The sequence below is a fragment of the Bufo bufo genome, chromosome 6 (genome assembly GCF_905171765.1).
Source record: "Bufo bufo chromosome 6, aBufBuf1.1, whole genome shotgun sequence".
Taxonomy (NCBI): domain Eukaryota; kingdom Metazoa; phylum Chordata; class Amphibia; order Anura; family Bufonidae; genus Bufo; species Bufo bufo.
Window position 1 is genome coordinate 106,691,286 of NC_053394.1, and position 65,537 is coordinate 106,756,822.

The window sequence follows — 65,537 nt, forward strand, 5'->3', positions numbered from 1 at the left end:
GCATCTTGGTTCTGTTACTGTATCTATGCACATAGCTTGGTTCTAGTACTGTATCTATACCCACAGCTTGGTTCTGGTACTGTATCTATACATGCAGCTTGGTACTGTTACTATATCTATGCACGTAGCGTGGTCCTGCTGCTTTATATAAGTACAGAGCTTGGTATTGTCATGTTCCCATTTCGTCCTCGACAGCAGATAATGGGTTAATCTTGTCTCATTCGCTTCCTAGGACCGCCCACCTAGATAAATCACACAATTAATATAATGAGTATATATACACGCCCTCCGCCACCCTGCTTTGTGGTTTTTATTTGTCCTCATTCTGGATGAAGGAAGAAGCCCACCTATTGTTATGTTAGCCGCTTATACCGTGGGGTGTGTCCCAGGTTACATGGCTCAGAGTCCAGCTTAGCCATGTGGGGTGTCCTTGGCGCTGCTCTGTATCCACTTATTCGCAGCCCAGCGGGGAGATTTTTACTTGCGAGGCGAATTCAGCGGCATTTACTCAAGCGACTTCCGGTGCAGGCAGTGGAACGCACCATGGAACGCAGCGCACAGGAGCGCTGATGTCATCAATGCCCGCCTCTCTCTCCCTCTTCTGGCACCAAAGTTAAGTATATCAAGCGGTCTAGCGCAAAGCCATGTTACCTGGTGTGCCTGGCAGCCGAGCTCTTGCCTCATTGAAGGTACAAGTCCTGGGTCAGGTCTACCTGGAAATTGATGGTTATATTGTATTCTAATATATTCCTGTTTCTTACTAGATGTCTAGCCATTCAAGCAAGGGGGTGAAAATAACAAAAAAGCACAGACACAGACTATGTCAGTCTTGTGAAAAGCCCCTGCCTGATGATCACCTGGATGACTACTGTGGGATTTGTAGTAGGGAATCAACTACTCATTCCCTGGAATCCTCTCCTGTTAGACCTACAAAGAAACAAAAGAAAAAGCACGCTTTGTGCATCTGCTGCATTAAACCATTGCCGGATAATTATCCTACTAATATTTGCGCAGATTGCACTCAACCAGAAGACGCTTTTGATGACAATACTAAAAAGCTGGTTGCACTTCTGGAGTCATTTTTGGCTCAGTCCAAGAAGAAAAGGAAAACTTTAAAGAAGAGACCGGATCCTGTACCATCTTCTACGTCTGCAGAGGAATATACTTGCTCTGAAGGAGAAATATCTTCAGACTCAGAATCAGAATGAACTACTGCTGAAGATAATTCCCTGTTCAAGAAAGAAAATACAAACCGCTTGATAAAAGAAGTAAAAAATATAATGGAATCAAAGAGGGAAACAACTACTGACCAGGATGAGGAGAGCTTGTTCTACTTTCCAAGGAAAAAAGCACGTGTTTTTCCTAGTCATCCGGTATTGGATTCTGTCATTCAAAAGGAATGGAAATATCCCATTAAGAAGATGGACACGGGGTCGAGGTTTAGAGCCATATACAAAATAGATCCCTCCGAGTCAGCTACAGTTGTGTTCAAAATTATTCAACCCCCAATGCTGTAAAGGGTTTTAGGGAATTTAGTGTACATTTGTAATTGTGTTCAGAATGAAATCTTACAAGGACTTTTTAAAGAACCAAATGCAACTAAAATGACATCAATTGTTTTTGTAATACAGTATTAAATGTTTTTTTTGTGATTTCTTCATTGACACAATTATTCAACCCCTTAAAGACTACCACTCTTAAGAACAGAGGTTCATTCAAGTGTTTTCGATCAGGTATTGAAAACACCTGTGGATGTCAAGGAGCAGCAATCAAGCATAATAAGCACCAATTAGGCAGATTTAAAAGGACTGTGATACTCAGCTCCTTCTAGACATTTACTGGTGTGTTTACAAACATGCTGAAGTCAAGAGAATGGTCCAGGAAGACAAGAGAAGAGGTGATTTCTCTTCACAGGAAGGGCAATGGCTATAAGAAGATTGCAAAGATGTTAAACATACCAAGAGACACCATAGGAAGCATCATTCGCAAATTCAAGGCAAAGGGCACTGTTGAAACGCTACCTGGTCGTGGCAGAAAGAAGATGCTGACTTCGACTGCTGTGCGCTACCTGAAGCGCAAAGTGGAGAAAAGTCCCTGTGTGACTGCTGAGGAACTGAAAAAAGATTTGTCAGATGTGGGTACTGAAGTTTCAGCTCAGACAATAAGGCGCACACTGCGTAATGAAGGCCTCCATGCCAGAACTCCCAGGCGCACCCCCTTGCTGTCTCCAAAGAATAAGAAGAGTCGACTGCAGTATGCCAAAAGTCATGTGGACAAACCACAAAAGTGTTCTGTGGACTGATGAAACAAAATTAGAACTGTTTGGGCCCATGGATCAACGCTATGTTTGGCGGAGGAAGAACAAGGCCTATGAAGAAAAGAACACCTTGCCTACTGTGAAGCATGGCGGGGGGTCAATCATGCTTTGGGGCTGTATTGCTTCTACAGGTACAGGGAAGCTTCAGCGTGTGCAAGGTACCATGAATTCTCTTCAGTACCAGGAGATATTGAATGAAAATGTGATGCAGTCCGTCACAAACCTGAGGCTTGGGAGACGTTGGACCTTTCAACAGGACAATGATCCCAAGCATACCTCCAAGTCCACTAGAGCATGGTTGCAGATTAAAGGCTGGAACATTTTGAAGTGGCCATCGCAGTCACCAGACTTAAATCCGATTGAGAACCTCTAGTGGGACTTAAAGAAAGCAGTTGCAGCGCGCAAGCCTAAGAATGTGACTGAACTGGAGGCTTTTGCCCATGAAGAATGGGCGAAGATACCCGTAGATCGCTGCAAGACACTTGTGTCAAGCTATGCTTCACGTTTAAAAGCTGTTATAACTGGAAAAGGATGTTGTACTAAGTACTAAGATTGAATGTCACTTGGGGGATGAATAAAACTGATAATGATGTGAGCACAGAAAATACATTTGTGGTTATTTCATTATAAATGTTATGTTATATTTGTCTGACTTACAAGTGCCTCTTTGATTTAATTGTAAACAAGATGACTGAAATGATCAAAATCAATTTCAAACTGGCCAAAACACTCAATTTCAGTGGGGGTTGAATAATTTTGAACACAACTGTAAGTGAGAAGCTCTGTCTAGGGTTGACCCTGCTGTCACTAGACTTGCAAAGAGATCATTCTTTCCATCTGATGATTCTACATTACTCAGAGACCCTATGGATAGAAAGGCAGACAATCTTTTGAAGAGGCTACATACTTATCTAGCCTCACTTAAAAAAGCCACTATGGCCGCTGTGCCAGTAGCTCGTGCCTTAAGGGTCTGGTTAATCCATCTTGGAAGAGATATAGAAGATAGGATTCCTATAGAAGAATTACTCCAGCAGTTGCCCACCATGAAGCTTGCAGCAGATTTCCTCTGCGACTTCCCTGTGGATACTCTAAGAGGCCTAGCAAAAAACATGGCACTTTCTAATTCCATTAGAAGATCTATCTGGCTGAAACTATGGTCAGGAGATAATTCTTCTAAGAATAACCTATGTTCTCTTCCTTTTGAACCTGGAAGATTATTCGGCTCTCAACTGGACAAGCCATTAAAAGCCAATAAAGATGACAAAGCCTTAGATTTCCCGCAATTCAAGCGTAGAAACCAGACAAGGTCTTTTCGTCCCTATAGAAGGCAGCAGTTTCAAAGATCAGAATTTCGCGGACTCTCTACCAGAGGAAGAACAAATCGCAGATTCCTTGGGTTTTCATCAGAAAAGATCGGATGTTAAACCATGCAAAAAAGAGTTCTGACGCCATATGTCAAGAAGTAGGGGTCGGCTTACTCAGTATTACTCAGCCTGGCAAAACATTACCTCAGACGAATGGGCTCTGGAGATTATAAGAGAAGGCTATTCTCTGGAATTTCATCACCGTCCAAGGGATCGTTTCCTTTTAAATCAAAAAGAGGACCCCCGTATTACAGAGCTAGTAGAAGAGTTCCTACAGAAAGGAGCATTGGAACCAGTTCCAATACATCAAAAAAGAGCAGGAATATATTCCCGGTTGTTCCCAGTGCCCAAACCAGGGGGAAAGTGGCTCTGATAATAGATCTTCGTTACGTAAATCGTTATATCAAGAAGATCCATTTCAAAATGGAAAACATAAGATCAGTCACGGCCATGCTTCAAAAAAGTCATTTTATGGTGTCACTGAGAGTAGCCATTTTCAAAAACGGAAAGATACAACATTTCCAGTTCAAAGCCCTGCCCTTCGGCCTCTCTTCAGCACCCATGATATTCATCTTTAATCCATACAGGTGTTTCCATATCTGGACGACTGGCTTATAACAGCACCATCAGAGAACATGCTGATGCTACACTTACAGAAGGTCATCAAGCTCCTCCATACCTTAGGATTCCTAATCAATTGGGAGAAATCCGACACCTAACCTACCACATTGAAACGGTTCCTAAGGTTTCAGATAGACACACGTACCATGACCCTGTATCTACCAGTCCAGAAGATTGTATCCTTGAAAAGAGAAGTGACAGCCTTAACCCCTTAAGGACACATGGCGTACCGGTACGGCATGTTTCCCGAGTCCTTAAGGACACATGACATACCGGTACGTCATGTGTTGTTCCGATCACTGCCGCCCGGCCGGCAGTGATCGGAACAAGGTGCCTGCTCAAATCATTTAGCAGGCACCTCGGCTAAATGCGCGGGGCGTGACCCCCCGTGTTGGCCATCGCAGCAAACCGCAGGTCAATTCAGACCTGCGGTTTGCTGCGCTTTCTGCAGTTTCTGATCCCCGCGGTCCCTGACCGCAGGGATCAGAAACTTTAAAATGCCCAAAATATAGATTTTCACTCCCCCTGCACCCCTGAGTGATTTTATGGCGGCGGGTGGTGCAGGGGGATGGGGTTGCGGGCGGTGCCCGCCTCCTCATGAATATTCATTGGTGTCCAGTGGTTATACCAGAGTGTCAGCACATTGCTGACACTCTGGTATAAACGGCTGACATCTGTGCTGTGATGTCAGCTGTTTAACCCTTTCCATACCGCGGTCCGTACGTATGGAAGAGCAGAGGTTAACAGTCAGGGAGCTCCCTCCCTCTCCCATAGGGGGGCTGCTGTGCCTTTGCAGCCCCCCTCCTTACCCTTCCCCGTCTGCTCAGTTGTGGCCACAACTGAGTAGACGGGGAAGGTTCTCAGGCATCCTGCTGTCCATTATAGTATCAAACAAGCAAGTGGAGATAATATATCAAAGTATCAATTTATTATCAAATATACAATATGGGGAAAAGACAGGATGGTATACAGTATACAGAGAAGCAAAGGGCAGTTAATACAATTGCATTCACATGTATATCCACAAGGCAATAAGCACTAAGTGGTTATCAGGTAAGAAAAGGGCTATAAATCAAGGGCAACCAGATCTGCATAACAATAATAGTGATCACCCCATATGGGCTATATGATATATTGCAGAAAATAGTAATAACTGGATGTCCGTGAGTTATCCCATAGTGTCCAGGGATCATAGACAGCCAAGACTGATAAGTATAATACAAGAACAAAATATCTCAAGTCTGGTTAATGACTACATCCCAAGGTATAGCGATGGTCTGAAAAATATCTAAGACCCAATATGGATGTGTGAAAATGCCATATGAAGGTATCAAGCTATACTAAACACAGGACGTACCTGAAGACATGGTGAACACAAGAGAGTACTGGACCCTAAGCGCGAGACCTCGACGCGCGTTTCACCTCAGCGGCTTCGTCAGGTGTCCTGCTGTCCATGGTGCTGAACAGATCTATGCTAAAGGCATAGATCTGTTCAGACAAAGTGTAAGTAAAATACAGTACAATACACTATATAGTGTACTGTACTGTATTATACAGACATCAGACCCACTGGATCTTCAAGAACCAAGTGGGTCTGGGTCAAAAAAATGTAAAAAAATGTAAAAAAAGTAAAGTTAAAAAAAAACCACATTTATCACTGAATAAAAATGAAAAAAATAAAATACACTACACATATTAGGTATCGCCGCGTCCGTAACGACCTGATCTATAAAATGGTCATGGTACTTTCCCCGCAGGGTGAACGCTATAAAAAATAAAAATAAAAACTATGAGGAAATTTAAATTTTGCCCACCTTACTTCCCAAAAAAGGTAATAAAAGTGATCAAAAAAGTCGCATGTACGCCAAAATAGTACCAATCAAACCGTCATCTCATCCCGCAAAAATCATACCCTACCCAAGATAATTGGCCAAAAACTGAAAAAATGGCTCTTAGACTTGTAAACACTAAAACATGATTTTTTTTGTTTCAAAAATGAAATCATTGTGTAAAACTTACATAAATAAATAAAAAGTATACATATTAGGTATTGCCACGTCCGTATCGACCGGATCTATAAAAATATCACATGAACTAGCCCCTCAGGTGACCACCATAAAAAATAAAAATAAAAACGGTGTAAAAAAAGCAATTTTTTGTCATCTTACGTTACAAAAAGTGTAATAGCAAGTGATCAAAAAGTCATATGCACCCCAAATAGTGCCAATCAAACCATCAGCTCATCCCACAAAAAATTAGACCCTACCTAAGATAATCGCCCAAAAACTGAAAAAACTATGACTCTCAAACTATGGAGACACTAAAACATGATTTTTTTTGTTTCAAAAATGAAATCATTGTGTAAAACTTACAAAAATTGTATACATATTAGGTATCGCCGCATCCGTGACAACCTGCTCTATAAAAATACCACATGATCTAACCTGTCAGATGAATGTTGTAAATAGCAAAAAGAAAACGGTGCCAAAAAATCTTTTTCTTGATACCTTGCCTAACAAAAAGTGTAATATAGAGCAACCAAAAATCATATGTACACTAAACTAGTACCAACAAAACTGCCACCCTATCCCGTAGTTTCTAAAATGGGGTAACTTTTTTGGAGTTTCTACTCTGGGGGTGCATCGGGGGGGCTTCAAATGGGACATGGTGTCAAAAAAACCAGTCCAGCAAAATCTGCCTTCCAAAAACCGTGTAGGCATTCCTTTCCTTCTGCGCCCTGCCGTGTGCCCATACAGCAGTTTACGACCACATATGAGTTTTGTTTGGCTGTTAACCCTTGCTTTGTAACTGAAAAAAATTATTAAAATGGAAAATCTGCCAAAAAAGTGAAATTTTGAAATTGTATCTCTATTTTCCATTAAATCTTGTGCAACACCTAAAGGGTTAACAACGCTTGTAAAATCAGTTTTGAATACCTTGAGGGGTGTAGTTTCTTAGATGGGGTCACTTTTATGGAGTTTCTACTCTAGGGCTGTATCAGGGGGGCTTCAAATGGGACATGGTGTCAAAAAAAACAGTCCAGCAAAATCTGGCTTCCAAAAACCACACGGCGCACCTTTCCCTCTACACCCTACTGTGTGCCCGTACAGTAGTTTACGGCCACATATGGGGTGTTTCTGCAAACTACAGAATCGGGGCAATAAATATAGCATTTTGTTTGGCTGTTAACCCTTGCTTTGTTACTGGAAAAAATGGAAAATTTGCCCAAAAATCTAAATTCTGAAATTTTATCACCATTTGCCATTAACTCTTGTGGAACACCTAAAGGGTTAACGACATTTGTAAAATCAGTTTTGAATACCTTGAGGGGTGTAGTTTCTAGAATGGGGTCATTTTTGGGTGGTTTCTATTATGTGAGCCTCACAAAGTGACTTCAGACCTGAACTGGTCCCTAAAAAGTGGGTTTTTGAAAATTTCTGAAAAATTTCAAGATTTGCTTCTAAACTTCTAAGCCTTGTAACATCCCCCAAAAATAAAATATCATTCCCAAATTGATCCAAACATGAAGTAGACATATGGCCTGGTCCTTAAGGTGAAATAAGGCTGTGTCCCTAAGGGGTTAAAGGGATTCTGTCATGAGATTTTACCCCTATAACCTAAACATATGCTCATGTCCGGAGTAATAATAAGAATCCTAAGCTGGCATTATTAAACTTCACTGGGGCTCTATTTGCACAAAAAAATGGTTTTTATAACCTGTCAATCACTCACTTAAGGTGACTTCGCTCAACAAAGCCGCTGCCAGGAGTCTGCGGCGCATCAGGCTGAGCCTAGTGCGCAGGCGAGGGATCTGGCAGAGGGACAGGTAGGATTGCGGAGGCGGCGTTGAGCTAAGGAAGGCGGTGCTGGGCACCGGACGGCAAGGGGTGCGGCCGGGCACCCTGTATTAACGGACCTCCCCTTAATACATTTGCCATTAACTCTTGTGGAACACCTAAAGGGTTAATAACAACATTTGTAAAATCAGTTTTGAATACCTTGAGGGGTGTAGTTTCTAGAATGGGGTCATTTTTGGGTGGTTTCTATTATGTGAGCCTCACAAAAGTGACTTCAGACCTGAACTGGTCCCTAAAAAGTGGGTTTTTGAACATTTCTGAAAAATTTCAAGATTTGCTTCTAAACTTCTAAGCCTTGTAACATCCCCCAAAAATAAAATATCATTCCCAAATTGATCCAAACATGAAGTAGACATATAGGGAATGTAAAGTAATAACTATTTTTGTAGGTATTACTATGTATTATAGAAGTAGAGAAATTGAAACTTGGAAATTTGCTATTTTTTACAAATTTTTGGTAAATTTGGTATTTTTTTTATAAATAAAAAAGATTTTTTTTTACTTCATTTTACCAGTGTCATGAAGTACAATATGTGATGAAAAAACAATCTCAGAATGACCTGGATAAGTCAAAGTGTTTTAAAGCTATCACCACTTAAAGTGACACTGGTCAGATTTGCAAAAAATGGCCTGGTCCTTAAGGTGAAATAAGGCTGTGTCCCTAAAGGGTTAAAGGGATTCTGTCATGAGATTTTACCCCTATAACCTAAACATATGCTCATGTCCGGAGTAATAATAAGAATCCTAAGCTGGCATTATTAAACTTCACTGTGGCTCTATTTGCACAAAAAACTGGTTTTTATAACCTGTCAATCACTCACTTAAGGTGCCCAAGGGGAGGTCCGTTAATACAGGGTGCCCGGCCGCACCCCTTGCCGTCCGGTGCCCAGCGCCGCCTTCCTTAGCTCAACGCTGCCTCCGCATTCCTACCCGTCCCTCTGCCAGATCCCGCGCCTGCGCACTAGGCTCAGCCTGATGCGCCGCGGACTCCTGGCAGCGGCTTCAATGAGCGAAGTGCACATGCGCATCATCCGGCACATGCGCACTTCGCTCAACGAAGCCGCTGCCAGGAGTCCGCGGCCCATCAGGCCGAGTCTAGTGCGCAGGCGCGGGATCTGGCAGAGGGACGGGTAGGATTGCAGAGGCGGCACTGAGCTAGGGAAGGCGTCGCTGGGCACCGGACGTCGAGGGGTGCGGCCGGGCACCCTGTATTAACGGACCTCCCCTTGGGCACCTTAAGTGAGTGATTGACAGGTTATAAAAACCAGTTTTTTGTGCAAATAGAGCCACAGTGAAGATTAATAATGCAAATTCGGAAAATAATCCATTAATATTTAGATTCTTCAAGGCAGTTAAAAGGTTGAAGCCGGTATACAGACACCCGATACCTATTTGGGACTTATCCTTGGTGTTAAAGAAATTGACAGCTCCTCCATTTGAACCATTATCAGAGGTTGAACTGAAATGGCTTTCTTATAAAGTTCTATTGCTTATTTCCATCACTACTGCAAAGAGACTGGGGGAATTACAAGCTCTATCATCAAAATATCCATACCCAAGATCCCTACCAGAAGGGGTACTATTGCGAACTATGGCATCTTTTCTGCCCAAAGTACCATCATCTTCTTATGTTAATAAGGAATCTTTTCTTCCAACATTCCTTCCAGAACCTTCCAATGAAGAGCAGACTCGGTTACATACTTTAGATGTCAAAAGAGCAGTGGAAATATATCTTCTAAGAACAGAAGAATTCAGAACAGATGAAAATTTGTTTCTGTTATTTGCTGGACCTAGAAGAGGTCAGAAAGCATCTAAGGACACTCTTGCAAGATGGATAAAAAACGTTATTGTAGAAGCCTACAAATTAGAGGGCGAATCCCCTCCTTTTTCGATAAGAGCCCACTCAACAAGAGCTACAGCAGCATCCTGGGCAGAACAAGCACAAGTGTCTATAGAAGATATCTGTAATGCAGGTTCTTGGTCCACTCCATCAACATTTGTGAAGCATTACCGACTGGACATATATGCTAAGAGCTCAGCCTTCGGCACTGGGGTTCTAAATGCAGTCTTATATTAGTATACCCTCCCTTTATGATCTATACAATCCCATTATGTGCTGCCGAGGACGAAACGGGAAAGGGAAAATTGATTACCTGGAATTTTGCTTTCCTTGAGTCTGAAGGCAGCACATGCTTACCCTCCCTAATAAATTTTTTGTACTGCAGTTATGGTCTGAATCTATTTTTAAAGAAACACATAGCAGGGTGGTGGAGGGCGTGTATATATACTCATTATACTAATTGTGTGATTTATCTAGGTGGGCGGTCCTAGGAAACGAATGAGACAAGATTAACCCATTATGTGCTGCCTTCGGACTCAAGGAAAGCAAAATTCCAGGTAACCAATTTTCCCTGTATCTAAGTACTGAGCTTGAAGGGGGTGCCTAAGTTTAAGTTTTTGAGGCCAAACTACAGAGAGGCTGTTAAAATTAAAAAAACAAACACTGTTCTCTTCGCCAGGTTGCAGCTGGGATATAATATTTTTGCTTGACTGCTGTAGTAAAATGCCTGAGTACCGTACCTGACTGCTGTAACTAATCAGTGATCTCAATGGTGTACAGCACCAAGGCCAGTGATTTGCTGCAGCAGTCATTTGCGCTATTACACTACAGCTTCCTACTCAGGGGCGGATTAAGTGCATGATAGGCCCTGAGCTGTTTACCCAACTTGGGCCCCTCCCTCCATTTTAGTTTAGTTTTTTTTGTATGAAGAGGCTGGGGTGCTTCATGAGCGCCACAGTCTCTTCCTAAGCCATATGACATCTTCAGACTAAAAAAAATACCCCAAATTGGGTCCTAAACTGAAAGATTTGGTCGCCAAATTTAAAATACATATAATTATAATAAAAAAGACATGGAGGAGAATACAGCACCACATACCTCTTACATCCAGTGACATCTCCTGTCATGTAGACCTTCTCTTTCCTCTTCTCCTCCATTTGACCCAGACCACCATGGCAAATTCTTTCAGCCACATCTAGTCTCTACAGTTTGTAACACAGACACGTTAGATTTCTAAATTTTTCCATCAACCTCCTCACCCTGGTGTCCCCACAGTGTCATCCTGCTGCCACCCCCAATACTGTGCCCGTTTTGCTCCCCAATGTCCAAGGTACTATACTGCTGAAAAAATTGTGGCCCTAATAGACATAATGTAATGACCGGCGTCACGCACAGGGAGGGAAAAGGGAAAGCCCTGCCCAAGGGAGAGGGAAAGGTGGTGACCCCTGACTCACCTTGCGGCTGGCCCCTGACTGCCCTGACGTCCCTAGACGGGTTCCTCACCCGTGCGGCGATCACGTGCCTAAACCCTGGCTTTCCCTAAAATGAGCCCTAGATTGTGAACGGGCCGGTGGGATCACTAGTCCGCACCACTGACACTAAGAGGGAAACACCAGGGAGAGGACAGACAATACAGACAAACACATACACCCAAGTGGGCGACCACAGCAGACCACAAAAGGTCCAACAGGGATTCGGAGGGTAGCGTTCTGGACCAACAACCAGAGAACGCAGCAACACAGCTCCAGAGGGTCTGAATAGATGTCCAGGCAGGAAGCTCTATATCTGGCAACCAGAGAAGTGTGAGAGGGGAATATAAGGAGGTTGGGAGTGCTGGACAAGGAACAGCTGAGGAGAAGGAACTACGGATCCCTGAGTGAGCCAAAAGGGTTGCAAAGCAAACCCAGAAAAATACCATAAGGAAACAGCCCTATCTTACATAGAGAGCGCAGCCAACCGCTGCGACTTCCTGACCCCGGGTATAACGGAGTCAGGCGTGGTTCTTGACACCCTCGTGACACATAATTAGAGTCATTCATCAAACTGGTGTAAAGTAGAACTGGATTTCCAAAAGAGCTGTCAAATATGAAAGGTGGAATCTGATTGGCTGCTATGGGCAACTAAGCCAGTTCTGCTTTACACCAGCTTGATAAATGACCCCAAATGTTCCTATAGTGTCCACAGCAGCTATAATGTCCCCTAGAGTGCCTCGAGTAATAATACCACCCTCTATTGTGCTCCAGGCAATAATCCCTGTATAGTGTCCCCAAAAATAATAGAATAGCCCCTACAGTGCCTCCCCAATAGCAACACCCCAATATAGTAATTTCCATCACACTGCCCCATATAGTAATCCCCCCATTGTAATTTTCCCCCACACAGTAATTTCCCCCAAACTGCCCCCATATAGTAGTTTGCCCCCACACAGTAATTTCCCCTACATAGTAATTTGCCCCACACTGCCCCTACATAGTAATTTTCCCCACACTGCCCCCACATAGTAATTTCCCCCACACTGCCCCACATAGTAATTTCCACCACACTTCCCCCACATAGTAATTTCCCCTACACTGCCCCCACATAGTAATTTCCACCACACTGCCCCCACATAGTAATTTCCCCCACACTTCCCCCACATAGAAATTACCCCACACTGTCCCCACATAGAAATTACCCCACACTGTCCCCACATAGCAATTACCCCACAATGTCCCCACATAGCAATTACCCCACACTGTCCCCACATAGTAATTTCCCCCACACTGCCCCCACATAGTAATTTCCACCACACTGCCCCCACATAGTAATTTCCCCCACACAGAAATTACCCCACACTGTCCCCACATAGAAATTACCCCACACTGTCCCCACATAGCAATTACCCCACAATGTCCCCACATAGCAATTACCCCACACTGTCCCCACATAGAAATTACCCCACACTGTCCCCACATAGCAATTTTCCCTACACTGTCCCCACACAATAGTTTCCCCCACACTCCCCCCACATAGTAATTTGCCCCCACACTGCACCATATAGTAATTTGCCCCCACATAGTATTCCCTCATATAATAATTTGCCCCCACACTGCCCCATATAGTAATTTGCCCCCACATAGTAGTCCCTCCCATAATAATTTGGCCCCACAGCCCCCACATTCTCCCCCCCATGTACTCGATGTCTCTTAATATGTCCTACTGTTCGTTCCCCACCCCCCACATGTCCCCCAAAGTAGGCACATGAAATAAAAAAATGAAAAAAAATGAAAAGCTAAATACTCACCTACGTCCAGGGCCAGGCGCTTGCTCGCAGAGGAAGGCGGGATGAGGCAGTGCTGCGTCCCAGCACAGGCGCGCGATGACGTCATCACGCACACGCCTGCGCAGGGATTTCACTACCGCATAGGCCTCAGGCCTATGCGGCCTGAAGTTTATGGCGGTGATCCGCGACGGGACAGGGAGCTCTCTGTATATAGGGACCAGGCCTGATGGTGGATGAGGTGCCCTGGATGTTGCAGATGTTTAATGTGCCTAGGGCAAGGTCCCTTTAAGATTCGTGACGCCAGTGCCTGTAACGGTGGCACACCGATTTAGATTTATAGTTGTAATAAGTGAGGAACACAGTGTTGTGGTGAACCAAACTTTTCTTTACTGGAAACAGTTCAAACTTTATACAATATAGGTTCAGTTCCACTTTGCAGCATTAATCAATAGCAGGCTTTACATAAATGGCAGGTAATGTTCTTTGCAAGATACTCAGAGGGTAAAAATCATCACTCACAGACCAGGCTGCACTATTTCTCAGGTATCCTGGCTGTCTGCATCCCAAGGCCCATATGCCCTAATGCTGGCTTTTATCCTTGGTAGCAATCCTCCTCAGGAATATATCCCTTGCTTTAGCTTAATGATCCTTCTGCCCTTCAGCTTACTTGACTAGCTGGAACACTGGCTCTGCTCTGCTGTGGTTAGGGAACTGCAGGTTTCTCCCAGGAGGCAAACTCTTCTCTTGGGGTGAATATTCTCAGCTAACAAAGGCTCAGGAACTTCAGGCAGGCTATAATCCTTCACTAGCCTCCTGGTGGCAACTAGAAGCCTGGACTGTCTAGCTGCATGTCAGGAGGAGGCCCTCAGCTTGTCTCTCCACAGACTCCTAACTACACAGACTCACTACTCCCTGTCTGGGTCTGAATATATATACTAGGGGCTCCCTAGCTCCCTCTAGTGTCTAGGATGTTAAACTACACCATAATAGGCCTGCTGCACATATCACAGGAAAAATACACATTAAATGCACATTAAAATGCATTAAAATGTACTGTGAAATACACTGCCACTGTCCCACAGTCGGTGGAGAACAACGTGGCCCAATTGACCCTTGTGTAGTGCCCACATTTACCTAGTGGGACACTACATACCCTGTTGCTGTAATGTTGCCCGTCTCCGGCGCAACACAAGGGGCCCTGCCCAGCTGGACACTGCACCTGAAAGAAAAAAATAATTCAAAGCAGGAACACACATCTACATTTGCAAATATATAATAGTTCCGCTGGCTAAGGAACAAGTCCGGTGAAAAGGGGCGTCGTTCTCTTCTCTCAGGATAGTATAAGGGAACAGGGGGCGCTGACCTGGTGCAGCGTATCAGAGATACCAGGATAGTCCATAATAAGATTGAAGTACAATTGTCCATAATAAAACAGCATCTCAGAGGCCCACAGGCGTTGGGGTGATCTCTGGGCACATCACTTTGAGTTTAAGATTGCACTTATAAAAGTCACAGCACATAAAAGTCCATATTATCCAAAAATGACATATAAATTAAGTGCTGTAATGTCCCTTAATATACGTATTTTATTTAAATTTGGGACCAACCTGGGTAAGGTTATTTAACTATACTATTTACAAATGCCTAACTAGGCAATAGAACCTGTCTTGACCCAGGTATAAATTAATACTTCACTTTTAATATAATTCGCTAAAAATTGAAATGTACTGGACATGTGTGCAATTACACTCTTTAATTGAAATTAGACAAGACCAAGAAATAATAAATTAAAAACACAATGCACCTCTGCACTGTGAGTGGCATGCAGTGCACAGTGAAAGTGTGAGAAATGTGCACTATCTACCACCTTGTATGGTTATGCACAATTTGCTACTAGTAACTCCACCGAGGGGATGACACTACCACAGCACCATGTGTGGCTCACTTGTAACAAAAATTAGTTGTGATGACAACTTGATAAGCTAGTAGGGGAGTAGTGATTAATCCCTCTACATACATAGGGCTTTGCTGATAGGAGAAAGCAGCAACGTGGGGGACCGTTACAGCCAACTCAGTGCCCAGCAGTGGTCGCCCTATTAATTAAACAGTGAGACCGACACAACACCATCAATGTCTGGCCGCTAGGTGCTAATGCAGTGGAGAGGTGCAGAGCAGTTTAAAATCTACAGCTGTCTCCCGACATGTTTCGCCAGTGTTCTGGCTTCTTCAGGGGCAATGGACAGCAATGAGTGGCCGCAGCCACCTGGAGGTTTAAATAGTATGTATGTTGCTATTGGCACATTGGACTACCTATCAGGCGCATCGCTCGTGACCGGAGCGGGACCAATAGGAGCCATATACTAGAAGCCAACCAGTGGAGAGCCTGCACGTTACCTCACTGACTTCGTCAGCGGTGACGTATTATATCCACAGCGGCTGCGCAGAGGGCAAGAAGAAACCCATCGAGGCCGACGCCTACTTACGTCACCGAATGGCCTCGTCATCAGCTACTACTATACTGGATGGCCCGCGCATGGCTCCCCAGCTAGCAGCCGCTGCGCATGTACTGCGCGTCTCAAAGTGCGCACGGACTTACACTTCGGTGAATGGTAACCCACCTGCGCAAGTGAATTGCGCGCAGGAGTTTAGGATTAAATCCCATAGTAAGTAAACCAACAGTGTCCATTACCGCTGGAATCGGCAGGGTCCACTACTAGACGATCACCACTCAAAAACTATATCTGCTATCCAGTTGTATTAGAACAACAGGATCAAGTTAACGTCTAGGACCATAAAGCTTGTTGATAATGCTGCAGTTAAGGGCATATTTATGCCACCATTCGCAGCCAAGCAACCAAAAACTGTCATTAGGCCATGGCACCTAATCTAAAGCTTATGCACTGCATAATAGTTAATTAAGTGACTTATACACAAATAACTGTAAATATAGTATATTATAGCGTAGTTACTACTTAGAACCTAGGACAGACCTCGTCCTTTCAGGTGGATGAGGTACACCCACAAAATTCCTGGGCTTGAATCAAAACACTAACATAAACATTGACAAGTATACAGATATACCAAAATTTTTTGAATAGAACACAAAACGGGAAATTTCAAAAGTTCTCCTTTTTTGGTTTTTATTGTCATCAGAGGAATGCAGTGAAAGCAAATCCTTCATTGAGCCCTTTGGGACTCAAACTATCAAGTCGATATATCCACCTGGTTTCTTCCTGCAGGAGGATGGAATCCAGGTCACCTTTCCTGGCACCCAGTTTTTTTTTACAAATACCCCAAAATTTTAATGACTTATAGTTGCCTCCATGATAGGCTCTGACGTGCCTAGAGACCGAGGTATCTGCTTTAGTATTAATACTGCTAATGTGCTGACAGATCCTTCTCCTGAACTCCTGTGATGTCTTTCTAACATAGAGCTTGGAACACGGACATTGGATAGCATAGACAATGCCCTTGGTCTTGCAATTGATGTATTGTGTTATCTGATATTCTTTGCTATCTACAGGGTTCGTGAAGGATCGACATTTTTGGACAAGAGGACAGAAGACACAGTCCTCACAAGGGTAAGTACCCACTGCATTAGACTTTAGCCAGGTAGTTTTAGGCAAAGCGGGAGAAAGATAACTGTGGACCAAAAGGTCCTTCAAATTCCTACCTCGACGGTAGGTCACGCTTGGATTCTGTGTGATAACAGATCTTAAGTCGTTATCTGCCCACAGAACATGCCAATGCTTTTTAAGTATACGGAAGATATAATCATTCCGGCATCATAGGTGCCAATGCACCTAACCACCTCATCCACCTGTTGTGTATAAGTCACTTAATTAACTATTATGCAGTGCATAAGCTTTAGATTAGGTGCCATGGCCTAATGACAGTTTTTGGTTGCTTGGCTGCGAATGGTGGCATAAATATGCCCTTAACTGCAGCATTATCAACAAGCTTTATGGTCCTAGACGTTAACTTGATCCTGTTCTAATACAACTGGATAGCAGATATAGTTTTTGAGTGGTGATCGTCTAGTAGTGGACCCTGCCGATTCCAGCGGTAATGGACACTGTCGGTTTACTTACTATGGGATTTAATCCTAAACTCCTGCGCACAATTCACTTGCGCAGGCGGGTTACCATTCACCGAAGTGTAAGTCCGTGCGCACTTTGAGACGCGCAGTACATGCGCAGCGGCTGCTAGCTGGGGAGCCATGCGCGGGCCATCCAGTATAGTAGTAGCTGATGACGAGGCCATTCGGTGACGTAAGTAGGCGTCGGCCTCAATGGGTTTCTTCTTGCCCTCTGCGCAGCCGCTGTGGATATAATACGTCACCGCTGACGAAGTCAGTGAGGTGACGTGCAGGCTCTCCACTGGTTGACTTCTAGTATATGGCTCCTATTGGTCCCGCTCCGGTCACGAGCGATGCGCCTGATAGGTAGTCCAATGTGCCAATAGCAACATACATACTATTTAAACCTCCAGGTGGCTGCGGCCACTCATTGCTGTCCATTGCCCCTGAAGAAGCCAGAACACTGGCGAAACATGTCGGGGGACAGCTGTAGATTTTAAACTGCTCTGCACCTCTCCACTGCATTAGCACCTAGCGGCCAGACATTGATGGTGTTGTGTCGGTCTCACTGTTTAATTAATAGGGCGACCACTGCTGGGCACTGAGTTGGCTGTAACGGTCCCCCACGTTGCTGCTTTCTCCTATCAGCAAAGCCCTATGTATGTAGAGGGATTAATCACTACTCCCCTACTAGCTTATCAAGTTGTCATCACAACTAATTTTTGTTACAAGTGAGCCACACATGGTGCTGTGGTAGTGTCATCCTCTCGGTGGAGTTACTAGTAGCAAATTGTGCATAACCATACAAGGTGGTAGATAGTGCACATTTCTCACACTTTCACTGTGCACTGCATGCCACTCACAGTGCAGAGGTGCATTGTGTTTTTAATTTATTATTTCTTGGTCTTGTCTAATTTCAATTAAAGAGTGTAATTGCACACATGTCCAGTACATTTCAATTTTTAGCGAATTATATTAAAAGTGAAGTATTAATTTATACCTGGGTCAAGACAGGTTCTATTGCCTAGTTAGGCATTTGTAAATTGTAATGTCCCTTAATCAACCTGAAAAGGGGGTTGAAAGGGTTAAGGTGCAAAATAAAATAGTCACAACTTGGCTTTAAGTTCTTTGAAGCAGGCAGGAGGTCCTGTAAACAGTATGGCCTTGTAGCAATTAGTAATTTCAGTGGCCTACCACCACCAGTGAGCCGTGGGTAACTGGCAGCAGCAACATGGGACCAAAACAAAGGACTCCTGTCCTGGAAGGGTTAAAGCCTCAGCAAAAGAAATCAGCAGAATAATGGCCTGGCAGGCCTACCTACAGGTGTGTATCAGTTCCACTTTGTACATTAGTGGCACATCCCGGTTCTGCCTGCAAACTGGGCCGGACACGAGGGTCCACATAAGGATGGGCCCACAAAATAGTATTGGGCGGCAGCTAAAGCATGAATGGTCCCCTTACTGGTATAGGCCCCATAGGCCTAGGGGTAATTATGGTCGGTGGCTGCATCGGCCCAGGCATGGTTACAGTTGGAGGCCCCGCTGGTCTAGGTACAACCGCAGCAGGAGGCTCTGTGGGTTCAGGTGTCACCGATTGCACGCAATGGTGTCTGGCATAGGTAAGTCTCCTTGGCGCCGCGACAGCAGCGACAGTTACAATGGATGACCGGCTGGTAGGGATAGACACCCTTATCTCTGGCTCAGAGACGTCTGAGTCCTTAGTTGCCCTTTTCCTTTCAAGTGGCGGAGACGGTATCTTGGAGGCGGCAAGCTGGCGCAGGCCTCTCAGCTGGAGTTCCAGTCGCACGATCTGGTCCTCCAGGTTCTCGGACGTTGCGTCGCTGCAGGGATTTTCCGATGTCACCGCAGGGTCAGGTAAGGACTCCGGACTGTCGGGCACGGCCGCTGCAGGTTCTGGCGCCGCATCTGCCCTTTTTCCCTGGCGAATGCTGTCCAGTGCAGCATGAAACCGCTCCAGATTTTCTAGTTCCTTTATAGTCTTCTCCCGGCGGGGCAGTTCTGGTGAAGGATACGGGCTCACCCATTTCTCTACGACAGTAGGCTGCCAGAACACGTTCGGGCCAATGAAAGAGCCTCGCTCTTGAAACGTATTGTGCGCCGGTTCTGCTGGGCGCTCCGGTTCACGTTCCGGACTGGCACATTCCTCGGACTCCTCCCAATCTTCAGACTTCTGTCTGGGACGAGTCACGGCGGAAGCGTAGGGGCCTCGCAGGCCCTCAGCAGGGGTGAACTCTACCTCCTCTCCCTCGCGGAGGTTAGGCAAATGTTCAGGGAGGTAACTCCGTTTGACGGATCTTCGGTTCACATATAAATCCCTGCCGGTCGTATAGTCCTTAATAAAACCGAAGCCTCGGTTCTTGTCAAAGGCCACCACCACCCCCATTCTCCTTTCCAGATTTGTAGACAGGGAGGTGGCGCGGACATATAGTCTTTCCCGCACTTTTTAGCAGAAGGCGCCAATTTTTCCCGCCAACAACAGTTAGAGATGGCGCACCAATTAATTTCAGTCAGTTTAGGCGGCCATCTTTGAGCACAACGCTGTCTATTCACTAACAGCAAGCGGTGACTTTAAAACAGCAAAACAGTCCATAAAACACAGCTTCACACCGCAAATTTTACAGTCCTTTGGCCCAGAAATTTTCCTCAATAAACAAGTATGGCTTAATCACTTTTTGGGCATACAATGGCACACAGTTTTAAATTCCGCAATGGTGCAGGAATGATCGGATCCTGTTCGCGACGCCAAAATATGCGGTATGCAGGCCTGCATGGTATAGCGATGTGAGGTCACGGTTACTTAGGCAAACGAGGGTTGCTATGGGTTACTCACAGTTTGTAGGATGACCCTGGGCAGCGTACAGCAGTGATAGAGAGGCTGGCACAGAAGTCCTCTGGGGCACTCTCTGTATATAGGGACCAGGCCTGATGGTGGATGAGGTGCCCTGGATGTTGCAGATGTTTAATGTGCCTAGGGCAAGGTCCCTTTAAGATTCGTGACGCCAGTGCCTGTAACGGTGGCAGACCGATTTATAGTTGTAATAAGTGAGGAACACAGTGTTGTGGTGAACCAAACTTTTCTTTACTGGAAACAGTTCAAACTTTATACAATTTAGGTTCAGTTCCACTTTGCAGCATTAATCAATAGCAGGCTTGACATAAATGGCAGATAATGTTCTTTGCAAGATACTCAGAGGGTAAAAATTATCACTCACAGACCAGGCTGCACTATTTCTCAGGTATCCTGGCTGTCTGTATCCCAAGGCCCGTAAGCCCTAATGCTGGCTTTTATCCTTGGTAGCAATCCTCCTCAGGTATATATCCCTTGCTTTAGCTTAATGATCCTTCTGCCCTTCAGCTTACTTGACTAGCTGGAACACTGGCTCTGCTCTGCTCTGGTTAGGGAACTGCAGGTTTCTCCCAGGAGGCAAACTCTTCTCTTGGGGTGAATCTTCTGAGCTAACAAAGGCTCAGGAACTTCAGGCAGGCTATAATCCTTCACTGGCCTCCTGGTGGCAACTAGAAGCCTGGACTGTCTAGCTGCATGTCAGGAGGAGGCCCTCAGCTTGTCTCTCCACAGAATCCTGACTACACAGACTCACTACTCCCTGTCTGGGTCTGAATATATATACTAGGGGCTCCCTAGCTCCCTCTAGTGTCTAGGATATTAAACTACACCATAATAGGCCTGCTGCACATATCACAGGAAAAATACACATTAAATACACATTAAAATGCATTAAAATGTACTGTGAAATACACTGCCACTGTCCCACAGAAGGTGGAGAACAACGTGGCCCAATTGACCCTTGTGTAGTGCCCACATTTACCTAGTGGGAAACTACACGTATATCTCTGTACCTGGAGATGACAAAACCCATGAGGTGTGTATACCTCTGTACAAGGTAGAGAAGAGACCAGTAATGTGTGTATACTTCTGTACAAGAAGAAGAAGAGACCAGTGAGGTGTGTATGTAGCGGGCTGGACACAAGGTCGCTAGGGGTCCCTTTAAGGTGTTATAAGTGTTTTGTTGTGACGCCAGTTGCATTTCCGCAACAATGGATGGAGTCCTCCTAAGTAGATGGTGATGGTGGTACCCAGGTGTAGGAATGCCAGAGTGGTGTAAGGGCAGCCTATAATGTCCCTTTAGGTGTGGCTGTGTACATGTAACAGTGCTCCTACCTGGATATCCTGAGACCCCAGGCATGGTTGTCCACAGCAGTGCAATGGATAGTTGAAGAAAAAGGATGAAGAAATGAATTGAGTCCAGACTTGTATATAGTTGATAACAGCTTGAATGGAATAAACTTTCATCAGGGAAACAATCTTCCAACTTTATCTTGGTTACCAGCAAGTTTTGGCATTAGTTCTGGCAGGCAAGCACACTCGGCTCTACTATGCTATCAGGATTAAAGAGAAACTTTTCCTTTCTGCTGAACTTAGCTTTCTGTAGTCTGACTCAGTCTTTATCTGTATCTTTATCCTCATTGTCTTTATCAGGGAACCTTTCCTCCTGGCTTCTGAGGCTCTTGGCTTTTCTCTCTTGCTCCTGCAGAGCTGATGGTACTCTGCTGACTTTGGCAGGGCTCGTCCAGCAGGGATGAGGGCCTGATGCACACCCTTTCCCTTACAGGGGGTAGACCCAACTAACTCGTAGCTAACTGAACTCCTCCCTCTCTAGAGGACCAGAATTGATAGAAGGTTCCATTCTGAGCTAGGCAGCTCTGCCATTATTGCTGCCATCTGCTGGTGAACCAGGTGGGGCATTACATGTATACCTCTGCACAAGGAGGGGAATAGACCAGTGAGGTGCGTATACCTCTGTACAGGGAGTGGAAGAGACCAGTGAGGTGTGTATACCTCTGTACAAGGAGGGGAAGAGACCGGTGAGGTGTGTATACCTCTGTACAAGGAGTGGAAGAGACCAGTGAGATGTGTATACCTCTGTACAAGGAGTGGAAGAGACCAATGAGGTGCGTATACCTCTGTACAAGAAGAAGAGACCAATAAGGTGCTTATACCTCTGTACAAGGAGTGGAAGAGACCAGTGAGGTGTGTATACCTCTGTACAAGGAGTGGAAGAGACCAGTGAGGTGCGTATACCTCTGTACAAGGAGTGGAAGAGACCAGTGAGGTGTGTATACCTCTGTACAAGGAGTGGAAGAGACCAGTGAGGTGTGTATACCTCTGTACAAGGAGTGGAAGAGACCAGTGAGGTGCGTATACCTCTGTACAAGGAGTGGAAGAGACCAGTGAGGGGTGTATACCTCTGTACAAGGAGGGGAAGAGACCAGTGAGGTGTGTATACCTCTGTACAAGGAGGGGAAGAGACCGGTGAGGTGTGTATACCTCTGTACAAGGAGTGGAAGAGACCAGTGAGGTGTGTATACCTCTGTACATGGAGTGGAAGAGACCAGTGAGGTGTGTATACCTCTGTACAAGGAGGGGAAGAGACCAATGAGGTGCGTATACCTCTGTACAAGGAGGGGAAGAGACCAGTGAGGGGTGTATACCTCTGTACAAGGAGAAGAGACCAATAAGGTGCTTATACCTCTGTGATGGAGAGAGACAAAACCTGTGATGTTTGTATAACCCTGCACATGGAGGAGACATGTGAAGTAAGTACATTGCTGTAGATGGAGAAAGAGCAGAGACATAAGGTGAATATATCTCTAGCCATAGTTTTATGCCACCATTGCTGTGTGTAAATAAACCAGACTAAAACCTTAAAAATGCAATATTTTATTTGCGGACATTCATCCACTTGTATTGTGACCTATGTTGAGTCAATTTGGGACTTCCAGTTGATGACAGGCATGGTGGGATTGGGTGTTCATAGTGTTGGTTTATGCCTCATGCACACGACCATGGCATTTTGCGGTCTGCAAATCGCGGATCCGCAAAACACGGATAGCATCCGTGCGCGTTCCGCAATTTGCGGAACGGCACGGACAGCCTTTAATATAATGCCTATTCTTGTCCGCAAAGCACTGACAAGAATAGGACATGTTATATTTGTTTAGCGGGGCCACGGAACGGAGCAACGGATGCGGACAGCACACGGAGTGCTGTCCGCATCTTTTGTGGCCCCGATGAAGTGAATGGGTCCACATCCGAGCCGCCAAAACGGCGGCTCGGATGTGGACCAAAACAACGGCCATGTGCATGAGGCCTTACACTGAGGGAACAAGTGACATGACAGAATTATCCATTAGGTCATGTATGTTCACAGCCATCAGTTTTTATATCAAGTTCTTTGTGGTATATAATAAATTAAATACATAAAATATGTCAACGACTTCTGGGTTCTCCATATCTTCCATGGAGTCATTATGGTTGATATCACCAAATTTATGTTTTTATCCTTTCTTGGCCACTAGAGGTACCTTAACTGAAGTTCTTTGGTTGACATGATTGTTTTGGCATCTTGAGAAAACACAGTAAACGAACCAAGATGGAACTGCGACGGACTGGACGGGGGCCAGGGGTCCCTTTTAGTGAAAGTTTGTCGTGACGCCAGTTGCAGTGAAGCAACAAGGGCACAGGGCCCCTTTTAGTGATACTGTGGTAGATGGTACCCAGGTGTAGGGATGGACAGTGGTGTAGAGTGACCTAAATGTCCCTTAATGTTGGTGTGCACGTGTCACGGTGCTCCTACCTGGATACGCTGGAGCCCCAGGTGTTGTCGTCCGAAGCAGAAAAAAGGGGTATCAGTAGTAGGGGATGATGAAATAAATTGAGTCCAGACCTTGCATATAGTTGAACAGCAGCTTTACTTTGCATAAACTTTCCTTCAAACGATTTACAGACTTTGTCTTGATTTCCAGCAGGCTTTGGCATTAACTGTGGCAGGCAAACTCCTCTCTGCTACGTCTGTTTCTCTCTGGCTCTGCTGTGCTAACAGGATAGCTATAGAACTCTGCTTCCTCTTTAGGCTGAACTTCACTTTTTAATCTGGTCTGTCTCTAGCTTTGTCCAGGGAACACTTTATTCCTGGTTTCTGAGGCTTCTTGCTGTGGCCTCCAGGTCCAGCTGAGCTGAAGGTGCTCAAGCTGACCAAGGCAGGGCTCATCCAGTAGGGACGGGCTCCTGCTTCCTTCCCCTAGCAGGGGGTACTCTCCACTCGACCTTTCCCCTAGGAAGGGGTAAGCTGAACTGAACTAACTCTCACTAGAACTCCACCCTTCCTGCAGCAAGTGGGACACGCCCACCACACCACAGAGGGGGTGTTAGAATGGAAGGAAAAGCTCCATTCTCTGTACCTGTAGCTCTGCCATGTTTGCTGCCACCTGCTGGCAGACCAGGCACATTACATGTAAACAGTTACATAACAGGATTATGAATACACATTTTGCAGGATCCGGAAATAAATACATCTGATGACATTATACTAGCCCATTAACAATAGTAGCAAGGTGCAGAAGTGGCAATGCACCTCTGGGGCCTTACGGAACCTTGGTGCCATGAATGTTCTGCAGATCCACCTGGTCTTGATTAATTATAACTTCTCCATTTGACCTTGCCCAGTTAGATGTGGATCGTTTCAATGTCCATTCTCTCAGATTTGGCAAACTCCAAAAACACAATTAAACCCAACACATTCACAGCAACCACCAGATGGAACATGGGACCCCAGGAACCAGTGGTCTCTATGAGGTAACCAGAGAGATAGACCCAAACTACACCTAGGGTAACAAAAAAAAGGGAAAAATAAATGAATAATTTCACATAAGAATGAAGGTAACACAGGGCATATTAGTCAACCTTTCTTAACGGGTTGTCCTGTCCTGGAACTAAAGGCAAATGTCCACCATTTTAATATGAAATGTATAGCTTTTTATTTAGACATTGTATGGCACTGTTGTTAGAGGACTTCATGTATGGAGCTGTTTGGCACTACATGGCAGTCTTATTTGAGCAATGCATGATAGTAGTAGCTTAGGGTACTGTACAATATATTATTTCTGCACTGTTAGGTAGACAACTGTATGGCACCACACTGTATAACATTGATATATATGCACTATATTGTATAGTTCATTGAACACCACATAGGGCACACCAATATAGGTACTATCCAGTAAAAGATAGCCCTACAGTGGTTTTAACTGGTTTAAGCCTCATTCACAAGTCAGTTTTTTGGTCTGTGATTTCCATCAGTGATTTTGAGCCAAAAACGGGAGCGGCTCTAAAACACAGATGAGAGAGGCTCCAATCCTAGTTTTGGCTCACAATCACTGATGGAAATCACTGACCAAACACTGATGTCTGAATAAGGCCTAATAGCCTGACAAAGGGAATCCAGCTTTTAACTCCCAACCACAGGGCAATGGAGGACTGAAACGTTGACCAATATAATGGATGCTTCTGGGAGATACATTTGTTCTCAAAACCATATATCCCCTTTAATTGTTAACTATTAGTAATACTGTGACAATTGCCTTCTAGAAAGTATAAAGCTCCATTCGTTACAATGAGAATTACTGAATGACAAATTCATAAGGGCCAAGGAGCAGAGAGTCCTTAGCATCTAAGAACCTATGGCACCCATGTCAAATGTAAGGATCAACACGTTCATGCAAGGAGGAAAAGGTCCACCTTGTGTGCCCAGTACAATGCCAGACGGAGATCACTTGTCGTGTTATGGAGACATCTTGTGGCAAAAAAGGGTATAAATTCAGGATCTTGGACCAAAAAAGTCCGGGATCACAACTACGCAAACTTGTACAGCTCTCCTGTACACACCAAAGACATCTCACAGCTGAAGATTTGCTACAGATGGATCCTCTCTGTGAGCTAAACAGACTCCAGACTGATACATTTTCCCTGCACTGACACATTGCAGCAAACTCTCCAGAAAGGAGAGGAACCGGTAACAAAAATGTGAGAAGTATTAGGTAGTTAGAGGTTTTCCAGGAAGGGCATGACCTAAAAGTTTAAAACAAATTTAACCCCTTGGTGCCACAAATATATTTTGTTTTTCCTTCACACCTTTAAGAGCCATTCATTTTTTTTTAGTTTTCCATTCACATATAAGGGCTTGAAGTTGTATTTTTAAAGGCTCCCTATAACTTACCATATCATGTATTGAAAAACAGGGGGGGGGGGAATCTTGTGGGGTGAGATTTAAAAAAATAAAAAAATAAATGCAATTCTGCTATTTATTTTTTTTGTTTTGTTTTTATGCTGTTCACTGTGTGCTAAAAATGATGAGTTACCTTTACTGTATGGATCAGTAGGATTACTTTCATACATGCGTCACAGCAATTCGGCGGGCAGAGAATAACCTGCCGGAGTTCTCTGGAATTACATGTGCCCGCCGGACCCCTTTGACTATAATAGGAACAGCGGGGATCCGCCCATTCCACGGCATAAATTCCGGAATTCAGCTAGTCAAAAATAGCTGCACGCAATGGTTTTTTGTCTGGCTTTACAACTTTTATTTTTTTCTTTTTGCTTTGGGTTGCCGTATTCTAACAGCCATAACATAGATTTTCCTTTAGCAAATTTCCTTCAATGGTCACATTTACAGTGCCTCATGAAAGTATTCACCCCTTGGTGTTTTTCCTGTTTTATTGTATCAAAACTGGAATTAAAAAATTTATTTTTTTGTGGTTTGTACCATTTGAACTACACAACATGCCTGCCACTTTGAAGTCGCAGAATATTTTTAACTGTGACACAAACAATAATTAAGACAAAAAATAGAGAACCTTTATGAGCAAATGCATAAGTGTTCACCCCCTGAATGTCAATACTTTGTAAAGCCACTTTTAGGCCTCTTTCACACGACCGTATGGCTTTTTCAGTGTTTTGCGGTCCGTTTTAAACGGATCCGTTGTTCCGTTTTTTGTTTCCGTTGTGTTTCCGTTTCCGTTCCGTTTTTCCGTATGGCATATACAGTATACAGTAATTTCATAGAAAAAATTTGGCTGGGCATAACATTTTCAATAGATGGTTCCGCAAAAAACGGAACGTATACGAAAGACATACGGATGCATTTCCGTATGCATTCCGTTATTTTTGCGGACCCATAGACTTTAATGGAGCCACGGAACGTGATTTGCGGCCAAATATAGGACATGTTCTATCTTTCAACAGAACGGAAAAACAGAAATACGGAAACGGAATGCATACAGAGTACATTCCGTTTTCTTTGCGGAACCATTGAAATGAATGGTTCCGTATACGGAACGCAAAAAACACCCCGCCAAACGGAAAAAAAAAAACGGTCGTGTGAAAGAGCCCTTAGCTTCAGTTACAGATGTCTCTATTAGCTTAGCACATCCAGACACTGGGATTTTTGCCCACTCTTCTTTGTAAAGCTGAAGTTCTACAACATGGTTGTGTTAGTGTACGGCAGTCAAGTCATGTCATGGATTCTCAGTTGGATTGAGGTCTGGGCTTTGACTAGGTCATTGACTAGCTTTTACCACTATGCTTAGGGTCATTGACCTGCTTGAAGGTGACCCTTCATCCTAGTCTCAAATCTATGGCAGACTGAAACAGGATTTCCCTGTATTTACGGTCATCCATCTTTATTTCAATCCTGACCAGTTTTCCAGTCCCTACCGATAAAAAGTCTCTCCACAGCAGGTTGCTACCACCACCATGCTTCACTGTGGGAATGGTGTTCTTGCTGTGTTGGGTTTGCACCACACATAGCATTTCCAATGTTGGCCATAAAGTTCAATTTTAGCCTCATCAACCTTCTTCTATGAGTTTAGGAAATCTGCCACATACGATTCAGCAAACTCTAAACATTTTATCTTATGTTTTTCTATAAAAAATGGCTTTTTTTTCTGGCCATTCTTCCATAAATATAGTGGCCAATGGACAGATGCTTTCATTTTCGCTGTGGATCTTTGGAGTTCCTTCAGTGTTATCATTGGTCTCCTTGGTGAATCTGTCATGAATGTTCTTCTTGCCCATTCTGTGAGTTTTGGTGGGTGTTACTTGTCAGGTTTATATTTGTTCCATATTCTGTTATAATGGATTCAATGGTGCTCTGTGGGATATTCAAAGTTCAGGATAGTTTTAAAACCCAACAATGATCTATACTACTCCATAACATTGTCCTTGACCAGTTTGGAGAGTTCCTTGGTCTTCATGATCCTTGCTTAGTAGTGTTGGAGAAGACTATGGGGCCTTTCAGAACCAGTGCATTTATACAGAAATCATGTGTCCCTTTTGATTGCATATTCGTATTCAGAGTTGTGGGGGAGGAAGTACCTCGTCACTCACAACTTTTCAGTTGTTATAATTTGGACTGTTTTGTCAGGTCCATTACATACAATGTAAATTAACATCCATTTTAAAGGGGTTGTCTGGGTTCAAAGCTAAACCCGGACATATCCCCATCTTTCCCCACTCAGCCCCTCTAACATGAGCATCAGTGCATGAAATGCTAGATGGCGCAGGGCAAGGGCTTCTTTGTTTACATTTTTGCACTGCTGAGCAGAGGCTTCTGCCTAGCAGTGTTCCCAGTGACATCACCGGCACTAATGGGCGGGCTTTAGTGCTGCCCAAGCCGTTTTACAGGCTAGGGCAGCGCTAAGGCCCGCCCATTAGTGCTGGTGACGTCACCGGGAACACTGGTAGGCGGAAGCCTCCGCCTACTTTACCTATGGAGAGCCCGGTTGTCACAGATCTCCAGAAAAAGCCCTTTGCGCTATTCAGTGCAGGGCAAGGGAGAGCATCAGAGCATGAAATGCTCCGATGCGCATGTTAAAGGGGCTGAGTGGGGGAAGAAGGGGATATGTCTGGGTTCATCTCTTAAGTCCAGGTTGTAACGCAACAAAACAGGTAAAAAACCAAGTGGTGAATACTTTAACAGGGCACTGTATCAGTACATTTGCACCCAGGAATGACAGTCACTCTGACAAACCTCTTAGATGGTGCAATCACTGTTATCTCTGACGCTAGCCGAAGCCTGCCGTCAATCACCGGCAGGCTCTTGTGGTGATCATGTAGGCACAGCTGCGATAGCCTGCATTATTAGTGTGATCTAACTGTACTTTGTGTTTAACCGATCCGGCAGGCTGTTCCAGCTAGCAGCATCTGGCTAGGCCGGATCCTGTGAACTCTGGCAAGTTGTTCTAACTGGTATATGACTTACCAAGTAACGCTCCTCCTGTGTTAGCCACACCTAAAATTAGAAGTGAAGAGGACAAGTTATAAAACAGAGATCAACCTGACTGGATAAGTTTAAAAAATATATATATACAAAAAAGGAGAACATGGATCGTACATCGATATACCATGCATTGACCTATTGCTTATCTGTACATGTGCCCAATACCAAGGGGGTTTAGCTTGACAGCAAGAGTGCTGTTGGACTGCTGGGTCTTGCCACCTGTAGGTTCTGTGTTATGGCGACAGTGGTAACCACACGCCACTACACCAAATTAGAGTAGGGACCCACTTGAAAGAGTATACAAAGTGCTTTGTGTACATGTTTATAAATGATGCGGAGAAACAACAGATCAATGCACGTGGATGTACAATCCATGTTCTCTTTTTGCATTTAAGTGTAACGTATGTACACAGTAACTCCACCAGCAGAATAGTGAGTGCAGCTCCTGAGTATAATACAGGATGTAACTCAGGATCAGTACAGGATAAGTAATGTATGTACACAGTGACTCCACCAGCAGAATAGTGAGTGCAGCTCCTGAGTATAATACAGGATGTAACTGAGGATCAGTACAGGATAAGTAATGTACCTACACAGTGACTCCACCAGCAGAATAGTGAGTGCAGCTCTGGAGTATAATACAGGATGGAACTCAGGACGAGTACAAGATACACAATATGGACAAAAGTAATGGGACACTCCTCAATCACTGAATTCAGTCCCATTGCCACAGGTGTAGAAACAGTGGCGTGCCTAGGGTGTTTGGCACCCGAGGCGGGTCCTTTCTTTGGCGGGTCCTTTCTTTGGCGTGCCCCCCCCCCCCCATACTTAAAAAATATATATTGTACCCCCCCCCCTTTAGTACGCCACTGTGTAGAAAATGTGTCACTGAATTCCAGCTTGGTCTAGTAACAGGATGCCAGTGGCGTACTAAAGTCAGTTCATGCAATTTCTTCCCTCCTTGGCATTCCAGGATCATCTGGGAGCGATTTTATTGCAAAGTGGAAGAGTTTAGGAACTGCAGTATCTCATTTATGAAGTGGCCGACTACGGAAAGTTACAGAGCACAGTCTCCGGTCGAGTGCCGAGGCGCTTAGTGCATAAAAGTCACCGGCGCTCTGCTCACTCCAAACTTGATCTGGCATTAACATCAGCCCAAAAACTGTGCACCGGGAGCTTCATGACATGGGTTTCCATGCAAGTCTTACATCACCAAGCACAATCACTTTAACCAGGGCTATGCCTGCAGACCTCTGACTATTCAGAAAACATATATACTCACCAAAAAGGAAGCCAGCACAGGACGGGGCAAGATCCTGAACATTGACCGTTATACCACTGTAAGGGGGAAAAAAGTCATATTACCCAGTGTATGTTATAAGAGACTGTGGTTGATTGGCAGGAGCCGCAATATCTGCCACCAGAGGCTCCAGCACCCCTACCTGTGGTTAAACGTTTGTAGTCCCACTGCCACGGATGCAAACACAATAGCCTGACAATAACTGTTTGTGTGAGCCAAGCAGAAGACGAAGAGGCTGGAGACCCCCATTCCAAAAAACTGTGAACATAAAGCAAGCGCTATTACAATTAAGAAACAGAACACTAAGGGCATAGAGAAGTAGCAGAGCTCAACTTGCCTGACAACCTTTAACTTTTTTTTGTGCATATGAGAAAAAAGGGACAAGGGACAAAAAAATGTCTTAAAAGGCCACTACAAAAAAGCTCGCTGCCACTCCAACTTTATGGGACTGCCAGAGATATCCGAGCAATGAACTATGCCTCTCCTTGGCAGGCCAATGGAGTTAAAGGGGTTGTCTCACGAAAAATGTTCTGCAGACAAGCACTTGGATCTAAATATTTTTTGTAATTGCATGGAATTAAAAATGTAGTATAGCCAAATGAGTTATTCAATAAAATGTATCTGTATAGCGCCACCTGTTTGTTGTTTTTCTGATTTCTCTGTCCACCTTGCTGAGGTGGCCGCACATGCTCAGTTCCATCCTTCAACTGCCTGCTGAGCTGTAACAAGGAGAGAGCTGCAGCAGAAAGGACATGCCTCCTGAGCTGCCATCTTGATATAAACCTAGCAGAGCAATGAATGGGGAGATCTCTGGATCCATGTGAGGTACAGGGATGGTTCTAGCTTTGTTAGAAAGAGATTCTCCAGTACAATATAATGTCGTATTTTCATTGTTTACATTAATCATGGGATAACTCTTTTGAATGGAACATCATCATGCATGTGTGAGATGGGGAAACAGCTCTCCTTGTCTGAACACTGTTTGTGTAGATTAAATTAAATGTTCTGGACTGACATTCTGCTGTTTGGTCACAAGATGCCGCTGTTTCCTAAACACAGCTACAGACTGCACATATATCTCCATATTCATAAGAGAAGTGAAGTTTACACAGAGTCTGGAGAGGAGAAAGGAGAGAGCAGCCATCTTAGAGGGAGGTGAAACTAAGGAACTGTGTGAGAAGAGAATCTGACGGCATCCAGGTGTGAGAGCATCCCTCAGTGACCAGAGCTGCAGCTAAGTGAAGCTGATCGTGTCCAAGACCCCGATTCTGTCCAGAGGAAGGAGGATTGCCGCCAGGCACGCTGCTGAGAGCAGAGGAACAAAGCAACATACACTGCGGTTCCGCATGCTTGTTAGAGAGACATTTGTTTGGTTCAGAGTCACCAGCGGATGCAGAGCAGACCCGGGTCAGTAAGATCGTGCACGCACCTCATTACAGTGTTGGCACCTAGAGACTGAGACCAGGCCTGTAGTTAGTTAGTTAGGGTTTCTGTTTGTGTCAGGCCACATGTGTTACTACTGTTTATTTCAAGGACTCCATAACTTAAAGTGACATTTCACATGGAAGAGCTGATAAAATTCTCACGAACTCAAGCCAGGCTGGCGTTTTGCTCAGAAGGAATACTCAGGCACGTGCTACAGGACCAGTTATGGGAGGGGGAATAGAGCTTTGTAAGATTGTAAGCTGTGCAGGCTAGCCCGTACCACACACCTAAACAATGGTTCTTGTTTTTTTAGGGTAATAACAGGTAAGGTGTGGCAGTTGAGTTGTGCCTGCCAGTAGGTAAATTACTGCACTATCCTCCGTAATCCATCGGAGGGAGCCATGCTGTGCAGCACAAGGGTCTCAGCCTTCAGGTTAGATGTATGTAAATTTATTGTATGTTCCCAGCATTTGTGTTTGTGTTTATTGCCACGTTTAAAGGGGTTCTACAGTTATTTTAAACTGATGATCTATCGTCTGGATAGATCATCAGCATCTGATCGGTAGGGGTCCGACACCCGGGACCCTCGCCGATCAGATGCTGATGATCTATCCAGAGGATAGACCATCAGTTTAAAATAACTGCAGAACCCCTTTAAGTAAAATTCTGTTTTGGCAAAAGCTGGTGTTGCGGTTGCTTTCCTCGTTCGGGACTTCACTGTATCCTGGGGATCCCACCCCGATACACTGCTTACACATGCGGGACCACAACTCTATTCCTCCGACATCTCATTCCTATGATCGCAGGGCTGCCCTGCAGTCAGATATTTATCCCCCTATCCTGTAGATAGTGGATAAGTCCTTATGGTGGGACAACCCCCTTTAAACTCTTAGGGACACATGATGTACCGGTACGTCATGATGTCCCGGTACTTAAGGACACATGAACTGGGTGCCTGCTGAAATCAATCAGCAGGCACCCCGGGACAATGTGCAGGGGGGGACAATGTACAGGACCCCCCCCCTTCCCGTATCAGCAATCGCCGCAAACCGCAGGTCAATTCAGACCTGCGGTTTGCTGCGTTTACGGGTAGTTCCTGGGGGGGGGGGGAATCTGCTGTAATGGGGACCTGATGGCATGGAAGGCAGCTTCCTTAGGCATCGGCGCTGCCTTCCGGTGAAGAGCCTGTGAGAACCAGCCCCCTGGATCTCACAGTCAGGAAGCTGTATGAGTAATGCACACTGTATTACTCATACAGCCAATGCATTCCAATACAGAAGTATTGGAATGCATTGTAAAGGGGATCAGATCCCCAAAAGTTGAAGTCCCAAAGTGGGACAAAAAAGAAAGTAAAAAAAATAAAAATGTTAAAAAATTATGTTTTCCCTCAAAAAAGTTTCAAGTAAAAAAAGAAAAACTGCATTTCCCCCAAATAAAGAAAAAAAAAATTGCTAAAAAATAGGTAAAAAAAAAAAGTTGACATATTAGGTATCACTGCGTCCGTATCGACCGGCTCTATAAAAATATCACATGACCTAACCCCTCAGATGAAGACCATAAAAAATAAAAACTGTGCTAAATAAACCATTTTTTTGTCACCTTACATCCAGTGTTCCCTCTAAGCTGCGCGAGTGGGCGGCCGCGCAGCAATTATTGTGGCCCCGCTCACAATTCTATAATGCCCGCTCACTCAGCTGTGCCGGCCCCCAGCTGATTCCCCTGTCTGTTTTGCTGGCTGACGCCGCCCGCCGCACGGTCAGTTCATTTACAATACCTGGCTGTGGGCTGCCGGTGGGCGGTGGCTAGTATTCAAATAGGGGGGCGGAGTTTTGGACCCGCCGGAGGCAGAGAGGGAGTGCGTGCTGTGCGGCGCAGGCTGAGTTGACGTCACGTCACGTCACGCTACGATACGCTGCATCTGAGTACCCTGCGCGCCTGGCCGCCTGCTAGCTGGTGAGGTGAGGGCATATAAAAAAAGAAGTATGTACCCCCCCCTGTCCCACAGTGCTACGAATCCTCTGTTGTCCCCTGTATTACCCTGATACCCCTCAGTTATATAATATATCTGAGGGGTATCAGGGTAAATTATACAGGGGGTAATATAACTAGGGGTATCAGGGTACATGGAGGGGTAATATAACTGAGGAGGGCTAGGCTACTATCAGACATTATACAGGGGTAATATAACTTATCTTACCCCTCACCCCTGTATTATGTCCCTGATAGCCCTCCTCACTTATATTACCCCTGTATAATGTACCCTGATAGATACCCCTTAGTTATATTACCCCTGTATAATGTACCCTGATAGATACCCCTTAGTTATATTACCCCTGTATAATGTACCCTGATACCCCTCAGTTATATAATATAACTGAGGGGTATCAGGTTAAATTATACAGGGCGGGGTAAAATAACTAAGGGGTATCAGTGTACATTATTATACAGGGGTAATATAACTAAGGGGTATCAGGGGACATTATTATACAGGGGTAATATAACTTAGGAGGGCTATCAGGGGACATTATACAGAGGTAATATAACTTATATTACCCCTGTATAATGTCCTTGATAGCCCTCCTCAGTTATATTACCCCTGTATAGTGTACCCTGATACCCCTTAGTTATATTACCCCCTGTATAATGTACCCTGATACCCCTCAGTTATATAATATAACTGAGGGGTATCAGGTTAAAATATACAGGGCGGGGTAATATAACTAAGGGGTATCAGTGTACACTATACAGGGGTAATATAAGTTATATTACCCCTGTATAATAATGTACACTGATACCCCTTAGTTATAACTAAGGGGTATCAGGGGACATTATTATACAGGGGTAATATAACTTATATTACCCCTGTATAGTGTACCCTGATACCCCTTAGTTATATTACCCCCTGTATAATTTACCTGATACCCCTCAGTTATATTACCCCTGTATAATGTCCCCCATAACAGTGTGTGTTATCCACAGGTCCCCCATAACAATGTGTCATCCACAGATCTCCCATAACAATGTGTCATCCACAGATCCCCCAAATTATTTTAAAAACCTGCTGTTTCTCTAGATGACCTTATGTTTATGGTAGTGGTAATAGAGTCTCAATGGTCTATAAAAGCAGCTACACTATTTTTACAGACCTTTGAGACTCTATTAACACTACTATTAACTATTAACATAAGGTCATCTTCTAGAGAAAAAGCAGGTTTTTAAAATTCTTATTTTTCCCATTTAGGTGTTAGAGCAATCTAATTAAAGTTATGTTTTAACACCTAAAGAGAAAGAAAAAATAAATAAAAACCTACGGTTTCTCTAGATGACCTTATGTTGATAGTAGTGTTAATAGAGTTTCAATGCTTTGTAAAAATAGTGTAGCTGCTTTTATAGACCCTTGAGACTATTACCACTACTATCAACATAAGGTCATCTAGAGAAACAGCAGCTTTTTTTAATTATTTTTTTCCTTTAGGTATTAAAGCAATCAAATGAAAGTTATGTTTTAACATAAGGGTCAGAAACTGGGTTTTGTTTAGCCTCTTGGTTATTAGTTTTTCTATGTAAGTTCTCTGGAACAAAGATTTTTTTTCCCTGTATGGTTTATATATGGAGAGCAATGTCCAGTGATAACAGAGAGGACTATACTGTATATTGTACGGGATGGTGCAGGGGTTTGTATGCTCTTTGAAGTGACAATTATCTTAGGTTTTCCTATCGCCCACATTTGATGGCGCTGTGCCCAGCTCTGAGCCGACCCCGCTCAGCAGCTGCGAAGGCTTAGAGGGAACACTGCTTACATCACTAAAAGTACAACAGCAAGCGATCAAAAAGGCGTAAGCCCACCAAAATAGTACCAATCTAACCATCACCTCATCCCACAAAAAATGAGCCCCTACCTAAGACAATCGCCCAAAAAAAAAAAAAAACTATGGCTCAGAATATGGAGACACTAAAACATGATTATTTTTTTGTTTCAAAAATGATATTATTGTGTAAAACTTACATAAATAAAACAAAAGAATACATATTAGGTATCGCTGCGTCCGTAATAACCTGCTCTATAAAAATATCACATGACCTACCCCCTCAGGAGAATACTGTAAAAAAAATTAAATAAAAAAAACTGTGTAAAAAAAGCAATTTTTTGTCACCTTACATCACAAAAAGTGTAATAGCAAGCGATCAAACAGTCATACACACTCCAAAATAGTGCCAAACCGTCATCTCATCCCGAAAAAAAATGAGCCCCTACACAAGACAGTCGCCCAAAAAAGAAATAAAAACTATGGCTTTCAGAATGTGGAGACACTAAAGAATCATTAAAAAAAAAAAAATAATGCTTTGTTATGTAAAACTGAAACAACCAACCAAAACAAGTTGTCATATTTGGTATTGTCGCGTCCGTGACAACCTGCTCTATAAAAATACCACATGATCTAACCTGTCAGATGAATGTTGTAAATAACAAAAAATAAAAACTGTGCCAAAACAGCTATTTCTTGGTACCGTGCCTCACAAAAAGTGTAATATAGAGCAACACAAAACTGCCACCTAATCCCGTAGTTTCTAAAATGGGGTCACTTTTTTGGAGTTTCTACTCTAGGGGTGCATCAGGGGGGCTTCAAATGGGACATGGTGTCAAAAAAACAGTCCAGCAAAATCTGCCTTCCAAAAACCGTATGGCATTCCTTTCCTTCTGCACCCTGCCGTGTGCCCGTACAGCAGTTTACGGCCACATATGGGGTGTTTCTGTAAACTACAGAATCAGAGCCATAAATATTGGGCCAGATTTATCATTAGCTCAAGTCAGAATAATGGAGTGAAAAAGTCGCAAAAAAAAGCGCAAACGCTAAAACTGCGCACAAATTTGCAACTTTTTTCTGCTCTGCACTATGCTCGCCATTTTTCTGAAAGTGGGCGTGTTTTCGTATGTAAATGAATCTCTAGACAGATTTACTATTGGGACTATATAAAAAGTCGCAAAAAAAGTCACAAAAAAAGTCACAAAAAATAAAAAATAATTGCAATTTCACTCCAGTGAGGACCATGCTTATCTTATGAGACTTTTTAATAGAACATGCGACTTTTTCATAAGGACGTGCGACTTTTGTAAAGCTGTTTACTGACAGATAAACTACTACCGTCAAACCACATTTATTACAGTCTTAAAGGGCCAATCATAAATCTGACTTGGCTGAAACTGACTTTAGCCACATGTGAAAGTGGAGTGAGCTGTCAGAGTAATGATAAATTTGGCCCATTGAGTTTTGTTTGACTGTTAACCCTTGCTTTGTAACTGGAAAAAAAAAATATTAAAATGGAAAATCTGCCAAAAAAAGTGACATTTTTCTATTTTATCTCTATTTTCCATTAATTCTTGTGGAACACCTAAAGGGTGAACAAAGTTTGCAAAATCAGTTTTGAATACCTTGAGGGGTGTAGTTTCTAGAATGGGGTCATTTTTGGGTGGTTTCTATTATGTAAGCCTCGCAAAGTGACTTCAGACCTGAACTGGTCCTTAAAAAGTGTGTTTTTGCTTCTAAACTTCTAAGCCTTGTAACATCTCCAAAAAATAAAATGTCATTCCCAAAATGATCCAAACATGAAGTAGACATATGGGGAATATAAAGTAATAACTATTTTTGTAGGTATTACTATGTATTATAGAAGTAGAGAAATTGAAACTTGGAAATTTGCTAATTTTTCCACGTTTTTGGTAAATTTGGTATTTTTTTTATAAATAAAAATGATTTTTTTTTTACTCCATTTTACCAGTGTCATGAAGTACAATATGTGATGAAAAAACAATCTCAGAATGGCCTGGATAAGTCAAAGCGTTTTAAAGCTATCAGCACATAAAGTGACACTGGTCAGAGTTGCAAAAAATGGCCTGGTCCTTAAGGTGAAAATTAGCCCGGTCCCTAAGGGGTTAACACTACTGCACCAAACCCAACAACCTCGGCATGTGACACACACAGGACAGCAAAATGATAAATGACAATGAAACAACATAGATGTCCCAAGCTCAGACTGGTGTTACATCACCAAGTACTGGACGAACCAGTCTCCGGGCCTCATGCCATATGTAAATTTGTACACACCAGAATGCACATCCAGGATAATACTAAATTTCTTTTATTTGGCACACCTTTGGCATAAAAACAACATATTAGCCCATAACATATGCTTGAAAATATTTTTTTTTCTGTTATAGGCTGAAACAATACTATTAGGCGTGACCAGTGGCGTACTAAGGGGGTGGGGCGGTCTGCCCGGGGTGACGGCTCTCAGAAGGGTGCCAGAAGCAATGAAAGCCATCAATACAGATTGAAAGCGCTCATTGCTGGAGTGCTGGCAGCTGCGGTCCTGTCACTCACCTCTCTGTTCCCCACGTTCCTCTCCTCCTTCAGGCCGGCGGCGCACAGAATGGTGAAGCAGGAAGACTTCTTCCCGCTCCACCATTCAGCCTGCAGACACAGATCGCGCTGCCAGCATGTGTTGGCGGAGCCTGCAGCCCAGAAATCTGCATCCGCCAACACCGTGCTGCAGAGCGATCTGTGCCTGCAGGGGAGAGAGCACTGTGAGATTCAGGAACGGGACAAGGTGAGTAGAACAAAGTGAAAAAATAGAGTGCTATTTCACCCAAATTACAGAATCATGGCCTGATGGAGTTACTTATGTTATATATAAAACATTGTGGACACCCCAAAATCAGTAGTATCAGAATGCTATTTCACCCCAATTACAGAATCAAGGCCTAATGGAATTACTTATCTATAACACAAGGTGTAAAACCAAATACGTGAAAAAATATTTAGAGCGCTATTGCACCCCAGTTACAGAATCAAGGCGTTATAGTATTACCTATGTATAAAACAATGTGGACACCACAACAGCAGTAGTATTAAACAGCTTTTTCACCCAATTAGTGCATCAAGGTGTAATAGAAATGCTCATCTATTAACCAAAGGGGACACTGTTCTATTAGCCCCTGTACTCTCCTTATGCTCTCCCTATAGTGTGGATAAAGTCTTCCTATTATCTCCCTATACTTTCCCTGCGCTGTCCCCGAACTGTTCCAAACTAAAATTTTTACAAATAAAGGCTCTTTTTAAATCACTGTCCCTAGCGCCTGTCCCTTCTCTCCCTGCACTAAGTTCACTGGAAAATGGTGGAGACCGGGCATGAGGCGGCTTTTTATATGGCTTTGACATCACAGGGGTTGGCCATCTGCTGATTGGCTAGCTTTACGGCATTATGGGTGATCCCTTGTTCCCGGGCTTCTTACTATCACTTTGTAACATGTTCAGCAGAAATAAAAAATAAAAAATACAACAGGAAATTCGGATTCGTAACTAAATCAATTTTTTCCTGAAATTCAGATCAAATCCTACTTTGTCAACTTCGATTCGTTCAACCTTAGTAATTACCACCAAAATAATCTAGTCAACTACCACCAGCCTAAAAAAATTTAATAAAATCATGGATCCATCTTTTTTTTTTTCACGGATGCACGAAAAAAGTTTGCCATTTTTATGGACTGTCCAGAAATTTCTGGACGGTTGGCAACTCTGGTAATGTCGTGTGCAAAACTGCATCCTGCACAGACCTGCTTCACTTGATAAACGCTGCATTCAGCTCTGCTGAATCTGACGAGCATAGTCTTTCCGCAGAAGAGACAAAAAAATGCCAGAGAGTCGTTACCTGCATGAGCTTCCGGACCCAGATAGTTTTATAACCTGGAAAGAGATAGAAATATTTCCACAATCATTAAGGAGGTAAATAATGTAAGCAAGAAATCCCCCACTAATCGGGCAGCACAAGGAAGACCATCATAAACTGCAATAACAACATCGCCATCTAGTGGACATGACAAATGTTTTCCATTTTTTTCACTGTATTTTATTAGATCATCTCTATGGCTGACTGATCAAATTATAAAACATTTTCCATGAGGTAAATGAACAAAAATTATTTAATGTCCAGAAGGAAACCATCAGCAGGCAGTTGTCCCCGCACTGACTTTCTTGTCAGTGCACAGGAAGAAACTGCAGAGCATTCCAATAGGCACTGCTGATTGTAGTGGTTGAAAAAGCAGGATATCCACAAATATTTTATTTAGGGTGACATCAACGCAAACTGACCCCTTCTTCAGGTATCAATCAGAAGAAAATCTAAATGGCTGCTTCGTATCATGTATGCCAGCACATACTAATGGGGGTGTCTGGTGTCTGTATAAAGGGTTGTGTTGGGGTCTATCTTTATTAAGGAGGTCTATAGTATGGTCTGTATCAGTTTTGGGGTGTGCTGCAGGGGGTCACATCTCCTATTTGTAATTGAAATGCTCGAGGTTGTGGATAGTTGTCAACAGTCCCAAATTTGCAGGGGAGGGACTGTCACTAATTCTCAGAGACAGTCCTGGCAGATTGGGACTATTCTAGCCCAAAATGGGTGAGGCTTTTATAAGCCCTGCCCTTAGGTGGGCATTCCACAGGTCGGGGCTTACATGCCCTAGATGTAAAATATAAGAAAAAACTAGATCGCACATCCTCAGTACTATGCTTTTATCTAACTGCTTCTCAGCATAATTTACATCGCTTCTCAGCGCAATTTATCGTATACCTATCCCTATGCTGCATGCTGTACGTGATTCATTAGTATACAATTTGATCAAAAAGCATAGGCCCTCTCACCACGACAAGGTTGCCTCTTTGAATGGGACCCTATTCTAAATTTGGCGCAGCGCTGCACGGTGACCACCAATGCTGCAGCACCGCCCCAGCAGGCAGCAGGACCCAGCAGTCAAACAGCGCCCCCGCTGTCTGGCAAAGCCCTACCAACCCACCAGACCAGCACCAAAGCAACAATGGCCGCCATGCAGTACTGCACCATGTGAACAGGTGTGGAACTCAGCTTATCACATACTCTCAGGAACTCCAACTGAGAGGTAGGAATTTATACCCTTAGGGTCTATTCACACGTCCGTGTGTGTTTTGCCGATCCACGGATCCGCAAAACACAGACACCGGCAATGTGCGTTCCGCATTTTGCAGACCGCACATCGCCGTCACTTAATAGAAAATGCCTAATCTTGTCCGCAATTGCGGACAAGAATAGGACATGTTCTATTTTTTTTCGGGAACGGAATTGCGCATCCGCAATTCCGGAACCGTGCAGCACATAGTGCGGCCCCATAGAAATGAATGGGTCCGCAAAATGCGGAACAGAATTGCGGACGTGTGAATGGAGCATTATGCAGACTCCTGCTAATTGAAAGCACCTGGGTCGAATGGGGAGGAGTGCTGATACCATAGAAGCGAGAAGCGATGTTAATTATGCTGAGAAGCAGTTAGATAGAAGCATGGTATTGAGGCTGTGCGATCCAGTTCTTTTTCTTATATTTTACATACTTACATGCCCTAGAGTTACCAACAACAGTATTGGTAAGTATGGTTGGTTCTATTTAAATAGGCAGGACACAATGAAAAAAATTGCACCACTTTTTGGTCCCATTTTTGGAGTCTCCCTGATGTCCCTTCTCTCTGCCGATCAAGCAAGTATTCATAATAATTGTGTCTAAAATGGTCAGGAAGACTCCTATATGCCTTAAATTTGGCCATACATTGGTCACTTTTCCCTTTTTTGGTCTTCTGGGCTCTTCCTTACCTTGTGTGATGAGGTAGTCAGACAAGAGCCCACTGAAAATAGCCGATGGGATGGCGACAAGCCATGGTACAACATTAAATACCCAACCCTGGAATATAAGAAGTTGGTCAAGAATATAAAGATCCGATGTTTGAGAATGGAGAAACAAGGCCAGTGGTAGACGTCAGCCTTCTCATGCTCAGTGACAACTTTGCTGATGGTATTGCATAATGCAACTTGTCTCACTTTTAATAGAGGTAAATGGAAAAAATTGCATAACTTTTGAGTTGCATTCTTAGTACCCATTCGCTTCTATGGACAAAAATTTTACCCTGCAGTTTCCATACTATACCAGTAGGTGGCACAGGACAGTCATATGAACACATCGCTAGCATGACAAGTCTTTTGGGTCACATGGCTCTCACCTTGGCGTCCGGGAACCGCTCCTTGAAGAATGTTGGAACCCACGAAAACAGAGTAAATGAGGTGCTGGCCACACTGAGCTGGGCGATAATCACTGCCCTAAAATTACACATAAAGATATGGCTGGATACAAGATTTAAAGGGGTTTTCCAGTATTTTCATATTGATGGCCTAATGTTAGGTATTTATATGAAATCAGTTGGGGTCCGACTCCTGGCAACTCCGCTGATCAGTTGTTTGAGGAAGCCGTGGCACTCACCAGAGCTCAGATGAGCACCACGGCCTCCTCGCAGCCCCCTTGAATGGGACTTAGCTGTGCCTAAAGGCCGAGAACACTCAATTTATTTTATTTTTTTGCGAAAGCCCAAAGTCGTGCTCTCACCTCGTGCAACAAAATCGTGCAGCGTGCCACACTAGGTCGCGGTCTATCGCAGGCCCTCTCCGAAGAGAAGAGCTCCCACAAACCATTCCCAATCCCTCCGGGGCCGATAAGCTCCTGCAAGGGACTGAGACAAGTGTACGCCCAAGGGTACGCCCATCTATGCTCCCGGCTTTCGCCTAGGATGCCACCCAAGGCGTCAGCCAGGAGCTTCAACAAGGTCTGGACTCTCCCCGGAGGGAGAGCCCAAGGGGTTTGGCAGGGGGGTGAGGAACCAATATGGCCACACACATTCCCCCTAGACCTCAAGGAGGGGGTACCCGTTAGGGCGCCGCAACCCTTGAAAATCCTAGTGAACACACAACGTGTAACACACGGTGACATAAAAAAAAAAATAAGTGAAATGTTTGCCATTACGGCCCGGACATTCGGCCGGAATTATAAAAATTCCTCGTATCTTCAAGGCCGGAGCTGAGCAAATAGAGGTGTGTGCTAAAATTGTGAGAAAGAAAGTGCTGTGCAATGTGCCATCTCTCAGTGGGTTCCCCCCCCCCCCCCCCCCCCGTGAGTTCCGGCACCCCAGGGCACCACCCCTGGGGCACTCGCACTTTGGGCTTTCAACACAACTCGACCTAAATGACGTCAATCCAGCAGAGCTCAAAGGTGACTTCACATGGGTACTCGATCCAACACCTATGCTCCGCCACCCAGGGTTGCTGTGTGGTTTTCCGTTCCGCTCGACAACCATGGCTAGCCATGGAAAGGAGTACAGCCTGGAGCGTAGCTCTACAGGACTGAAGAACAGATACTACACTTGATCTTAGCCAAAAGGCCGAGAACACTCCATGATACTCCTAAAAGGACCCTTAAAGATATGGCATAATTCATCAATTCTACAATATCTACTCAGGGGTTAGGTGGTGCTTGCTCTCCTTAAGCAGACAAGTTGTGTATGGAGACTTACTGGCAATGCTTCATGGGAAAATAATATGCAAAATAGCCAAACTAAATATCCATCTGCAGAGAGGTGTTTTGGGGTGTTTGCACCTCATCAGTACGGAGTTGCATTCTGGCTGGCTGAAAGAGAAGGCTTGTACACAGCATAGGAGGTAATGGCTCTCCTTAAGGAGACCAAATGTTTACAAAGACTTAGTGGCAATGCTTCATGGGGAAATACCTAATACGCAAAGAGACTGTTCTCATATTCTGGGAGATACCTCTTTGCATATGTAACTCCCCAGAGTGGCATTACCACTTCTGCACCCCGCTACTGTCTCCTATGGGTTAATATAGTGTCATCTTATGCATTTATTTCAGGTCCTGTACACTGTGCATATTTATTTCTTGTTCATGTATTTTACCTGGTTCACCAGAAGGTGGCAGCAAGCATGGCAGAGCTACAGTTAAAGAGAATGGAACCCTTCTTGCCATTCTAACCCTCTCTCTAAGGAAGGGAGGAGACTAGTTAGTTAGAGTCAGTTGCAGTTTGCCCCCTGACAAGGGAGGGTGTGCAGCAGGTGCATGTCCCTGCTGGGGGTGCCTTCCCTAAGCCAGCCAGAACACCTTCAGCTCTGCTGGATGTGGAGGCCACAGCTTGGAGCTTCTGAACCAGGAGGAAAAGTTCCCTGGATTAAGCTAGAGTCAGACTACAAAAGAGAGAAGTTGCAGCAGACAGCTAAAGCAAAGTTATTCAGTCAGCCTGTCAACACAGCAGAGCCAGAGAGCAACTGATGTAGCAGAGTTGAGTTTGTTTGCCTGCCAGAGTTATTGCTAAAGCCTGCTGGGAACCATGACAAAGCCTGAAACTGTTGGAGAAACGTTTATTCAAGTAAAGCTGTTATTAAACTTCATCACAAGGTCTGGACTCAATCATTTCTTCATCCCCTACTACTACTACTACTACCCTTTTTTTCTGCTTTCGGAAGGCAACGCCTGGGGTCCAGTGTATCCAGGTAGGAGCACCGTGACCAGGGCCGTCTTTAACGTGGGGCAAAAGGGGCAGCTGCCCCAGGCTCAGTTGTTCCTGGGGGGCCCAAGGCAACTGCCTCTTGAGCCCTGCTGGCCACTGGAGGACCTTGCATGGGTCCATACTTTATTAACTAAGTAGCAGGACATGTAGGGCATACATGGGGGATGTCCCTGCACTTACTATTATTTCTGGGCGCTGCTCCGTTGCGCCGCTGTGGCCCCCGTTACATTCTCCCGCGTTGTATGCTAAATAACAGCATCGGAACACCAGGGAGGAGACATCAGCTTCTCTCCCTAGGCGTTCCTTCTCCCTGGCTGTAGCGCTGTCCAATCGTCGCACAGAAGGTCCCAGCCATGGAGAAAAAAAACTCACCTTCTCCCTGGCTGGGACATTCTGCGCTGTGATTGGACAGCGCTACAGCCAGGGAGAAGGAACGCCCACAGAGAAAAGCTGATGTCTCCTCCCTGGTGTTCCGATGCTGTTACTTAGCATACAGCATGGAAGAATGTACCGGGGGACACAGCGGCGTGGCGCCCAGAAATAATAGTAAGTGCAGGGACATCCCCCATGTATGCCCTACATGTCCTGCTACTTAGTGAATAAATTTTTTTTTTTTTTTTTTTTTTTTGTTCATGATAATGCAAACGGATCCGTTCAGACTTTACATTGAAAGTCAATGGGGGACGGATCCGTTTGAAAATTGAGCCATACTGTGTCAACTTCAAACGGATCCGTCCCCATTGACTTACATTGTAAGTCTGGACGGATCCGTTCGCCTCCGCACGGCCAGGCGGACACCCGAACGCTGCAAGCAGCGTTCAGGTGTCCGTCTGCTGAGCGGAGCGGAGGACAAACGCTGCCAGACTGATGCATTCTGAGCGGATCCGCCTCCACTCAGAATGCATTAGGACTGGACGGATCCGTTCGGGGCCGCTTGTGAGAGCCTTCAAACGGAACTCACAAGCGGAGCCCCGAACGCTAGTGTGAAAGTAGCCTTAAAGACTGCCCTGACCGTGACACATGCACAAGTACACTTAAAGGGACATTGTAGGCCACCCTACACCACTTTGGCATTCCTACACCTGGGTACCACCAACAATATTTCTTTAAGGGACTCTTGTTGCTTCATTACAACTGGCGTCACGAAAACATTTACGTTAAGGGACCCCTGGCCGTGCCCCGCCTGATGACTGCACATACCCAGGGTAAACAGACACATAGAAGAGCCACTTACCAAACAGGTGCCTTTTTAAATAAGCGTCTCCAGGGCACGCTGGTTTGCGCAGACAATGAGAAACCCTTCCCCAGCTCTTCAAAAGTGAGAATTCTCTCTAGGAAAGACACAGTGGGTTATAATAGGACCCTCAATACATTTTAAGAATATCAGGTAAAAAAATAAACATGGCTTGAGATGTTGGTGAACATTGCAGCCCCACCTAGGGGCTCTGTGGGTTTCCCTATGTAAAGATGATTTTGGTATGGAAATGAGTTGGGGTCTGGTTATTATTTGCAGTAGGCAATATTACTTCTGAAGTGAGAGGACATCCTCACTAATGTTCACACTGCTTGTCCCCTTTAAGTAGTAATTTCAGGGGCACAAATGGCTGGGGTCTTTTAATGCTTTGTGTTGACTATGTAGTTGACCCTCTGAAGAGTCCAAATTCCTGAGTCATTTATTAAGATCGGCGGTTTAGACGCCGGTCTTAATAAGCCCCTGCTCTGGATCCGCCGGCCTCTACATAAATTTGGCGCATCCAGCGCCAGTCTAAATGTAAGCCAGCTTCCTTGCTGGCATACATTTAGACCATTTTGTACGCCGAAATAAGACATAGAAAATGATGAATGAGACGGGTCTGCCAGCCCATCCCCTTCCCCGCCCACTTTTTCAGACCTGCAGTGAACGGGGAAAAGTCGCAGATTGTGGTGCAAATAACCTTTGTGCTGCAATCTGCGCCAGAAATACGCCTATATTATGAACGTAAATGGCCCCTATAGTGTTTGTCGCCTCTTCACTGGGAGAAGAGCCATGACCTGACAACTCCATTACCAACACTACTAATGGAGAACAGCTGTAGGCTAAACCTGGAGGGGTCTCCTTTGGCAAATCTCATACACAATTCATTTTCTATTTCTGGGTGGAGTTCCCCAATTTACCTCTTTCCTTTAGTAGATAGGTACTCAGACAATATCCCCAGCTTAAGGTGAGAAACCCAGCAAAATAGAAAACAGATTCCCAGCCGTACCACTCCAACAACACCGAGCCGACCCCACCGATCAACAGTGTCCTGAAACAAGAACATGGAAGCCCAGGGTTTAGCTCCTGACTCAGTGCAAGCAGATCATTATACAGAGCCTCACGGGCTGTATTTGTAGTGTGTCACTGGCACATACCCAAGCTGGGAACCACAGCCCACAGCGCTGCAGGTGAACGCTCGCTCATTATCCCGAACCCTCTGAGAAAATAGACTTGCCAGAGCAGGAAAGTGGACGCCTTAGGTAGAAAGAGAAAGCAAAGAGTTAACAGAGAAAACAATAACAGCCATACGGTCATCAGACATGATGGCATTTAAAGGGAAAGTGCCCCCAGAAATAGGACACTTAATTTGCTACATGTTGCATATGCTTTAAGGACAGTGAACTAGATGACATCATTGAACTTACTATACACCCTGTAAAAGCCAGTTATAGCGGGGTAGAATACAGCTTGTCACATAAGCCCCTCCCCTGTCCTCTCAACCAATAAGTATAAGTGAAAGGAGTCACGTGACACATTGCAGGAAGAGGTCAGCTGATGACCTAACTTCCCCTGGTCACTTGATAAGGATACAATCTTGGGATCCATTGCAATACGGCTTGATTTACAAGATTGGGGATTAAATTTACATTTCGGAAAACATGCCCCCGAGGATTACCTTGCAGAAGTCCCATTAGAAAGCGTAGAAGACTGATCAAGAGGAGGGGGTCTCTGGTCATGTGGGCAGCCAGAGGGGTCACTGCTGTGATGAAGCCCCAGGACAGAGCCGATAAGAGAATAACCTTCTCTCCACCCACTCTAAAAATAAAAAAAAATCATATCAGACACCACAGGTTAACTAAAATGTTAAAGTAACCGTCCCCGTAAAACAAAATTTGATAAGCGAGTGAGGTGTGTACCTGCACAGACTGACCCTATCCATTTTCAGACTGTGCAGGTACACCCTCCCCTCTGTACCCTTACTGCAGACTGCTAGCAATGCATTCATCACTTCTAGTAGCAATAATAGAGGGATAGCAGAACATACAGGCATAAGACTAGATGCTCCAGAATTGTATGCAGGTAGCTATTAAAACAGACATGTCAGGAGTGGGGACAGGTCCTCTTTAACCATCAAGCCTAAAGCCATAGGTTGTCAGGAGCATAGGCCCCACTGCACCAAGGTTTATGGAGGTCTCAGCTACCTAGTCCCTCATTGAAGGCACCAAGACAACTAAAAGCACAGGTTCACTTTAAGAACTTAAAACGGGGGAGCTCTATGCCACCTTATACGAGTCAATGGAATACTTGATGAACTCACTTGTCACTCAGATGTCCCCCTAACACCTGGGTTACACAGTACCCCCAGAAGAAGCTGCCAAGGGCCACTCCAGATTGCCGCTTGTCCCAGCCAAAGAACCCACTCATTGACACCGCACAAATTGGCATGCTGGCCCGGGCACAGTAGAGGAGGCATGTTCCCATCAGAAGAGCTGCGGTCCAGACACGGGTCTCCAACCTACAACAAGAGATTGTATAAGAATACTTTGGTGATAAGACACGTCCTGAAATCTAGCGGATCATGTGGATTTAAAATGGTTCTCCATTTCAGACAACCTATTTTGTACAATAAAGTTGTTCATGTTTATGGATATGGGTGGCCCTCTTGGCTCATATCTGCACCTTGGAAAGCTGAGTGACAATCAATATGGATGATATTACAGCTCCCACAGGGATTACTACACACTTTTCCTACACTCCTGAATGGCAAGTCCAGCAGGATATTGAAACATGAGTGGAACCTGAGGAAGTTGGGTGACAAGCCCTGAGGAGGCTAATAATGGTCATAGTGGAGTGTCACCCAGCTTTCCAGGAAACAGAGATAACAGCTGAACATAACCCTCTGAATATAATCTCAGCACTCTCTAGTGTCTGTTTCTCTGTAGATGAACTGGTAGCACTGGCTTTACAGGCAGATAAAACCAGACAAATACTGGAGTTTATCGCTCCCCAGAATATGAGCCATTGATATCTATAGACTGCAGATTTAAATGGAGCTTCCCAATATTAAAGAGTAACTAAACCTTTATTTAAACTTTTAATACGTGCTCCCTAATGCTCTAATACACTCTATTAATGAATTTTCTATTATTACTACTTTTTTTTTCTACCTAAAGCTTGTGCGCTTAAAACTCAGTTCTCAGTACACGGCTGACAGCTCGGGAGTGTACAGAGTACGGGCAGTAGACACTTTATGAAGGGGGCCGCAGCAGCGCTGTGAGTACGGGCAAGAGCGCATATTGCTGCCTGCTCCGCGATGCTAACAGAGCTCACATGCAGTTCTCTTAGCTTCGCAGGCAGAGGCAGGAGCCCGCTCCGCTCAGCTAATCCAGGCATAGTACATGGGTATAGGGTACCCATGTGCTATGCCAAGAGTTGGTAATCCTCCAGGGAGTACGGGCAGGAACAGCAATATGCGCTCCGGAGCATACTCACAGCGCTGCTGCTTCCCATTGAGAAAATGTACTCCGTACACTGCTGACAGCTCAGCGGTGTACACGAACAGAGTTTTAAGTGCACCAGTAAATGGTGCACTTTAGGTAGGAGAAAGTAGTAAAAATAAGGATTTTTTTTTAAATTAATTATTATTATTATTATTATTAAGCACCATTCATTTCATATGAAAAGGGGTGCACATACATAATACAGACAATTGCACTAAGCATGAACAAGACGAGTTACAGACTGGTACAGGAGGAGAGCGGGCCCTGCCCGCGAGGGCTTACAGTTTACGAGAATGCAAATCACTAGGAAAAAAACTCCATGCAGACGCTGACAAAGCAGGAAATGCTTGGAAAGTTAAATGATTTTATATCAATTTCATCCATCCAAGTGGGCAAAGAAGATTACAGGAATTTTTCCTAAAGACAACACTGGCCAGAAGGCAAATCACTGAAGCATGTTCTATAAAGACACTGAACAAGCAGGGAAAGCTAGGAGATTTTAGCTTTGAAACCTGCAGAAAAGACAGCTAACTTCCTCTAGCTAATAGAGGGGGTTCCTAGGCGGATGACCCTCCTCTCTTACGGCAACTATATACCCTATTAGGACATATCGAGAGAGGTTGTCCTGACGAGACTGTCTTAAAGGGGTTTAACCACCAAAACTATTTATCACCAATCCAGAAGTATCTGATTGGTGGGGGCCTAAGAGCTGTCACTCCATTCATCTCCATGGACTTCCAGAGAAGGCCAAGTGCTGTACTTGGCTCCTCTTCAGCAGTCTCAGCATCATGCATGAGGGACAGTCACGCTATTCATTCAGGGATCGGTGGAGGTCCCAGTGGTCAGACCCCCACCAATCAGATACTTATTTCCTGTCTGGTAGATCTTACTTCAGTAGTCTGGGAAGTGAGTGGCAGACAGCTTTGGTGCCACAGATCTTCATTTAAAATGGTTTTCCCAGTTGTTAATACTAACCCCAGGATAGATCATCAGTATCTGATCAGTGGGGGGTCCAACACCCAGGACCCCAGATGGCTTGAGAAGGCAGAGGTGCTCCTGCGGCCTTCTCACAGCTTTTCCTAGGCCAATGACGTCACGTTCATCGGCGACGTGGCCTTGGGGCAGCTCAGCCCCATTGAGCGCGATACCAAGCACAGCCGCTATACAATGTGCAGTGCAGTGCTTGGTAAGCTGCAAGAAGGCAGAGGCGCTCACGGGAGCGTTGGTACCTTCTCAAGCAGACAGCTGATTGGCGGGGGTGCTGGGTGTTGGATCAATATTAAAACGCCCGGACAACCCCCTTTAAAGCAGCAGATGGGAAAATGTAAGTGTTGATCCATTAGGCTACAGGCACACGTTGCAGATTACGGGCAGTTTTTCCGTGCAGGTTTTCATGCAGAAAAAAAACCAAGCGTAATACAGACAGAACCAGCAAAGTGTATGAGATAAGACAAACCTCGTGTACATGCGGGGTTTTTTCTGTGCAGAAATTGACCTGCCATATATGAGATCTGCTGCAAAACTGCATCGAATCTGTGCAGAATTTCGGTTTTCAAACCTGCACCCGTGTGCAGGTGCCTTTAGAGTGCGGCCACCCAGTCAGATTTCCTGATGCCGTTTTGGAAGCCAGAATCAGGAGTGAATTTAAAAAAGAGAAATTGTATCTGTCCTTTACGCCTCATTCACACAGTCAGTGTTCGGTCAGTGATTTCCATCAGTGATTTTGAGCCAAAACCAGTTGTGGCTCTAAACACAGAACTGGTGCAGATCTTTCCCTTATACCTTATGTCTGTGGAGGCTCCAGTCCTGGTTTCGTCTCACAATCACTGATGGAAATCACTGACCAAACACTGACGTGTGAATGAGGCTTATTATCCTTTTTCTTCTTTTATGTTCCTTCCTGACAGTCGGCTGCTCATTAGTGGAGGTGAAGCTCTACATTTACATGCAGCGATCACCTCCACAGTATGAGGACGAGCAATGGCTCCTGCTATCACTCATCATACAGCTGCATTGTTTCTTGGCCGCGGAGGGCTGTTTAGTCCGCACAATCGTTTCGCTCAATCATTGGGGGATCTGTGGCACCTTCAGAGGGTCCGATTATCGGGAAGGAATGCTCTAAATGAGGCATAAGGATACAATGTAAAAGCAGGAACTAATGGAATGCAAAAAGTGAAATGTCCCCCACCCCTCAGCTGATCTCAGCACCAGGGCAGGAAAAGTTAAAGCATAACAAGCGTGACCATAGAGAATTACTTAAAGGGGTTCTCCGCTTTTCCTATATTGATGACCTATCCTCAGGACTGCCAGCACCCCTGGCATCAGCTGTCTGAAGGGAATGCAGTGCTTATACCAAGGCTGTGATCTCATCATACAGCTGATCGGAGGGGGTGCTGGCAGTCAGGCCCCATTCAACTGATATTCATCATCAGTGACGGCCAGTTCGCAGTGTTCGCCGACGAACACATGCGATCTGCCATCTTTATTCCCAAGCCCGGCGATGCAGAGGTAAGTACTTACCTGTGCCTGCGCCGCGAGCCGCTCTGAAACACATGCGGTCACCGGCAGTTCCGAGAACAGCCTTTATCGGGCTGTTCTCGGAACTGCCTGCTCCCGGTGACCGCATGTGTTTCAGACCGGCTCGCGGCGCAGGCACAGGTAAGTACTTACCTCTGCATCGCCGGGCTTGGGAATAAAGATGGCAGATCGAATGTGTTCGTCGGCGAACACTGCGAACCGGCCATCACTGGTCATCATGACCTAACCTGAGGCTAGGAAAAGCAGAGAACCTGTTTAAAAAGAAATTACCTAAAATAGATAGATAGATAAAAGGGATCCACTTATTTCATATTATCCAGAGTGTGGTCTGTCCTTCTACTTATACTACATTGAGACCTCGTTCACATTTCAGTGTCACGTCAGTGAAAAAAAAAGCGTACGTTTCATCCGTGAAGAATCCGTGGTTGGTCTGCGTGTCCGTTTTTACCATCCGTGTGTCATCCATAATTCACTGATGTTGCTCAGCTGAAAATTAATTTCCAAAGAATCTACTATCAGTCTTCACTGAAAAACAGACGCAAGACGGACAAACACGGGTGTGTATCCCATAGACTTTAATTGGCGTGCTTGGTCCACATCACGGATCAAAGTAGTGCATGTCCCCATGATTTAAAAATAAATAAAAAAGGGAAAAAAAATACTGAAATGTGAACAGATGGAAAAAAAAAGTGAAAAACGGAAATGTGAATGAGGCCTGAGGATCTCCAGTCTGAGATTTTGCCTGGGGTTTAGCACCTGGTCTACATAGGATTGCTGCTATCCACACTTCAACCTTCCTAGAGAGGGAGGGATAGAGGGATAGAGGGATAGAGGGATAGAGGGATAGAGGGATAGAGGGATAGAGGGATAGAGGGATAGAGGGATAGAGGGATAGAGGGATAGAGGGATAGAGGGATAGAGGGATAGAGGGATAGAGGGATAGAGGGATAGAGGGATAGAGGGATAGAGGGATAGAGGGATAGAGGGATAGATAGATAGAGGGATAGATAGATAGAGGGATAGATAGATAGAGGGATAGATAGATAGAGGGATAGATAGATAGAGGGATAGATAGATAGAGGGATAGATAGATAGAGGGATAGATAGATAGAGGGATAGATAGATAGAGGGATAGATAGATAGAGGGATAGATAGATAGAGGGATAGATAGATAGAGGGATAGATAGATAGAGGGATAGATAGATAGAGGGATAGATAGATAGAGGGATAGATAGATAGAGGGATAGATAGATAGAGGGATAGATAGATAGAGGGATAGATAGATAGATAGATAGATAGATAGATAGATAGATAGATAGATAGATAGATAGAGGGATAGATAGATAGAGGGATAGATAGATAAAGGGATAGATAGAGGGATAGATCGAGGTGAAGCACATCCTGTTGCTGAGAAACTGTGGCACTTCTTAGTAAACTGCTGCAGTTTTGCGCCCAGCTGATAGTCACTCCGCAGCCGCTATGTATAAGCACAACCTAGGGCCTCTTGCACACGAACGTGTGTGGGCCGCAATGCACGAACACCCACCGTGGGGCAGCAGCAGCGGATCGCGGACCCATTCACTTTAACGGGTCCGCGATCCGGCCGTTCCACAAAAAGATAGGACATGTTCTATCTTTTTGCGGAATGGAAGTACGGGACGAAACCCCACGGAAGCACTCCGTAGTGCTTCCGTCCCGTGCTTCCGTTCCGCATCTCTGGATTTTCAGACCCATTGAAGTAAATGGGTCCGCATCAGTGATGCGGAATGCACACGGAACGGTGCCCGTGTATTTTGCGGATCCGCAAATGCGGTCCGCAATATAGCCACGGAGCGCACACGTTCGCGTGCAATAAGCCTAAAAGTGAGAAGAACAGGGAAGACAAATCCTCTGTGTCTTCCATGTCTAATACTCGCTCCTCACAAGCCACAGCTTGGACACCACCGATCTAGAGAATGAGGGGTCACTTGCTAATATCAATAACAAACCAGTAGCCTGGAAGCTCCCTCTAGTGGTGGCAGCTTGAAAGGCAGAATTCAATCATATAACTCAGTCTATGCAGAGGATTTGATGTTCTGTATCAGGAAAACTGAGCTCCATCTGCTATACACAAGTAATACAGGGATCTCAAGTCTCCCGGACGTTCAGGGAGTCTCCCGCTATTAGATAGCGGCTCCCTGACACCCACATGTGAGACAATGTATCCCCAGAAAGGTTTACTGATAGCAGAGCAGAGAGATAAGAGAAGTAACAGGACAAAGAGTTTAGATTGCAGGTTGAATTAACCCTTTAGGGTCAAATTGGCTTCTCAAGGAGATATATATGTTAAAGGCATCCCTTCTTCTGTCTCATTCAGTAGCTATATAACTATTGAGAGAGATGTATTTTAAAAAAAATACATTTTACACATTTAACCCTCCATTTTAATTATATTATTTACCCCAGTGTTAAATTCACCCCCCTGGATTCTTGTTTTTTTCCTACAGTGTGGTAGATAATTACACACAGGGTTTTAAAGAATAAACTTCCTGACTCAGACCAAGAGCCGACTCAGCGAGTCAGCAAGTGAATGGAAGCATCCACGCAGGCGCATTGCGCAACCTAAGCTTCGGTTCACTTGCTTCTTGTCAGCTCAGCGAATGAACCGAAGATTCGATTCATGAATCGGTTCATTTGAATGAACTGATTCATATGAACCGATTCATGTAAAAGATCCGAACTTCCCATCTCTAGTTTACTCGCAGTAAACCTTTCCGGCAACCTGTAGCAGTGTCCCCTTCTCGGCGCGTGCGCACAGTGCAAGAAGAAGCCGATGCCAGCAGTCCGCAACGGCGCATCAGGCTGAGCCTGTGAGCACTCGCGGGATCTCAAAGCGGGGGGAGGGAGGGAGAGGGAGAGGCGGCACTGGGCACGAACGGCGATGCGTGCGGCCGGGCACCATGCATACACAGACCTCCCCTGCTTGGGCACCTTAATTCAATGATTGACAGGTTAGTAAAACCAGTTTTTCCGCAGAATAAAGCCACAAATAGCTTTTATAAGGCCACCTTAGAAATCAGAATGCTACCCTGGACATGAGCGTATGTTTAGCTCACAGGGCTTATAGGTGGTGACAGAATCCCTTTAATCATATACATAAATAGGATAATTTGGGGCAGGGTAATGAGCCCAGTCCTCCACACCATAGAGCAAAGTGTGCAGATACGGCATATGTATGGAAAATGTAATAAAAAGTTTGTGAAAGAAAAAAAAAGAAAACCTCCCTGAAATGAGTGTTTGCAGGTTGGGATGTCTGGTAGGTAAAAAGAAAACAATTAGTAAAGAATTTGGACCGGTTTAGATAAGTTCTATAATTGCATGTTGTTGTATCCTGCGGTGACGGCCCTGGTCTACCAGTCCAAAGTTACCAGACGAGTCTAACCGGCTGCTCGATGACAGCATTTTGTGATCAGTAAAGATGGCATCTAGTAAAACACACCAGGATTTCCTATCTTGTACAATCAGCTTGCATTGGTTTATTTGGTACCAGATAGATATACTGCAGAGCTGGATGCATCGTTTAACCCTTTGAGGTTGCTTTAACATTGGGACAAGCTATAAAGATGGTGCAAAAGGTTTTATCTTCAGTCCTGTGTGAAAAAACAAGCACTGTGGTATGGCCATAAGTTGTTCTAGATGACAAACTCATTTCTACTGCTCGTAGCATTTGGATTCTGCTGCTACAGATACAACATATCACATTTCCTAATGTGATTGCATCAACATCTGGTTGTGGAACGTGACTCTATGGGGGAGATTTATCAAACTGGTGTAAAGTAGAACTGGCTTAGTTGCCCATAGCAACCAATCAGATTCCACCTTTCATTTTCCAAAGGAGCTGTGAAGGATAAAAGATGCAATCTGATTGGTTGCTATGGGCAACTTAGCCAGTTCTACATGACACCAGTTTGATAAATCTCCCCCTATGTTTTAAAAAAGCTGATTGTTCCTAGCGCACCAAGGGGGAATGGCTTGGTGGGGAAGGGGTGCAACCTAAAATGTGATATTTTATGTCAAACTTGCATCAACATTTTGACACAAAATTCAGTCACAGCGTAAGCCAACCAATAGGTAAAGTAAGGCCGGGTTCACACGAACGTGTGTGACCCGTGCCTGTGCTGCGGCCCGCAAATAGCGGGCCGCAATGCACGATCGCCGGCCGTAGGTCAGCCGCATCGGATCGCGGACCCATTCACTTTAATGGGTCCGCGATCCGGCCGTTCCGCTAAAAGATAGGACTTGTTCTATCTTTTAGCGGAACGGAAGTACGGGACGTAACCCCATGGAGGCACTCCGTAGTGCTTCCGAGGGGTCCCGTCCCGTGCGGCCGTTCCGCGATTCCGGATTAGCGGACCCATTGAAGTGAATAGGTCCGCATCCGTGATGCGGAATTCACACAGAACTGTGGCCGTGTATTGCGGCCCGCGATTTGCGGGCCGCAATACGGCCACAGATCACACACGTTCGTGTGAACTTAGCCTAAGAGTTCTGAGAATAGCCAAGCAAGTGTGCATCTTGGGAGTTGTAGTTTTACCACAGCTGGAGGTTAGCCATCACAGATCTAGGGTATCTACACATGATCGACATAGGGAAGGCTTAGTGGATAGTTGGTGGAGCTTTGTGAAAAGGGGGCGGAGCTTACTATGCTCCATTGCGCCAAAATTGCAGAGCAATTCCTGCATAAAAATCTGTCTCCAATAGTTGGTCTAGAGTCAGAGGAAAATGTCCATCCCTGCATCACATTCATCATCCCGCCTGATCTAACCTTACGCCATCCATAGGATTAGTAAATCTGGATCAGGGTGTACCCCTGCACCTGTCACCGCCTTCTCAATTGTATCTGACACACCTGGCGCTTCTTGCACGCTACAAAATGAGAACTGCTCCGTTTGACAAACTCCGCTCTGCTGCATCCTCTTTTTTAAATGATTGAAATGCGGTTTGCACAGCTTTCCAAGTTCCTAAGGCACACACCAAGAGGGAGCCAAGTTGGATTTCTCATGACTGTAGTGTGACGGGAGTCGCAGCCAATATCGCCTTAGGGCACTTTCACACTTGGGTTGTTTGATTCCGGCAGGCAGTTCCGTTGCCTGAACTGCCCGCCTGATCAGGCAAACTGTATGCAAACGCACGTCATTTTTTCTGACTGATCAGGCATTTTTCAGACTGATCAGGATCCTGATCAGTCTGAAAAATGCATTGCAATACCGGATCCATTTTTTTCGGTGTCATCAGGCAAAACGGATCCGGCATTTATTTTTTTCACATTTTTAAAAGGTCTGCGCATGTGCAGACTGGAATACCGGATCCGTCAAAGTGGCAATTTGAATGCCGAATCCGGCACTAATACATTACTATGGACAAAAATGCCGGATCCGGAATTCAGGCAAGAGTTCAGTTTTTTGGGCCGGAGATAAAACCGTAGCATGCTGCGGTTTTATCTCAGTCCTGAAAAGTCAAAAAGACTGAACTGAAGACATCCTGACACATTCTGAACAGATTGCTCTCCATTCAGAATGCATTAGGATAAAACTGATCAGTTCTTTTCCGGTATAGAGCCCCTAGGACGGAACTCAATACGGGAAAAGAAAAACGCTAGTGTGAAAGTACCCTTAGCCTCTCTTTTTTAATATTTGGATATTTGTGCATCTTTTGGGTTTTTATTTTCACAAATTGCGACTTTATGGAGCTCGGTGCCAAAAACTGGCGTAAAACAATTATTAAATGTGGGCCACACTGTAAACATCCATGTAACATGGAACTACAACTCTCAGCCACCGCTACCAAGAAGATCCTCATACAATAGACAGTATAAAATGGAAAAACGACGCAAACACATGTGAAGCTACGACCACTGTACTGCGCTGTGTCATGGTCACCTATGTATCTACTCACAGGTATGGCAGACTCCGTGCCCAATTTATGTAGTATAAGCCAAAAGTCTAAGGCTACGGCTACAGAGACATGTGTCGCACAACATTTCATGTGATGTATTCCAATGTCGCTGCATGCTGCGGCACGGCGGTCGCAAAAAATAATAATAATCTGACGGATGGATTTTTGTCGCATCACGACATCATTTAAATACGTTCCATGAAATGTCGCCCTGCAGCCCTAGCGTAACACGTAGTTCATTAGATTGCAAGCTCTGTGGGCTCCACACTGCCATCCGTTTACTGACCTCGACCAGTAAGGGTCTCCGCTGTTTCTCTTCATCCGGTCCACATGTTGAGGGGTCTGTAGCTGATCATCTTGTAGCACTCGTACCAAGTCGCTTCTGTGGGCATGTTTGCCCACAACAGATGCCATTCAATAAAAGAGGAGATGTTGCGTTAACCCAGACTGGCACCTAGAAGCATGGCAAATTAAGCTGCACATTGACTCGCTAAAGCTGTTGACCCATACAGAACAGCGTATTAACTCTCAAAATCACTGTCGAGTACTGAGTACTAAGCACAGCCCTGACTCCTTACATTGACTCTCTAAAGTTCTGAGCATTGACTCCCTGCAGCTATGAACAATCCTGTGTATTTGTAGCTGGAACTTTTTCTAGTGGGAGGGACTTTTCTTTTTTTCTTTTTTTCTTTTTTTGCATCACTGAGAAACTTTTCTCCACGTTGTCAGTGCTGGTTTCCTGTTCCTGGAGCAGCAGTATACACTGGCAGGAAGCCACGCACTGACATTTACTACATTCCCCATGCAGGAGTCAGTGACACACATCAGCTTAGAGCCAGGAACAGGTTAACCCAGTCTAACCAGGAACAGGTTAACCCAGTCTAACCAGGAAATGAATACTCTTGCATATTTTTTAATAATTATAGTGTTATTATGCCTATTAGGGATCATGAACCTGACCGAATGTATTTTGCGCTCCGCAAAACACGGATCCGCAGAAAATACAGTGTGCATTCCGTATTTAGCGGAACAGCCGGCCCCGTAATGTGGACAATAATAGGACATGTTCTATTTTACGGAGACGGAATGCACACAAAGTCATTTTCCGTTTTTTGCAGCACCATTGGAGTGAATGCTTCCGCATACGGGCCAAAAAAAATAAAAACGTATCAGACACGGTAACTAAATACATTTCTGTGCAAATGCATTTTATGACGATTTGTATAGAATTAGTAATTTTTTTTCCTCGTGAGGGCAACCTCTTTTAAGTGAATGGCTGACCATGTAATCAGAACAGGCTGGCCCGCCAGAGCGGGTACACTCTGTTCTGTGTAGGGGTATATTCACACGTAGCAGAATGGGATTGTATTAGTGGCTAGCACACAGATTCCTCTTGAAGGGAATGGGACAGTAGGAGAAATTTCTGCAACAAATCTGTACCTTAAAGCCTCATGCAGACGTCCGTGGAACACGGTCCGTGAGATACCGGACTGGCATTGCAGGAGCGCACGGCGTCATAGCAACCAATGCCAGTCCAGTATCTCACAGACCGTGTTCCACAGACATCTGCATGAGGCTTAATACAGGAGGAGACTCCCCAGGTCAGATGAACAGGGATTATCTTTGAGACAACTCCTCTCACAGAGAATCTGTTACACTAATTCCCCATGAAATAATACGCATCTTGTGTTAGTAAGCTTCACTGAGCTGTTTTGTTCCTCTGCTATTCCTCCTGGAATTTTTACGAGTAATTGACAACTTGGGAACACAACCTATTGACAAAGGGAATGTTATTTTACCTTGTCCCTCAAGTTACAATATTAATTGGTTCCAGGATTACCATTGTAACTTGATAACTCTATGGAAAACTGGTAATTGGTTCCAAAGGCCCAGAATATTATCCCAAGATAAGGGCTCATGCGCTGCCTGTGCCGTGCATTGGGGACCGCAAATTCCAGTCCCCAATGCATAGGCACAGTCTGTGTGGCCTGCGCTGATGGATGAAGACTCATTCGACCTGAATGGGTCCGCGATCCGTCCACACCGCAAAAAAAAAAGAGATTTTTTTTTTTTTTACGGTGCTGAGGCACGGACCGAAATGCCATGGAAGCACCCCATAGTGCTTCCGTGGCCTTCCACTCCGTATCTTCGGGGATTGCGGACCCTTTCAAGTGATTTGCAGGCCACAATATGGGCACGACCAGCACACAGTCGTGTGAATGAGCCCTAAGTCACATAGTCCTAGGTCCTTACATATAACAGTCAGGAATAGACGCCCGGTGTCCAGAGGAGCAGTTCATCTTGGCACAGACAGAGGGTATGTTGAAAATATTGCATCCTGGGATCATTGTATCTTGAGGGATCACTGTATTTATATAAAAGAGGAATAACGGAGGAATGTCGCCATGCCAAGTCCCCCCACTTACATTTTATTGAGTTTTAAAATATATTAAATCACAAACAGTGTATAATAATTGTAGCGGTCCAATACAAAAGGACCTACTCGAGTAACATTGCACAATATAACAATAAAGGTATGTAAAATGAAACTATGTCTCTCCATGTCTATAAGGATATCATAGTCCTGCCAGTGTCCCATGCTTGCCAGCATTTCAAGAATTTGGTCGTCGTGTTCTGCTGAAGAGCAACCGAATATTCCAGAGTTGTAATATATTGTATCCGAGTGTAGAGGTAAGAACCCGTAGGGGGCATAGAGCATCTCCAATAAAGGGCAATCAGACATTTGGCAGCAGTTAATATGTGAAGGAGCAGCCTGGCACCTCGACCGCTTAGTGTCAGAGGATCTCTAGGAATAGGAGTATCTAAAATGGCCTGTATGAATCACGGAACCTGCATCCAAAATGGTGTTATAATTGGGCAGGACCAGAAGATATGAAATAAAGAGGCTTTCTTTTGGGAGCACCTCAGGGTTCATAGCATGTAAAACGTCTGGTGTATGATACCAGAACGTTAGAATTTTCAATTGGATCTCCCTGTATGTTATGGAAGAGGAACTAGAATGTGCCCTTCTCCATATGGTTCACCAAGTCTCTGGGAGGAATCTCCCTTTGCAACCAATTCTCCCATTTCCGCATGTAGGGATGTTTAAAACCCATAGAGAAGTCTGAGGAAGATAATATCTGGTATATGTCAGAGATAAGGCCTTTGGAGGAAGGGCCCCCGGGTACAGATACGTTCAAATGGGAAGAGGGTGGGGACATTCGTTGATCCCAAAACACTCCGACAGTAATGGAGTATTCTGCGATATTGAAACTTGTTTGGCAGAGAGAATCCGAGCAGAATGAGGGTCCTTCAGGTCGACAAAGCGATAGAGCCCTGCCCTGTCCACGGTCTAACCATCCACGCCTCAGAGCTTCCCAGGAGATGAGGGGTGAAGAGAAATAAAGGAAGAGGGGAGCGTAGTGTCTCTAGGTTATTCCGAAAGCAACTCAGAGGCAAGGATAGCAGGAGGGGAGCCCCAAATTATAGTTCCCAGGTGAGTTGGTGCCAGCCACAATTGCTCAATCTCGGTCCATCGGTTGTATGAATGGAGCGTAGACCAGGAGGCAATATGCCTCAGATGTGTTGCTAAATAACGTGAAGCAATATTAGGGAGGGCCAGACTTCCATTCAAAATCAGAGCTACCAAAACCTGATTGGAGAACATGTATTGTTTATAATTCCAGAAAAAATGTGCAAAAGCGGACTGTATAGAGCGAAGAGCTGCAGCAGGCACCCTCACCGGGAGGGAGGAATAGGAATTTAGGGAGAATGAACATTTTTATGGCCACTATACGACCGAGGGGAGAGATTGGGAGTGATTTCCATTTAGTAAAAAGGGTGTTCATTTCTGATAACAACGGTGGGAAGTTAGCCTTATAGAGAGAGGAGCAGTTAGGAGTAAGATGGAGTGGGTACGCCAAGTGTATTTAAACCTGCTTTGGAGGAGATGAAGTCTGTCAAGGGGGATATTATTTGGTAACACCTTGGACTTAGAGGTATTAAGCTTATAACCAGATAGCTTACTATAACTGTCCAATACCGTGTGGAGGTTGGGGAGGGAGAGCAGCACATCGTCAGAGAAAAGAGAGATAGAAAATGATTTAACTCTGATCAGAATACCTTGAATGTCCGGGCTTTTACGTATTAGAGCCGCTAGGGGTTCAATGCTGAGAACATAGAGGAGGGGGGAGAGAGGGCATCCCTGTCTTGTCCCATTATAGATCGAAAGAGAAATAGAGTGGGCATGTGGTAGCCTAATCACAGCCTTTGGGGAGGAGTGGAGGCCCCTCAGAGCAGTCAGAAATGGGCCCTTAAAACCAAAGTGGTGTAATGTACGGAACATAAAGTCTCAATTCAGGCGGTCAAATGCCTTTTCTGCCTCTAAGCTTAGCAAAAGAACCCCCACTCCTCCCCTTTTAACCACATCTACCAGGTCAATGGCCCTTATAGTGTTATTCCCTGTCTGGCGGAGGTGGACAAAGCCAACCTGATCTTTATGGACCAAGTGATGAAGCCAAACATTCAGCCGGTTCGCTAACAATTTTGTAAATATTTTCAGATCCGAATTTAATAGACTGATGGGTTGAAAGCTCGAGCAGTCTGTAGGATCCTTGCCATGCTTGGGGACAATAGTTATGTAGGTACCCAGTGTGAGGGATGAGAATCCACATTCAAGTATTTCCTCCATCTTGCGCATATGTGGAAAATGAATCAGCCAGCTGGAAGGATGTGGGGAGTTCTGTCTACAAGGCTAAGGTAGCCGCTCCCTTATCAGAGTTTGACGTGCAAGAGAGTTATGTTCTCTCTGTGTTTTGGAATGTGCTGCTAAAGAAGATAACATGATGTAGAAGTTTTTAACCATTAAAAATTCTGTTAGTATAGTGCAGAGGTATTACCTTATATGAATAACTAATCACATCACTAGTTTCAATTTCCACCCCCTTGGCGGGGTGCCTGATTTGTCTATGTTTATCTGTAGTGTTACAAAGATAAATGCTTGTGTGTAATAAAGTAGAGAGAACCTGAATCAGCTGTGTGTCTGTGTCAGCTCTACGAGCGCTTATACATCCACATTAATTGAGACCCCAACAATCATAGATTTAGGGGGTTTTGCCCCAACACCCAGCATGGTTTCAGGGATTTTATTTACTCATAGGAATCCATTAAATAGCAGAGCCATATGAGGGATTAGTAATTCCCCAAACATCTCAAAATAATTATAGGAAAGTCCGTCTGGGCTGGACGACTTTCCACTAGACATTTCAGATATGGTTTCCCTAATCTTGCCCACTGTGATAATTTGGATTAGGTGGGCTAGGGCTTGAGGAGTTAGTAAAGGCACATGGCATTCTGAGAAAAACTCATCTAGAAGTGAATTTCGTTTTGTCTCATCACTAGGAAGAGCAGAGGGAAGGGGGTACAGAGCCGAATAATATGTATGGAATAGTTTGAAGTAGGGTGGTATTGAAGTATGCCTTGGCAATCTCTAATAGTGTGCGGGGTGGAAACGACCAAACGTTACTTAAGTTGCCGGGCCAGAAGGGTATGTGGCTTATTTCCATAGGCAAAAAAGCGTTGACTAGAGTAGCGAATCAACCGCTCTGTTGATAATAAGGCTAAAGATTTGAGACGGGCTCACAAATCAGTTATTTGTCACGGTAGCCACGTTGTGGGATGGAAGGCAAGACTGTTCTGCCATTAGAAGAGAACATAGACACTTACGATACTGTGCCTCTTTATCTTTTTTCAATCGAGAAGAAAGGAAAATGCACATGCCACGGAACTGCCTAATGTGCTTCCCACAGAATTCCCGGTGAAGGCGCAGTAGGGGTATTCTCCACAAAATACTGAGACAACGAAGAGCGTAGTTGATCACGAGTTGATGGGTTGGTCAAAAGAGTGTCGTTCAATCGCCAATGGCTGTGTATTAAATGGATGTAAGGGAGAGCTAGTTCTAGGTATATGGGAGCATGGTCCGACCACGTTATCGGGCCAATAGATGCATCCACTAGGAATCTAAGGGCTCAGACAACCTCTTTACACTTACAGTCTCTCAAGGGCCCCATACACATTGACCCCTTACATGTACAGCACAGCAAATAAAGCATTTGCAAACAGCACAGTACATGTATGGGGCACAGGAGCTGTGCTTGCTCGATCAGGACAGGGGCTTGGCTGTTACTGACAGACCAGCCAAATCTGCCTTCCAAAAGCCAAATGGCGCTCCTTCCCTTCTGAACCCTGCGGTATGCCCATACAGCAGTTTACCACTACATATGGGGTTTTGCTGTAGTCAGGAAAAAATGTGTAACAAAAGCGCTCACTACACCCCTGGTTGAATTCCTTGAGCGGTGTAGTTTCAAAATGTGGTCACTTTTTGGAGGTTCCCACTGTAGGGGTACCTCAGGGTCTCTTCAAATGTGACATAGTGACCAAAAACCATTCCAGCAAAATCTGCCCTCCAAGAACCATATAGTGCTCCTGCCCTTCTGAGCCCTGCGGTGTGTCCAGCGTTTTACGAGCACATATAAGGTGTTTCTGTTAATCGCGGAATCAGGGTAATAAATGTTGAGTTTTGTTTTACTGTTAACTCTTGCTGTATTACAGGAAAAATGGATTAAAGGGGTTATCCGGGAATTCATATTGATCCTCTGGGGGTCCGAGTCCCGGGTGTAGGACCCCCAATATCAGATCAGTGGGGGGTCCTACACCCGGGATTCGGACCCCCACCAATGTGATAATGATAACCTCTTTAAAATGGAAAACCTGCAAAAAATGACATTTTAAGATTTCACCTCCGTTTTTCTTTAATTCCTTTGAAACACCTAACGGGTTAACAATAATTCCAAAATCAGTTTTGATAGTTTGAAGGGTGTAGTTTCCAAAATGGTCATTTATATGTGCTTTCTGTTATATAAGCCCCTCAAAGTCACTTCAGAACCAAATTGGTCTTTGGTGATTTGGGAAATCTTCTTGAAAATTTGAAAAAAATGCTACTAAAATTGTAAGGCTAGTTTCACACTAGCACTAGGGATCCAGCACGCTGCGGGCAGCAGTTTTCTTCTGTCCGATTCTAGGCATATTTGCAAGGTTGCAGCTAGACAGAGGCGTTCAAGATTGCAGTGAAAAGAGAAAAAGGTCCAGCTCGGTTAAAATGTTACCTTTATTTTTCAGTGCAGATAAAAGCCAGTTACAGTCCAGTCTACATGTTTCAGATCAGAGACAATAGCGATCCTTCCTCATGTCATGAATTTTAATTCCATTTAGCCACTGACAATCGGAAAAAAAAAACTATGGTTTTCAGACTTGAGACACCAAAAAATAAAAATAAATATATATTTTTTAAATATTATGTTATAAAACTAAAATAAATAAAAAAAAGTAGACATATTAGGAATCGCCGCGTCCGTAAGAATCTTCTCTATAAAAATACCCCATGACCTAACCCCTCAGATGAACACGGTCAAATTTTTTTTATAAATACGGTGCAAAAAAAGGTATTTTTTTGTCACCTTACATCACAAATAGTGTAATAGCAAGCGATCAAAAAGTCATATGCCCCCCAAAATAGTGCCAATAAAACCGTCCTCTCATCCAGCAAAAAATGAGCCCCTACCTAAGATAATCGGCTAAAAACAATTGACTCTTAGAATATGGAGATACTAAAATGTTTTTTTTTTGTTTATAAA

General features: G+C 44.6%; 2 protein-coding genes and 1 pseudogene across 2 annotated transcripts; all 3 read right to left on the reverse strand.

Annotated features, from left to right (window-relative positions):
* Positions 1–18,776: 18,776 nt before the first annotated feature.
* Positions 18,777–19,742, reverse strand: LOC121005561 (Y-box-binding protein 2-A-like). Its single transcript, XM_040438336.1, has one exon. The coding sequence runs from the start codon at positions 19,740–19,742 to the stop codon at positions 18,777–18,779; it is 966 nt and encodes a 321-aa protein (XP_040294270.1).
* Positions 19,743–24,154: 4,412 nt separating this feature from the next.
* On the reverse strand, positions 24,155–58,517 carry SLC17A9 (solute carrier family 17 member 9). The gene is made up of 13 exons (XM_040436532.1): positions 58,133–58,517; positions 48,192–48,389; positions 47,550–47,689; positions 47,029–47,128; positions 46,792–46,922; positions 45,872–45,968; positions 42,292–42,388; positions 41,888–41,975; positions 39,926–39,960; positions 30,936–31,051; positions 30,776–30,831; positions 29,476–29,505; positions 24,155–25,042 (listed from the first exon to the last, which is right to left on the reverse strand). Exons 1-13 carry the CDS (start codon positions 58,258–58,260, stop codon positions 24,885–24,887), a joined length of 1,374 nt encoding a protein of 457 aa, XP_040292466.1. The 5' UTR covers positions 58,261–58,517; the 3' UTR covers positions 24,155–24,884.
* On the reverse strand, positions 43,413–43,506 carry LOC121006658 (annotated as a pseudogene).
* Positions 58,518–65,537: the final 7,020 nt, after the last annotated feature.

Bases quoted from the DNA above. Each gene is read 5' to 3' on its own strand.
- LOC121005561 (XM_040438336.1), bottom strand. From the start codon at position 19,742: ATGGGGGTGGTGGTGGCCTTTGACAAGAACCGAGGCTTCGGTTTTATT.
- SLC17A9 (XM_040436532.1), bottom strand. From the start codon at position 58,260: ATGGCATCTGTTGTGGGCAAACATGCCCACAGAAGCGACTTGGTACGA. The intron at 41,976-42,291 runs GTGAGAGCCATG...CTTATATTCCAG, and splicing joins AGCGGTTCCCGGACGCCAAG to GGTTGGGTATTTAATGTTGT. The intron at 29,506-30,775 runs GTGAGTATATAT...TTCTAATTTTAG, and splicing joins CTGTGCTGGCTTCCTTTTTG to GTGTGGCTAACACAGGAGGA.